Here is a 72,089-nt window from a genome sequence, read left to right on the forward strand (position 1 = left end):
ATATCGCAGGCAGAATCTATATACGAAGTTGGATCTTTCTCACAGGTCTGTCGCTATATGATAAGGCGATCGAAAACAGGGTAGCGTAAACTGTGTCCACATTAGTGTTGAAAAACAACGTACAAGGCCTTATTAGCATACCCGGCCATGATTACATGAATGCCTTCATTTGACTCAAAGTCCTTACCTTAGTTTTTCATAAGTATAACGTTGCACTCAAGTGATTCTAATCATTGAGATTTATCGAATAAGTGAAACTAATAATGTGTAGAGCTAGTATGTGCCATAATCATTCATGGTTCTTTCATTTAGCTTGTGTCGCTCCAAGTAAAGCACCAACTCCTTTCAATTTAAAATAATTAACATTTGATAATGAGAAAGGTTCGGCTTGACATAAGTTTGCTTGGAAAACACGCAAAGCGGACATAATCTAACTGCCAAATGCACTTTTCCAGGAACATTTAGTGACGAAGAATGCAGTCTTAACGCTAGCGCTCCATTTTATCTAATATGTTCATTAATGGAATCATGCAGTCAGACATCACATTGAGACGTAAACTGTCTTCAATCCGTTAAGGGATCCGAAAATTAATTTCTTCCCGCAAGGTTGCCGGGACTCAAGGCTGTGTGAAATAAAAGTATTGTGTGAGAATGGTTTGTCTGAATAGTTAAAGGGAGGGGTCGTCGGAACTGCGCGTGTGCGACTTTCATGTTACAAACAAAAATGTATTCATGCATGACATCCAGATGAATCACGTCAACATAGTTGCAACATTTCAATCTTACAATATCCATTGTTAACAAACATGTTTTAACTTTCATCAATCGCCAACGTACCATAGATACAGTGTTTACATCGGTTGTAGGGGTCCCTGGCAACCTTTGAGCAGAGTTCCGACAACCCCCTCCCTTTAACCGAAACTAGTGAGTTGCGCTGTTTGTTCAGCAAATATGAAAACCACGCGAAATCTCGTAAAGTGTCGTACTGTAAGGAAAGAGTCCATGGATTGGATATAAACTTACCGAGGGAACTCAGACGATAGTTGACGGTTACAACAACAACGTCATTCTGAGCGAGTATACTGCCATCGTAAATATCAGCGCTGCCACTGACGAAACAGCCTCCATAAATCCATAGCATCACCGACATACGTGTGTTTTCCTCCTTCTAAACACCAAGTGAATTAAATGGCCAGAAATTCGTGAATTCACAAATGCCTTCTAAAACTTAATTTAACGACAGATTCAACTAGTCTGAAACTTTGTAATCTTGGAGCTAATTGTTAGTTATACCCAGAGGGGACTATGGTATACTTTGGTTTGATCACAGTCCCACCCCGATGATATAATTAAATTGGTATACTGTGTATGTGATTGTCATCATTGATTTTCAAGTTGAAACGTGGATTACAGCCATAAAATTTCAAAGCATTTGTACGATTGTCGTTTCTTTTGGTGCCTTGCTGTACAATTCTAATGGACATAGCATATGTAAAGGGCCATTTTTGCATTTTCAAAGACAGACTCTGCAAGAGGGAGCCCTGGTAGGGCAAAATGGTTGACATGAATAGAATCGGATGCTAACAGTAGCACCATTCTTGATTCTTTCTTCTCAGTTTTGTTATTCTCAAATAAGGCCAGCCCTGTTGTATTTTACGATTTGAAACCAAAGTAACAATACGGCGCATTCTAGATAACCTTTGATAAACGACGCCAGCTGACGGTAGATAAGTGAATGAAACATAGCTTGAAAATGCTTTGCGGATGAGATGTTTTTAATGTCTGAAATGACGTGTTAGGAACAAAAATGAGATGCATATAAAGGGATTGTCTATGGATGTCAAGCGGGCATTTTTACATTAACTTACATTTGCAAATGGAGTGTATATATTCAAATAGAGACAGTCTTCATCTGCTCTTAAACTTCCCCTCTGCGGACACGGCGGTTTGAAAGTAAACGTATCACGCACATCAGCCCACGGCGTTGGATGTTTGGGCGGTGCAAATCTGAGGTCTCCAATGGGTGGAGCGGCAAAGGGAATGCCCAGGTACACGTCCATGTATTTTCCATCTGTTTGTAGTGTTCGCATCCCACGAATTGTGCCATCAGTGGTTTCTGCTGTGACGTAGGTGTAGTTTACATAGTCAACTGAGTAGGCTGTGGCAGATACAGAGAAGGCGAAGAAGACGCCCAAGATGACAAAGACGATAGAGTTCAGTATGTCCATTTTGACAGCTCACCGAGCGGGGTCCAACTGATGTTTTGACGTTTGACTTTTGGCCAGAACAGAATGGTTACTAATGCCATTATCTTATCATTGTCTCTCAGACCTTTGACCAAAGACAATTAAGAGGTATTCATTGACTAAAGATTTACTATACATACTGGCAACAGATGTTGGTATCTTTCAATATTTAAAGGACATTATGAGTGTGGTGATGGTAGTTACCCTAGAAACCACTATCTTCATATGGAGAATGGTAGAATTTATTCTAATGGCGAACAAGTACGAAAACACATCATGACTTGTTGTCTGTGCTGATGATGGGGTCAGTAAACTAAGACAAAGTAAACAGATCATTGTCTTACGATGGCATCATCAAAACGACAATGATCCCAGGTGCAATTACAATGATATTAATACTCGCACATAACTCTGCAAAAGGATACTATTAGGGTAGAAACCCAACGCGTGTGGAAGGAAAGCTAATATTATATGGACAAAGTTTCTTGTAGGTTTTCAAAAAATCAACTGTTCTTGAAATCAAATTGTTTTGAAGTTTTTAGAATGTACTGTACACTGTTAAATGTTGTCCAGTTTCTGAGAAATGTCGTTAACGTGCAATACTATATATTTCTCACGGAACAAAAAGTTGCTTAAGTTGCTGGATCATTCTGCCATACGTATTACGCACTACTAACGTTCATAAGCTTACGGTTTTACGTCAGCGAAAACGAGTCTCTTTAATTTAGTTTGGCAGATACAAAGCTGTGAATTTGAGAAAGGTAAGGTGTTCAATCATGATTGTAGTCTTGCCTAGTATGATACGTCAACAAGTTAGGTATATTTTTTGATGGTTGCCGTTTTCATACCAAATATCTGTGAAATATTGTCGATCCATTCTCTGCTTAGAAACCGTTGAGTTACAGCAACATTTTTAGATCTTCCAGTGATGAAACAAATGGAATTATAACACACCTCATCCGCAGTCTGTATTCTAATTCGCCAATTGATAGGATACATTCTTTTTGCGCCGATCCACGTAAGCGACGTCATCAGGCATCATTTTTTGGAACTGTTGCCTGCCAGGCATCAGTTCCGAAAAATGATGCCCACTGACGTCAAACACTGTATTGACGCATGCGCAGACCGGAATGTAAATAAAGATGTCGTCTGCGGCCGATCGAAACTATAGTGAAGAAATTTCTAGGTTTATCCTACTTTCTGAGGAAGAACTGAATGCTCTGGTTTCCAACAAGGACTCGAAACAGACGAAACTACAATCAAAGGTGCATTGAACGTTTTGCAGAAGTATTGCGATCCTGTTGGGAAAAACTTTTTCTTACTGAACCAGTGCAACATATTACATGCGACAAGTTTTGTGTATTGTACGTTCTTATGCATGACTGCGGATGAGGTGTGTTATAAAACACATATTGACTGGCCATGTTGGCAACAGCATACGTCTTTAACCCCTCGGGCCTGTGAGTCACCCCAAAAACGGTAAACTGTTAGAGTCAATAGAAATATAAAATGATATTTTATAGGCGAATGTTTGGTTGAACATTTCGACGTCTCAGAATGCTTCTCAGATCATCGCTGTTAATGACATACTCCCTTTATAGACGAACACGTAAAGTAATAAAGTGGGCAATGAAACGAGGTCATGTTCTCTGGAGGCCGGAATCACAGAGTGATTACACACGCATAATCCACAATAAATGTCAGTGTATTCGAACCATTTTCTGTAAATCCTATTTCCATTAAGCAAGTCCCAGTCTACAGGTCATGTATTTGAATTCTCATTACAAGATTCATGGAGACGACTGAGCTCACTAGAAAACGTAGTTGAAGTCACCGAATTCGAGAAAGTTGTATATTTTTCGGCGTGCTCTTTATGTCATTACTCTGTCTTTGGAAGTCACACTGAGACATGTTGCGTTCACCTGCTACAGGCATGAGTACGGTATTTTGATGGGAATGCAGTAGGTCACATATTTACCTTATTAATCATTGTTGAGATCGTTTCTGACATATGAGGGCGCCATTGAAAGGGAGCAAAAGACGAATCTGACAAGTTCTAATAAACCTGGCCTTGACTATTTTCATTTGCAGGCTGTGTAATTCCTATTTATCTATTTATCTACACACGAACGAACATAAAATTAATAAATAACAGTCAGGTGAAACAAACACTAAAGGATATTTCATATAGGAAAACAATCAGCAGAGCCACGACAAACACATTCAAGCTGTGTTTGTCAACACTATCATTAGACATTCAAGTTACACACATTCAGGCTGTGATTACAAGTTGAACAGCGACCCTTGCGACATAATTCTTGCAGTAGGACAAAGAAAATATATTTCAGGCACGCAACACAAATACTGGAAAATATATCAAAAGTTTGGGCTATTAAGGTTTTAAACAGCAGGTGCAGTTCACTTAATACCATTCAAAAGCTCCTAGCAATCCATGCAATGTATCAAAACTGCTATGTCATACTGCGAGCTGGTACTTGAATGGAAGTAGGCGTGGCACTATAAGATATAATGCTATCGATCTATTTGCGATTCTTGAAAGGAAAACACACAAAGTATATCTGCTGACACTTCTAATTGCCCGGTGTCACATCCAGCAACGACAATTAAAAACCCGTGATCAGCATATGGCAATGACACGCCAGCTGAAAGGTTATAACTGCCATTATTCAAAGTAAATAGGCAACCATTTCGGATAGTGGAGCTAGCATAATTTGCCCTGTCAGTAGTTTATTGTGCCTTGTACGATAGCAATAGCTTTGCGAGTATTAACATGAATAATGTTGATCAATCATTAAGCTTACTACACTTTTTTGAGTTCAGGCTGCAGGATGAAAACAATGTCAGATCATAAAATATCGAGGATACAAATCTGAGCTCTGAGCCTGCCTTTTTGTGCTCCAGTTCATTGCCCTCCTAAGCAAACTGTTCCGTCTATGAGATCGACGAAATATGATAGTTGTGTGCTAAAATGCAACACCTTTCCTCTGTTCCGTTATAAGTCGAAAACAGACTGAGTTTAGCGTAGCAGTTTGTTACTGTGACTTCAAATGTTCTCACAATTCTCGCTTATTGTCCCAATAGTTTTCTTTGTAACAAGTTAAACGTAATAATGACAAGCACCTATTATTTTTAAAAACATCGAAATCCAACTATAATACATTTGCAATAAATAATTTCCAAAATATGATGCAGAATGTTATCGGCCCTCACATATTTTTTAGTTGTCTGATGTCAAAATATACAGCAACTCATAGTCTCAGTGTAATCTAAAGTACATACCAACACAAAGCAACACCTGTGTGTAGATCTAGACGATGGGACTAGGCTATGGAATGTGCAAATTATTGATTGGGACATGATTATTCAGTCAATATAAATACCGAAACGTGTATATATTCGCATCAATTATGTCTAGTTGATTGCAAATTATGAATAATATTCATGACATCACGCGCTTACTCTTCGCATATAACTCCCAGTGTAAAGTGTCAACCCTTACTTTCGGTCAAATTGAGCACTTTGTGGTACTGGGGTCGAGAATACTCATTACCTTTGATCTTTTCAACTTTCACCCAAGCTTTGCTTAGGCACCTTTCTCCATTCTTTAAAGTGTCAGTCAAAAGAAATCAGCTCAGCATTTCACCGTCTAGATTTTGAAAACAGACTATCTCAGAGTCAAATTTGTCGATTTTTGTGATGAAAAACTAAATCTTTTGCCAGCTTCTGAAGTCTTAGGTTAAAATTCTCGATTTTCATAGAAAAAAGGAAGGTGTGAGTATGTTGTGTCGTCGCTGCAAGTTTTCATGATTCTATACACACGCCGCAGTTCAGTTAAAATCTGTCCCTGGCCAGAGTAAGTAATGCACTGTGTGATTTTCACGTGTTCTGATAACGCACTCTACACAGCGATAACATGACATGTTGTTGCATTTACCGTTTGTGCGTGACAACTTTTGATAAATGATATGACAAATTTATCAAGGTAAATGCTGACATATCATCTATCAATCGAACTTGTGAATTAATATGTCTTCATTAAATGTCGGTTTTGATATAAAGAAGGGGAAGGTTTTAGTGTTTTTATACACCTTGTCCGTTTGTAGGGGAAAGGTGAACGCAAAAATTATACCGAACTCCGAATTGAAATATTTAACATCTGTTTTCTCGAGTACTAGGTACATGGTCAGACATTCACAAACCCGTCCTCTGTACAGAACAGGTGCGAACATTCATATAGCGTACGATACCAAACTCAGAAACATCATATGGAGATAATTTTAGTAAATATAAGAGCAGCATTATTTTTTGTGGCCAGTGCAGGTATAAGTTTCGCCTGGAACATATGGCAGTAAAATTTGGAATGATGACAACATTCTGCACGAATAAAGGCAGAGCACTCACTGCAGCGAAAATATGGCCTGGCTGATACTTTATAAATAGAATACCTCAGTCCGAGGGAAATGCCATGGTGGTTGCATTGGCTTTTCAACTGTCGCCATTTTTAACGAGTCAGAGCGCTTACTTGGGGATTCGACTTTAATGCGTTAACAACTTGAAACTACTTTCTGATCTTGGTAAGCTTTGCTTGGGAAGAAGAATGTTGGCATATGTGGTATGGCACATGTTTTCCACAGCGAAATAAATTAGTGATTGTACGGGCTACGGATTCGGCAAAAATAATGTTGAGACAAAAATGGCGAGCCTCGGCTGTTATGTCTTTCGCTGAAACCTTTCATATTGGTTGAAGAGGCCACCAAAGTCTCAATTTCTATCCAATCGCTATCATTTTAATTAAGTGTCATCATCGCTTCCATAGTGACCTTCAGTTTTAGACAGATTGAAAATATAATAGAATTCACGGGTCCCTGAGTAGAGGAGCAAAACAAGCTTTCTTTGTCTACTTATGCAAGCCTTAATTTTTATTAGCTTATAGCTGTCACCTTGATACAATACTTTTACGTCTAAAAGGTCTCGAATATCTATTACAACATAGAATAGATTATGGTAGCATCATAACCGCGAAAAAATTTTCAAATCACTCTTATCATGACTTTTTGGGCTTTCTTCACAGTCTTGGAGTGCATTGTTTGACAAATGACAACTTTTCTTACGATATTCTTACGATCGGTTTACATGTTTATGAAAGAATATCTCGCCAGAATTACGGGACTAAGGATGACGTAATCTCGATTTCCTAAGATGTAAACGGAATAAAATGGTCATGCTCGCTCGTAGACATTGATAAGGACAGGTACTCAATAGTGTTTTTGATATACATGTGCAAAGTGAAATAAAAAATATTTCGCACACCTTGAGGACACTGGCCAACACCCCAATCATTGTAGAAATCAGTGTTTATGTGTGGGCGTCACTTTCATGGTGTCAACATGCAAGCATACCCCTAAGATACTGTTTAATTGTACTACGGTTTACCACTGACCGTGCATTCTTCAGTCTTGCAAAAATTGGCGAATGAAGTTTTGTTCTTAAGATAAACATTTCCCTTCTCGCTGAACCAGTTTCGACAAAGGGATATTAAACCAAATATGGTGAAGTTTCTATTTCCCTTGATTTTCGAGTAATATTGTAATGTTTTTCAATTTTTATTTATAAAAATCAAACCGATATTTTAGACATTGTTTCAAATTTGACATGACGTCTTAACTATAGGCTTCATACATTTTTAATAATCAGAGTATGAATGTCTTTAACAATGTCAAACTGAAGGAGGAATTGCAATACATGAATTTTTCGAAATATTCAGGGTAATTAAAGGTACTGACGATAGCTTTAAAACTGAGAAAAACTAGGTCATCCTTTTCGATAACATCGGGCTTCGACTTTTTTACTGCCAACATGCCATTTTGAAAGATGTGCAGTCATTAGAACTCATCCAAGTTTGTATTTGAAGATCAGAATAAATAAAAAAAGACATGAATTGCCTTTTTATAATAATGTCTTGCGTCGTGCTTTCTTGCAATAAAAAACTCGAGCCTGAATATATTATCCGTGACGGCCCACCCAGGAATTCAGTGAAAAACCCCGTATGTAAATGAGCGTATTTTTAAATAGATGAGCTCTTGGTCTGTGTCAGCAAGTCTGCTTTCATCAGAGCGAGGCTTAACGCCATGCGAGACGTAGGGCAGACGCTGCTCTTCTTCGGTCTCGCTGTTTGCGGCCTCGTTGGGCCCGGCAGCGGCGAGACCTTGCAAGGCCGATGTAAGAACGATGCCGATTCTATCTACGACCACAACTTGAGGCTTCTGTCGCTCGATGAGCAACGAAACGTGAGCTTAAATCAGTTCGCCGGCAACGTTTTGCTTGTCGTGAACGTCGCAACGTACTGAGGTTATACCTATCAGTACCCAGGTTTGAATGCACTAACAGAACAATTCGAGGGCTCCAATTTCGCGATCATCGGGCTACCCTGCAACCAGTTCGGACTTCAGGAGCCGGGAAAGAATACTGAAATCCTACCAGGTATCAAGTATGTCCGACCGGGTGGCGGATTTGAACCAAATTTCGAGATCTTCGCCAAGATTGATGTGAACGGACTCACCGAAGATCCGCTCTATTCTCTCCTTAAGGTAAGAAAGGGAGACGAAGGTCAGCATTTTATTGTCCAGGTTGCAAACGCCCCTTTTCCCTCGTCATTGAAACGAGGCATCGAACAATTGTAAGATACTTTGACCTTCGACAATTCGCTGACCACAGTCCATATACCTTTCCTTCACACGGATGGTTTAAAATATGTGACCTTCAGACAATGTTTTTAACATCGTCAGTGTTGTTGTCTGAATACGTCTTTGCAAGCGTCAACGAAATCGCTTTTCAATCTACGTGCATGAATTGCCAGGAACCGTACAACGCTAACAAATGCAAAGACATTGTGAAAGATGTGAAATTCATCAATTTCTTTAAATAGTGAAATTTAGCGGGGTATGGGAATTAAAGATGTACTAGCCGAATGTAACCCTGATCATTCTAAATGTATATTAGGCCCTACTTGCATGTTACAAGCAAAACTCGCCTGGCATTCATGAAGACATATTTCTGTCATTTTCTTCCTTCGACATGAAAATGTTTAACATTTTCGACGCGAACTCGAAAGGAACTGTAGCAGTAATGTTTTAGGAAGATTTTTAAGAACATTCAACGTTTTGTGTTCTGTGCCCTTTAGTAAGGAGGCGTGTGGAAATGTCACATATTTATCCTGTCAATTTAGTAAATCACCTGTTACACATTGTGCAGCGAACGTCGATTTGTTGAATTTAAATCAGGACGTGTATTTCGTATTTTAAACATATCATTATACGCAATAGGATATTTTAGTGTACCCTTCAGAAATTTTAAACAGTAGAACAATACATCATGATTCAGTGAGCAGAGACAAAAACAGCAACTGTTTCTGGCCCTCAGGGACAGTACACATTCGTCTCGTGTAATCTCTCAACGTTTAATACAAAATGAAATATAAGGGTTTAATTTTCGATTTGGAACTTGATTTAATTATGAGTCGTATCGATCAACCGACACATGCACAGACAAGCACTAGGCATATTACGCTCAAGTCGCCGGGTTATATTTTTGACGCCTAATTTTGCATAATTATTTACGATTTTCAACATCCTGATGTCATAAGCTCGTTGTCGATAAACATGTCACCGCGAAATATATGTTTTGGATGTTACCCGAGAAAAACAATGAGGTTAAATATCTGCCAACGCACGTAATCAGAATCTTGATATATGGAAGCTCTCTCGGTGAAAGTTACCATATGCCCTATAAAGTAGCGAGGCGCACCTAAATAAATTCCGAATAGATTTCAAATAGGACTTTGGGTATATTCAATATATCTAAATTTTCATTTTCATTATAATTGTGTCACATGGTCTTACGTGAGAAATAGGAAAAGTTCCATTTCCCATTGTTTTTTTTTCTTTTCAATGAAACTGTGTATTCACCAATAATCTGGTCGTCACATTTTGAACAAGACATTTCACCGACTCATGAGACAAAGTTCACAGTCAAATGTATATTAATATATCGTTCGAGTATCCGCAATTAATGTAACATGGGTGCAACAGTCTGTGCTATATCATGGGATTGAATTCAATGTGTGTCAGGCAATCCCAATAGGCAATGAGTTCGAATCGAAAGGCAATTATGCATAATTACTTATATGAGCCATGTGGGGTATTGGCGGTTTAAATTGGGTTTCAATGTGCGCGTAATATATAAAGAGGAAAATGTACCATGTCTCGTTAATATTTATGACCAATACGACACGATGAAATGTTGAATAAACCGAATAAATTATAATGATCAAGTTGCTGCAAATATGCCGATATCGAGAAATTGTCCGGAGGGGGTACCTGTAAATGTACTATGTAGTTTAATAAACATTGGACGGGGAAGTGAACGCTGTTTTTAACATTCTTCTAATTAAGGTTCGACAAATTTACCTACCATTATTCCATCCCCTACTTACTCCTCTCTGAATATAATCTCCTGCTGACCCCGCTCTCCCTATCACAGCAGCTAATCACTGCCCTCCGGATGCTCCTCCCAAATCATCAAACATTGGCAACACCCCCAACCCCAACGAATCTTAGCCCTAGCTTTTTTCCCAAATTTCACGTTAAAGACAGACGCAAAATTTCGCCGCCCGCTAATGGTAACAAGTTAACTGTCGTGCGCTTTCCCCTCCTGCCGAGGTGACGACAAGGCCAAGTCGCTAGCATAAACTCACTGCAAAAGAACATGTCATTTTCGTGAACAGTGCTGATTATATTCGCTGTCTATCATTATTTGCAATATTATTCCTACTGCAGGTCCGATAATTTAACTCTGATCTATTGACTACGGTTTTCCCAGCGGATAGCAACAAGATGCCACGTTGCAGTCAGTAACTGAATGTCTGATCCACAGGCTCTGATGGGATAATCCATTAAATCTTAGGAGGCCCGGGTGCTATGATCGGAAAAGAGAAAGTAACATATATCTGTCAAGCAAAGGTTGTTGATATTTTTGAAGCTAACTGAGTTTTTAGCTCCGCTGTCAGCGACGCGGAGCTTATCAAATAGGTTGATTTTCCGTCGTCGTCCGTCGTCCGTCGTCGTCCGTCGTCGTCGTCCGTCGTCCGTCGTCGTCCGTCAACAATTGCCTTCTCCTCTGAAACCGCAAGTCCAATTGCTTTGAAATTTTATATGCAGTTCACTTAAGGTGACCTCACTTCAGTTTCTTCAAATCGTGGTGAAATTTGCATATTTGTATTTTTGGGGCATTTTTTGGTGTTTTTGGTAAAAAAATCTTCTTCTCTGAAACCACTTGTCCGATTGCTTTGAAATTTGATATGCAGTTTGCTTAGGGTGCCTTCAGTCAGATTTGTTCAAAACATGGCGAAATTTGCATATTTGTATTTTTAAGGCAATTTTTGTCATTTCTGGTAAAAAAATCTTTAAAAATCTTCTTCTTCAAAACTGCCAGTCAGATAGCTGTGATATTTGGTACATAGGTCCCTAGGGATGATCCATTTCAGATTTGTTCAAATTGTGCAGAAATATGCAAATTTGCATTTTTAAGGCAATTTTTGCCATTTTTGGTCAAAAAATTTATTTTTCAAAAGTACTGGTCTGATAGTTTTGAAATTTGGTATACAGGTTTCTATCGATGAACTAAGTAATATGTATTGAATTTCTGATGAAATCTGTAATTTTGTATTTTTGGGGCAATTTTTGCCATTTTTGGTCAAAAAATGTGTATTTCCAAAACTACTCATCCGATAGCTTTGAAATTTGGTATACAGGTTCCTACAGATGAACTAAATGATAGTTATTGAAATTATGATGAAATCTACAATTTTGTAATTTTGGGGCAATTTTTACCAGTTTTGGTCAAAAAATGTGTATTTCCAAAACTACTCATCGGATAGCTTTGAAATTTGGTGTACAGGTTCCTACAGATGAACTAAATGATAATTATTGAAATTATGATGAAATCTGCAATTTTGTATTTTGGGGCAATTTTTGCCATTTTTGGTCAAAACATGTGTTTCTCAAAAAGTACTGGTCTGATAGCTTTGAAATTTGGTATACAGGTTTCTACAGATGAGCTAAGTAATATATATTGAATTTCTGATGAAATCTGTAATTTTGTATTTTTGGGGCAATTTTTGCCATTTTTGTTCAAAAAATGTGTATATTCAAAACTACTCATATGATAGCTTTGAATTTGGTATACAGGTTTCCATAGATGAACTAAATGATATTTATTGAAATAATGATGAAATCTGCAATTTTGAATTTTTGGGGCAATTTTTCCTATTTTTGGTCAAAAAATGCGTTTCTCAAAAAGTACTTGTCTAACAGCTTTGAAATTTGGTATACAGGTTTCTATAGATGAACTAAATTTGATCTTTTGAAATTATGATGAAATCTGCAATTTTTACTTTTGGAGGCAATTGTTGCCATTTTTGGTCAAAAAATTTATTCTCAAAAATTACTAATCAGATAGCTTTGGTTGACATGTTCTTAGGGATGATCCTATGTGATACATTCAAAGTATGATGAAATCTTCAATTGCGTATTTTTGCAGCTTATTTTAGCCACTTTTTTCTGGCCACTGCATCGAGCTATCAAAGATTTCCACCCTTCTTCATCAACATGTCTCAAAAATAGTTATTCTCTACATAAACACAAGCGGAGCTATATCGGCCGCTAGGTCGCTTGTTTAAAATATATTTTGTGAAGATCGGCGAGTTCACAATACGTGTAACGGAGGGGGAGAGAATATGCACGCTGCGCAAAATTCGGAAAAACATTATAAATCTTTGGAACGCCACAAATGCAATGTGCATGTCAGAGTCCCGACCAGCCCCTCTTCTGCGATTTAATGATGGTTCCCTCGGGAAGCAGACTGATGATGGCTTCTATCAACACAACACAGTCATGTTACAATTTATAGCTTCCTTGTTCGTCGAATTCCTGTTACTATATCGCTAGTGGCGGCTTACAGGCTGGTGAAACAGAATTTCATTCCAGGAAAGACTCATAGAGGAGATTTTTTACCAATGACATCAAAAGATCTGGGCTGAACTCTAGCTTGTTTGATTGCTTTTTAACTTGGTAATGGGTTTGTATTGACTTCAGCTGGCCATCATCATCAATTTTCATGTTTTGTGTTGAAATATAAAGGGATGGACGCAGGAAACCCCAATACAATCCAAAAGATAGTTGCCCTTTCGTCTGCCCTATTTTTATTGTCAAAAACTAATCATTAGCTCAGATATTTCTGATGATGAAGTGTTTGACCTTGCACTGAGAACGGTGAAAGAAAAGGATGATTACCTAGAAACACCGATGGATGCGTTACAAATATAGCCACGTATTATTTGTAAATTTCAAACAAAGACGTTGAAGCCTCATTCTGCCAGACCCGTTACTTTCCCATGTGCAATATCAATCATAGGCGTTATTGAACCGCAATCTATTCGCGCTTTTACCTACTTACCATGGTACGTTACAGCTTGCTGAGTTAGTAGGATTTTATTTACAGTAACGTTTTCAGGCGCCTTCCCTTTACAATGTCATTGTTAAAATGCAACATATTGTTTATGTTATTTCTTATTGTTTCAATCAATTACCAGCATAAATCATATGTCAACGATACACCAGTACGTGCCGGTAACATTTATATCAAATCCACTTAGAGTAAATGTAGATATCTCGTTACAGCTGGCATTGACAGAAATTGATATCGTACTTTCATATGACAAGATTCCCGCTGACGTTACTGTTGGTTTTACTTAATAATCAATCACTTTAAATAGCTTTTACTTGCGTTTGAGGTAGTCGATACAAAACGAAAATTCGACTCGGCTCCAAAGAATAATAAGACCTCGAGGTGTCGGTAAATCGACCATGTTTAGAGATAATCACTTGCTTGTTTCGTTGTCAATAATTGGCCTTTGATAATTACAGTTCAATTCTGATAGCGTTTATCCTACTGTGTATTTGTCGGTGCGTAAAGATGTCCATGATATCTGAATGTACAAAAGTAATTAAGCGATTATCGTACAATGCGAGGGGAAATGAAAAAAGTCAAATTCATTCGTAGAGGTAATCATCCCCTAATGAGGCCTTTGACACAGAGTCACAGAACATATCTTGTTTGGAATGAACGACCACTCTACATCAGAAGACTGCTGATGACGTTACATCAGATTCTGACTACGCCCTCATAGTTAGCATTTCGGGTTTTTTTTATTCTCTCTACAACAGTTACTAAACAGTTTTAAAAGGCACTGAAGGTCAGAATTCAAGTAAATGCTGAATCATTTTCGTATTGAACACAGTTTTCTTTTGTGTTATTAGGCTAAGTTAACAGGAAAACTGCAAAAAAGTGTCTGGCAGAAACAAGACCCACCCCAATGACAATGTGGCAGACGAATAGTCAACAATCTTTTTTGTTGGGAAAGATAATCTTTTTTGAAAACTGTTATGTCATTCTGTGTAGGATGCATAAAACTATTTGCGATGCAAAATCTTAAAGAAGCTGTTATCACAGGACAAAGGTACTGAATATTTTATGCCAAATATTGAAATTATGCTCATTACAAAAAATTGATGAATTTATAGGTGGCAAGTCCTGAGTGTTCACCCTGTTATGGTTAGATAATTGTAGAGTGTGCTTCGGTATCAGATTTCCTGTTAAATGGAAAGCTTTTCTACCTCTAAACATTATTGATTGTCTCTGCTGTACATATAACAACTTTACTAAAAAGCTTTCGCGATCACATGGCGCTCCCTATCTTGATATCTTGCAACTTAAGGGGTTCAATTATTTCTTATAATGTGAACAGTGTCACGTTTAAATCTTACTAAATGGCCGCTTAAATCTATATGACTTTGCCTCCAAATAAATGCTCATAATTTATTCCACATGCATGATTAAAAATTGAAGATTTAAAATATAAGCATAAGTGGAAATTTTATACTCGACTTTTCCAGGTACCATGTACATTTCTTCCGTAGCCATCGAATGATTTTGCTCGCTCATTTTGCCACGTTCGATCCGAGCCGTTAAAGCCGAGCATGGATAGCAACTACCTGCAAAATGCACGACTTTATTTTCATCCCATACCCGTGTATTCATTAAATTTAAAATACTGTAATTTAATTCGCCGAACGTGTTTTGTAATCAATCGCGCTTTAATATTTAACAATTATACCGTTATATGTGGGATGTTCAGTACATTCAATGGCTCACGCTGAACTATGTATAGAACCTGTTCAACTATTCAAACTACACAGTGTTCCGGGTTGAATAGTTTTTAAACGATAATTTTGTAGAAATTCCATTGACAATGAAATTAGTTGGTACAGAATAACTGCCTTCCCTAATTATCGTTTTTGGTTCGGACTTTAGCACATGTCAAATGTATAATTTATTTCCGATGTAATTGCCACGGCATAGACCCACACATCATATTTACCTTCTCCCTAGGTTTAATTACCCAGGGTTATCATTCACTGTTCACTTGCCTGGAACTTAAAACTTCCGGTTTTACATTTATATTTCAGTCTAAGTATAATTTTTTTCTCTCCCTCTTTTGGGAGAATAGATCGTAGGCGGGCTTCCAACTTGGTCGTTAATACATAAAACATGTGCACAAAGCAGACAAACGTTATTCTGTTTGACCTGGAACTCTTTTCACCTAAACAAAAGTATGAGAGTCTAAAAGTAGTTCAATAATATTATAGTTGAAACTTCCCAGAACTAAACACCTTGCTGAAATAGGGTCCTGGAGTTCTTAAGTACTGACAAGTTTTCATCATGCAGTATAAATTGTTGCTATGGCGTTACATTCGCACATATTCGGTGAATATTTTTGCACGATACTTGAAAAGAGGTGTTACACCCTTCCCCTTAAGAACAACGGTTTTGTCTGCCATGTTTGTGTATGCATGGAAAATGTCTACATCCCAGAATCACAGAATGGGGATAGCGATAGAGGGCAGCACATCTGAACCCGTGCACTTTGTTCTCCTACATTCTTTACACTATTTTATGTCGATATGTCTCCGGTTTTTTTATTGCAGAAAAATTGTCTTCATGTAAAGGATGAGATAGGCGACCCATCAGGCTTTTACTGGAGTCCAATAAAACCCGACGACCTGACATGGAACTTCAACAAATTCCTTATCGATGCTAACGGAGTCCCCTACAAACGCTACGATTCTGAAATCGAGCCAGAGGACCTTGTCGCCGACATACAGCTGCTTCTCTCCGCTGGTAACAAGGTATCACGGAACAGCCGCCCGGAAGTGGTCAACAAAATCATCGAACGACTGATCGAGGAAGAAGAGCATCTGGCGAGACTCCAGAGAGGCTAAACACTACGATATACATTACCAGTATTCCAGCTTAGACCCTTGCAGCCCCTTCGATGAATCCTGACAAGCAAAATGATCATTTATAGTGTTACCAATATTATATGGATGTTATGACACCGCCAAGCTACTCAGATATTCGGGAAATTACAGCATTGTGAAATACGGAGTGATCCGGTTTCTGTTAAAATTTACATGGTACACAATTATTTGCATTTTCTCCTCCGAAAAAGAAACAAGAAACTTAGTCTTACCACATCCATCTCAGTTTATATGATCGATTTGAAGTTTAGCTAATCAATGATAAAGATATGCAAAATTTACTTCACTAAAGCAGACAGGCTTGTGAACGTTTGTTGTAAAATTGATTGTACACGATTGAATATAACACATCATCGAATTAGTCTACAGAGTCCAGTCTCCAATCTTTCATATTGCCAGCTGTATTCATCTATCGTGCCCCCACTTGGTCGCACCTAGAATTTCTAAGATATAAAAATCATCGTGTTCATTTCCCCTGAAAAGACGTTTCATTTTATCGGTAGGTTTGTTCCAGGCATGCGCAAAATTAATGATGAGCAGACTAGAAACCTCCCTGTGAGAATGGTCTGTTTTGATGGCCACAAAATTTGCTGCCTGAATTTTTAGTGCATTCAATTCAGGGACATGTGTGGTTTTGCCATGTACTTGAGTCTACCATAACATTGATAAATTTTAAATACTGATAAACTTTTGAATAAGAAATATGTATCGTCATTATATGATTTTCCGTCTACTTGAAAGTGAAATAAATGTATATTAAGGATGTGTATGTGTGTTACGTTTGTTGATGTATTCGTTGGCGACGAGTTGTGTCGACTTCCAATGATAAAATCACGGTATTTGTTGGAAAACGCAGAGCATTGATGTCCATAGTTGTCAACTTATATCAACCTCTGTTTTGAGCATGCACATTGTAGATTTTTCCAAAGGGTCGTCTGTGAATGAGAGATGATGATGCAATTATTGATTATAATTAGAATAGAGCTATAGCTGTGATGACCTATGCATTATTTGTCAGCTCAAATAACGATATTCATCGCTTCTGTTTACCTCTGTAATAAACGACTGGTGAGATACATACATGCTATCACTACAGGAGGTTGCATGTTGATATACTTATGCGGGATTATGTACTAATCTTGGGAGTAGAGCCAAACTGTGGCGGCGCTCTTTGTGTTCAACAGTTTTAATATTGTTAATGGTTGGCGGAGTGTACTCGCTGTCTTTCAAGAATTCCACACACTTTCTTTGGAATATTTTTGATATGCTGATATTTTTTCATATTTTACAACATCATGAAACATTCTGTTATTCTCTTTTAAAATATTTTATCATACCTTGACAAAATCACGATGGTGAAAGTATATCAATTATTAATTTTTCTATCACATTTTAGGAGCTCCCTGTCACTTTTTCCAACGCCCTGATTCCGTAAACAGGGAAGGATATTATATATATTACCATGTCCTGTTTTTCTGACTCTGAAAAGATGCGAACTTTATTGCGATCCCGGTTTCTGTTATTGGATATTCATAAAAAATTACCGCTGTGCCATGGAAAGTGTGAAATAAATTACAAAATGTGTAGCTAACTCTTTACCGAGGGCCGGACATAGATTCATAAATATAACTTGAGAAGGTGACACAAAAGGATGAACGGAGGGCGGCTTGGAGAAAACATTCAACCGTTGTTACTGCCTCGTCGTGTCGTTAGATAGCTTTGATGTTTGGTAGACAGATGACTAGGTATTAGTTGAATGTGATACGTTCAAATTATGATTAAATCTTCAATTTTGTATTTTTTCGGCTATTTTTGCCTACTTTTGATATGCTGCCCTGAAGCGACCTATCAAAGATTTCGAACACAAACGTATCTTATTCCATGTTGTTTTTTGACACTATGTACGTTGAATTTCGGAAAGAATCTGTGTCATTTGAACAAATAAGCATTTGTCATTTCTTTTTGTGTACGTAATGTTTGGGAAAAGCAATTGTACCAATTGTGTCCGAAGATCATTCACTGGCTCTGGTCACAAGGTTATGTAGCCTAAAGATACATATACAAGTCAATCACACTAAGCGTAATGTTTGAGAAATTATTTAGCAATACTTCATCAGTGGCATCTACAATTTTGTCTTTAAATGTGATTTTAGAACATTTCCACTCAAACATCCACAGTCATATCAAATATCGTGAATCGTTTGTGTTCGGGGAAGCATGCTTTGATTACATTCCTGATTTCCCCTGTTGTGGTCGCTGTAATCCTGTTTGCAAATTGTATGTTGTTTTGTTTTTCGGAAGGCCTTTACTGAGACTGTCTCTGTTACCTGGGCCCATCTTTCGCATTTGGATCACAGACGCAAAACTTACGGATATGGGTCACTGGGATGCGCAGACAACGTCTTTTGGGCTACCAAAGTATACATTCGTTAGCCCAAACAGGTTATTGCTTCTTTCGGGGGCAATCAAGTCATTTAAAATTTGGATGGAAAAATGGAAAAGTATCAATCATTGGGGTATTTAGATAAGTGAAGTGAACTTTATACGAGTAGTGAAATAAAAAAACTGTTAAATGTGTGTATCAGATTATTTTCTTCAGTCACTTCTTGAGTCAGTAAACTTAGCGTCATACAAATCTTGTTTATTTAAGTTGAACACATGCAATGCGGTAACTGGCAAAAAGCCTTAAAGGACAAAAGCACTTGGAATTTATTTAATTATGGTAATGTACTGTTTAACAATTAAAAACTGTAAATGCCATCAATTTGTCACGAACCGTTAACAGAGAGGTCCCACAGTCCTGTATATATTACCAAAGATGATCTTTGCCCACTTTAAAAGTACAAAGGCAAAATCAGGTCATAAATGCAATCATATGTGTGTGTGTGTGTGTGTGTGTGTGTGTGTGTGTGTGTGTGTGTAATTTCTGGTGAATGAAAGGGCAGCGGTGGATTCAATGTAAAATTACTTCTCGGCAAACACTTTGTGTAACGTATCGACATACACCAGTATTCATAACGGTCACATGCAACTTCTAAGCCTAGGGGAAAGCGCTCATGCCCTTGATATAAATGTTATACCCTTGCTAGTGCGTTCGCTGTTGACTTTGTCAAAATTAATCCAGTGATAATCTGGCGACAGCATCCACCGAATAGTAACTTACCTTTTTTACCTTGCCGCATTAGGGATTCAAACGCATTACATAACAGATGCAGTATAGTGATTAAACCTAGGATAAGATGATCACTTAACAAATACATGACACAGTGAAGGAGAAAAGGAAACGTTTACAAAGCCAGTGTAATACAAGATAAAGACACCCAAGGCTGGTAGTATAAATCTTTATTGGCAATATCGTACTTAAACATATTAAAATAAAATAAACAATAGCAACAGGAAACCTGTGCTGTGAGTTATCCACCCCTATCCCTGCCCCACCCCTAGGGACGGATATGTATGCTTTCTTCTGTGCTTTAAGCACAGTGTCAATCACTGTTGGAAGTTTATAATAAAAAGTACCCTGATTGAAGTCCATATCAATTGTGAACCTTTAAATAAAGGTACCCTGATTGAATTCCGTGTCAATTCAGACCATTTAAAATAAAGATACCCTTATTAAAGTCCATGTCCGTTCAGATCCCTCAGAAAAAGATGCCCTCATTGAAGTCCATATTCATTGTAACCCTTTAAAACAAAGGTTCCCTGATTGAAGTCCATATCCACTGTGACCCTTTAAACTAAAGGTACCCAGATTGAAGTCCATATCCATTCAGACCCTTTAAAATAAAGGTACCTGATTGAAGTCCTTATCCATTGTGACCCTTTAACTAAAGGTACCCAGATTGAAGTCCATATCCACTGTGACCCTTTAAACTAAAGGTACCCAGATTGAAGTCCATATCCATTCAGACCCTTTAAAATAAAGGTCCCTGATTGAAGTCCTTATCCATTGTGACCCTTTAAACTAAAGGTACCCAGATTGAAGTCCATATCCATTCAGACCCTTTAAAATAAAGGTACCTGATTGAAGTCCTTATCCATTGTGACCCTTTAAACTAAAGGTACCCAGATTGAAGTCCATATCCACTGTGACCCTTTAAACTAAAGGTACCCAGATTGAAGTCCATATCCATTCAGACCCTTTAAAATAAAGGTACCTGATTGAAGTCCTTATCCATTGTGACCCTTTAAACTAAAGGTACCCAGATTGAAGTCCTTATCCATTGTGACCCTTTGAAGTCCTTATCCGTTGTGACCCTTTAAAATACAAGGTAATGTATCCTGATATAAAGTCCCAATAGCTGCGAATGTGCAATAAACCGGTCCCAAAATACCCTCCGTTTTCCAAGAGTTTTCTTTGAATAAGATTCAGTAAGGACTGAGAAAGTGTATAACACTGTCATAATAAGTGTCGAAAGTGGCATGTAAATTCAAACGTTTTAACATAATTTTAGATTTCCCGCCATATTCAAAAACTAATCATCAGACAGAGAAAATAAAGATTACAACAACAAAATGTTGGCCATCATGTGTTGTGCATTCAAGTAAATGACATCATGCTGGTTTCTGGTATGATCACGATGTGTATGAGCAGGAAATACCGTGTATTTTGTACTTTGCCTTGGGTCGCAAATTTATGCAGGGTCCAAATCGCGAGCGAGCGAGCAGTGATCCTTCTATATACGTCCATCAGTTGGCAATTTTACAAGAACCAGCTTTGGTTTAAAAATAAAATCATGAAAATAATGCATGAAATTCGCAGCTATTTGGGCTTTAAGTCCATTGAAGGCCATATCTAATGTAATGCCTCAAAATTTTGCCATATTCACGAATTCAAAAAAGGTTCCCTAAATAGGGTAAAAAGCTGAGAAAATAATGAGATATGTCGGGAACATCGCTGACATACGCACCCTGCATTTGTTTCTGACATCATAGATCGCGTCGATGAAAAGGAAAAATCTAAATATAGTCTGATTTTATCAAAATTCTAAGCAGGATTATTACAAATAAAGTCAAAGCTTTTCGATAGGGCATCGGTCGCTGCATGACATGTGATGGTTAGATGCGCATATTTTCAAAATTTAATTTTGACTTGTTGTCCAGTGTTGGACGGTAATTGTTAAATAGCGTCCAATAACACCCAAAGTTAGTGTACTCCGCGTCCATTGATACCGAAACGTATCGTACAATTAAACTCCACAAGTTACAGGAAACTCATTATCAAGTGACAGGTGTAGGTGGATAATGATGGCCATTATTATGGTGCGAGCTACTTAAAAATTATAATGTCTTCGTCGTTACATTCAAAACGGAACTTGCCGTCGACTCCCTTGTAACACCGATTTTCGAAGAAAGACATGACTTTGCTGAATATATCTTTTGGAATGTTTTTCCTCGCATCTAGTATTTGCAGCAGGAAATCTAGGATAAAGTTTCCAACTTCTGATTCTTCTTTGCAACATTCCCCGACGTCTGCATAATTGTATCTGGGTATGACTTTGACCTTGACATCTGGAAGTCTCCGACGTAATATCTCTTGAAGATGTTTGGAACCGTAACAAAATTGTACACGGTTAGGGTCAATGTAATATTTCAGAAGTTCCCTCTGAATGTCTCCCCATGATCCTACGAAAAAAGCAGAGTTGCAAGCCGTTATCATGAAACTCTTAATTTATATTGACGTATTTGATGAAAAATATACTTATATGATGACGCAAAGCTCTTGTTAGCTGTTATTGATAATACGAATACGCTTAATCCTTGTCTTGGGCAGAGGAAAGAAAGAAAGAAATTGCATCATAGACAATATAGGTCTTTGCGCATTGGCGTCGATGTCGCCCATTGAGAGCGAAGGTTAGAGGTAAGTCAAGTGCAAGTCATGCCTATTACTGGCAAAAGAAATTCACACTTTGATAAAATGCGTGATTTTTTCCATTTGACTATTAATGAAAGTTGAAGGCTTTGATAATCTAAAATATGATAATTTAATAAAGAATGCGCCTGTTGGGCATATATTCAGACTCTCATACTTTCACAGTCCTTATTTGGTCTTCAACTTGCAGCCTAGGGGCTCATTTTGAAGCTCATGGAGTATATGTAGTTTTCACAGGCATATTTTTGTTATAATCGATTATTTTATTTTCCCCATACAGTGAACACTGGGATGTCGGCAATTTCAAATTTCGAGTGTCGGTAAATATTCGGTAATTTGCTTCTCTTGTACCAAATTTTGCAAGTTGATACATGACTTTTATATTTGATTTCAAAATGCAATTATTGCTTAAAATATATTTGAGGAAAAATTGTGCAAAAGATTACGTCTTTCACTTTCGAGGCGCGTGCTACCTCCAGATACTGCACCATGAAAGTTTTTGACGTGATGTTATCAATGTTGTTGAATGCTGTCTTCTTACGCCTTGTATCGTTCTTCTGAAATTAGTTGTGTCAGAGAAGGGTTCTTTTCCGTATATAGTCAGCGTATTTTTATATAGTGTCAATTTTAAGCGTCGTTGAGTAAGTTTTCCTGGTGGTTTAGGGAGATTGTTTAACAAGTTTGTCGTACACGTAAAAATTTGGACATAATGATGAGTACTCGTGGACTGTACCATTAAATGATATAAGCATTTTGCAATAGTTGTAACTATGAGAGCTAAGTTTGATGAATATTATATGATTCACCTTTTGTGAATGAAGGTTGAACAACAAATATATCTGACAAATGTGATTATGCACTGGCCTATTCTGTCTAACGGACTATATTCTTGATTTATGTCTATGTGCGGTATATGTACCGCCCACATGAAGCGGAGTATTCTCGCTGTTACGTAGCGGAGATCGTAAGATACTTACCGGAGTTCAATGAAGTTATGATGAAACCTCCCTCGTTCACAAACCCGTAGAGATCTACATAGACCTGTCCTACGTCGGCAAAGAAATACGCACAATGCAGACAGTGGATGATGTCAAAAGTTGGTCGGTTGTTCTTTTCCCGTGACTCCCTGATGAATTCGCTTACAGTCAGTGCATGAAAATCAAATGTGACATTATTAAAGTGACCATCTTCTTGCTTTGACGTCACTGAATTCTTGAACCTTTCTATTTCTTGTTCATTTGGTTCCACAACTATGTAATGGACATATTGAACTCTACTCGACAAAGCATCAATGATGGGAATATCAATGAAACCTGAAATGCATAATATGCAAATACAGTTAATGAATACATAAATGAATGAATGAATGAACGTCCGTCCGTCTGTCCAACCGTGTGAATGTGTATGTATGTATGTATGTATGTATGTATGTATGTATGTATGTATGTATGTATGTATGTATGTATGTATGTATGTATGTATGTATGTATGTGTGTGTGTGTGTGTGTGTGTATGTGTGTATGTATGTATGTATGTATGTATGTATGTATGTATGTATGTATGTATGTATGTATGTATGTATGTATGTATGTATGTGTGTGTGTGTGTGTGTGTGTGTGTGTATGTATGTGTCGGCCATCTTTATAGAAGGCTGTAGCTGTCTTAAGTGAAGTAAAATAATGATATGATGCACATTCGTGATATGGTGATGGACATCTAGTTATGATGTGACTGGCATTAGTTATATTGTGATGTGTATTCTTCATATTGTGATGTGTATTTGTGTTATTGTGATGGTATTATTTATTTAGTGATGGGCATTCTTTGTATTATGATGCCCGTTATGGCGATGCGCATTTGTAACATGGTGATGTATATTTGTTGTATGGTGACGTGCAATTGTTATATTTGCTTCAAGTCCTATAACCAAGATCTAATGACAGTACATTTATTTACAATTGTGACGATCTAGTCTCAATAAATATCAAGCAATGCGGATGAAAAGAAATCAATTAACTAGTCATGCGACGACCACATGACTGACTGTCCACGGACATATCAATAATGTATCTATCGGCGGCAGCTCAAGAGTTTCCTATGGTGGTTAAGGGGGAGACCCACCTTCCTTGAGTGATTTTGGTCATTTTTTGTTTTATGGTCAATTTTGAATCCGCATAATATGGCCTTTGAGTGGACTAAATGTTACTTTGAAACCATAACATACTCGGAAATGTGTTAGATTTTAACAACAATCAACATTGTAGGCTAGTTCGCGTGCCGTCTTTTTTCGTATGTCATAACGGTTTCCAGATTAGTGTAGACTATCTCAAGAGCGTAAGTAGAGTACGTTAATTCCATCTAGAGGAGTGCGCATGCAGCTGCCAGCAGGAAGTATTTCGAGGCTACCGAAAGTAGCCTTCGATTGAGAAAGCATGGTCCACAAAAGCGAAATATCAAAGATATAACCGGGAATGAGAGAACAGTTGAAATTGTCAGAGTTACAGTCCAGCTTAAAACTCCAGTTTCCGATGCGTTTACAAAAGGTGTGAACTGGAACACAGTCACCTGTGGTCGGTCTATTCCGCTTGGCGTCTATGCCCCCATAGACGTGTGTACATATGCCTGAGACGTAGAGGTGACCGAAATGTTGTTCACGCTTATGTTTTGACGATGTGTCCGTCGAATTCCGGCGAAAATCACACGAAACGAGCGTATTTGAAGCAAATTAAGTATCAGGTATGAATTTTGAGAATGATAGGGAACGATCGACGGTTACATGATAGATGAACTTGCTAATTTTCACAGTAAAATCGAACGTCGAAGATGACATGGTGGCATAATCCCTATACGAAATAGCCATTTTGTTTCCTGACTTTCTACTTCTCAGGTATATGTACACACGTCTATGAGGGCATAGACGCCAAGCGGAATAGACCGACCACAGGTGACTGTGACTGGAACTGGTCGCAAGCGCGCACTATAACGCAGAAGGCTAGACTGAGCTGAGCTTCGAACAGTAGCTACATCTTGCGCACAACTGAGAGGCTGCACATTGTAGTTTACGTTATTTTTACCTCGTTTTCCTATAACACGTATTTAATAAAACTGTTCCCGTACGAAACAAATAACGGCCAAAAATCCAAATAGTACGTCCTTGTGTTATGCTTTAGGGTGACCCTTTTATTTTTTTGTTTCTCATCTCCAGAGGAATACTCGGGCAGGGCGGTCGGTCGAAATAAAAAAACAAGTACCAAAAAAACAGTATTTGTTTCAGTTCAATGTTCTGTCCATTCAGTCTCTACAATTTTTAAGTACACAAAAAAACGTGTATTTGTTTCAGTTCAATGTTCTGTCCATCCACTGTCACTGCAATTTTTTGTCTTTCAGTTCAGTGTTCTGTACTTTCTGTCCTTTCAGTCTGAGTCGCTGCAGTCTCACAATTTGATGACGGTGGTGCTGTTAACGCCTCAGAGGCGGCGCAAATAAAAAAGTTTTATTTTTATTTTCATGTCGGAGCTGAAATTTACGGTCGGTCGGGAGATGAGAAACACAAAAATAAAAAATGTCGACCTTATATGTTTGCCGAATAAAGTCCGGCATTCAAAATTAATCGCCACCGAAAACCAAAACGTACATTGGTATCCGCTACTCAATGCCAAGTATAGTCTGACATTCAAACCTGACTCCGCCCCAATCAAACTAGGCCTACTGCCGAATATCCAAACATATCCATTTACATGTAGGGTCAGTACTTTTACGGCTAATCATTTCCCGTCTGCCAAGAGGCATTATCAAACAGGTACGCCTACTGCCGAAACAAATATGGCCGACCTCGACAATGTCCAAAACAAGATTCTTCAAGTTTCAACTCAAAATGAAATTGTTGGAAGTTTTGAGTTGTTTTCCGGGTTGCTTTGGATCACGATGTGATTTCTCATTGACGTGAACATCTTATAATTTATAGGAGGGAGCGTGTTTACTCTTTTCAATCTGGGAAAACAAAATGTAGAGGACCATACCTTAGATACGTAGACCAGGATATACAACCAGGTGGGACTCGAACCTCGATTTTCGCCTGGAAGGCTACACGCACGAAGTGCGCCGTCATTGTTAACGAATTGACGAGCAACCACAGATAGGGGGCTCGGCTTGAAAATATGGTTTACTTGTGAACTCACAAACGCACTATTTGTGGTGGCCGCAGCAATCTTTTGAATGCATGATGTGAAAATCGTGGGATTAAACTTGAATTGAAGACCTTACAGAGAGATTTCGAAAATATGTTGTGATAAAAAGGGCAAGCCACTCAGAATTGTTAACGATCGAGTTAAGTTATAAGTTGTTCAAATGAGCAATTTAAATCAATGATATGATGTTTTTCGGTATTATGAAATGTCCGCCCTAAGTTACATACACAGTACTCAAAAGAAAATCCCTATCTGCTTTACATTTACAATCAATGATACTCCTGCATTAAACGGTCTCTCGCACGTCACTAATTTAACATTTACGTGGCGAACTTTAGAAAACTGATATTTTAAGTCAATATCTTACGTACAATTCAGGTGCCGTCCTTCCATTGGAGTTGTCACAGATATTACAATATTTCCCGGTTTATATTGCAATTTTATAGGTATACAGTGGTTGAGGTATGTACTTTAATGGACACAGGTGACGAGGTTTGCTACAACATGGATACTCGATTAGCAAGTTCATGGTGCGTACATGGTATGATAGACTGAGCGCTGCCCTAATTCATATGTTGTACAATCATTGGCGTATTTATATCCATGGTTTAGTGAATTACACGCTTTGTCACCAGTCATTTAGAAGACGCCAATTGCATGCAAATTCGAAGTGTAGAGTAACCCGTCTCCATGCCGAAATAACTTAACCGTGATTTCTTTAGTTTTTAGCCTATCAGAATGCATAACATAGTCTCAACTTATGCAAATGATATTCACTCAAAATTTTCGAAGAGTCGTTCTACTAATTTTGTTACAGTAGTAGCAGACGTTACTGACACTGTGTCGACAAAAACGACGCTTTCGTCGGCTGAAACTTTGTAAGTTCGTGCTGGTCACACCTTTAGGACTTCAAAACCGTTTGCGGAATGAGGAATGAGCTGGAGCAGGCGTGTTAAATTGGCAAAACTGTTAGGCCTGCATTTTGCGATTGGGTGTTATGGACACATGCCGTAACGGTTGTTACTCTCACATTCCTGGCCACTGGCCGGGAGTGTGCGATCGACGGTGTGGGAAAATCGACCCTACACTTTTCAGAAATCGTCCCACACGGTGTAAAAATGCTCATGTACGACAGCTTTATATTATTACACAAGGCTTAGCTCTAATTGGATAATAAGAGCCGTTTCGTCACCAACATATTGCGCGATGAGTAGCACAGGGACCGTGGCACAGGCATCGGAACTATAAAGTAAGCAGGTCACAGTCGAATGGCAGACGACAATATTGTTATAATTTTTGATAATGTCGTGCGTCGTAGGTGCATGTCAGAATCACAAAAGATGGTCGGATTTAAAATAAAAACTGAACATGGGTCACTTGGAACATATATCGCAAAGCTTTCAAAATGGATATCTCGTCCGGAGGAAAAGATGAACATTGGCAGTGAAACTCACCACGTAATTCTTGTTAGTCATGCGGAATAATACATGGCCACGCAGTAATCACTGATACACTTAAATAGGCTATTCATTCTATATGTCCATTTTGAAATCAACACATTTTATGGTCATATCAGAAAAGCATCTCACACACCAAGACCTTGGATCAGATTTCTCACACTCGATGGGGATATTATGTCTCACACGAGCCGAGACAAAATATTCCAAACTCGTGCGAGATATCTGATCCCAGGTCCTTGTGAGTGTGAGATTGTATTATTCTCAGTGACAAAGTACTTGTCATTTCTTATCAATGCCTCACGTTAGCGGGACCTAAGGTCAATCCGTATAATTCGTAATCTCTATAGTTACATTCATGACAACTAAACATGATATATTGTCAGGTGCTGCTAACTTGTAAATTTCTTCAATTTTACGAAATCATAACAAAGCATGTTTTGAAGGCTGATATACAGATTCAACATATTTTGACCTTGACCTAAACTTTTGGAGGTGGAAGTAGAGCTGTTCGTAACTGCCCTCCCACTGGCATATGCGAAAAAAACGCCCTCCAGTGTCTATGGTCTGCCCGCTCCCGACAACAGTTCACGCTTCCTACGGCCCTCTCCCCACCATTGAAATTTCCCAGAGCCTACTAGATGTACATATTCCTACATGTACAGGTCATCTACGCAACTATTTATCTATCAACCAGTGTGCGTACGTTCAGAGCATGGAAGCAATAAACTAATACATGGCAAGATTAACGCAAAACTGTAAAGAAAAATCTTTATCATTTCAATCTTTGGACATTACTCCCTTATAAGTTACTTTCTGGTAGCCACTGCCAGAAAATTTTTCCTTAGGTTGCCCCTGTAAAAACTGAAATTATTCGCTGACCACTGTAAATATCGACTCCCCCCCACCCCTCGCCCGCAGTTAGTGTTTAAAACTTGAAAAACTGCACATGAACACCTTTTTGCACGAACAGCTCCGCTGATTGACCTGTATAGTACCGATGTATTGTCTAAATATTTAACATAAAAGGTAACCATTTACATGCAGGCTCAGTACTTTTACAGCTAATCATTTCCCGTCTGCCAAGAGGCATTATCAAACAGCTTCGCCAACTGCCGAAACAAATATGGCCAACCTCGACAATGTCACAACAACATTCTTCAAGTTTCTACACAAAATAAAACTGTCGGAACTTTGAAGTTGTTTTCACGGTTGCTTTGGATCATGGTGTGATTTTATTGCGTGAGCATCTTGGAGTTTATAGAAGGTAACGTGTTTACTCTTATTACGCCGGGAAAACAAAAAATAGAGGACCTTACCTCAAATACGTAGACCAAGATATGCAACCAGGTGAGACTCGAATCTGAGCTTTCCCCTGAATAGCTATGTGCACGAAGTGCGCCGTCAGTGTTTATTGAAACAACGAGCTGCCAAAGATATGATTGAACTTGTCAATACACTCACGCACTATTTGTGATTGCCGCAGCAATCTTTTGAATGCATGATATAAAAATCATTGGATTTAACTTGAATTGACGACCTGACAGAGAGATTTTTTGCTCACGTGTGTCACACACGTGAGCATATGGTTTAGCGATGTCTGTTTTTATACCCGATATCTCAAGAACTGCTGAAGGGATGTCAACCAAATTTAGTACACAGCTTCAGGATCTAAATTGCAAGAACTGAAAAGGCGTGGCTTGGATATTAATGAAGTTATCAAAGTTTTAATTTTTCTGTTATATGGTTGTCTATAAGAGAGCTTTCGCTAACGCCGCGTATGACAAGTGAAAACCATCGATTGACGAGATCGACTGTTTGAGGGCGCCGTGAAATGAGCTAGTTCAGATTGGCTATAGCTGGATAGCTCTGGTTTCAACCTCGTATTGAACGTTAAGAATATGATATTTTATGACTTATTCGACTCACTACTCAAGATAAAATATCGTTTAGCAAATTAGCTTTACCCTTGGTGATTGATCGTTTCTCTCGCTGCTCGATCGCCAGAAATGACTACATACGTTCTCCCCCATATACTAGCCTCATGGCATTATACGGTTCATTCACTTGACTTCGTAAATCCGAGACTGCAACTACGTAAACGTCCGTATTCCATTGCAAATCCTTATCATGGCATAAATTCTGGACTTTCAAAAAATTTGAAACAATTAAAAATTACCTCTTTTCTTTCCCCCCGACCCCCATAAATCAAACAAAGTCGTCGCCGGCCGCTTGAAATGGTATAAGGTGAACCGGTTATAGACAATAGACGAATCACAGGATCCGAGATTTGACGATAGTGGAAATAAACCAATCAAATGGCGCGTCGCATCAATGTCAATCGACTTGATTGGACAATTAGATCATCGCATTATCTGACTCTGAGTGAAGCTTCCGTATGCGGGAAGTAAGATAGCGAGGCAAGTTCGCGTTATAGATTCGCGGGCCCCTTAATTGAAGTGTAGATCACATTTTCACATGTAACTTTTATAATTCTGTGTAAAGCCGATCATAAAGGGTAAGTGAAGGGTTGGTGTTTGATTTAAACTTGCGATCGTTCCGTTTTCTATGTAAACGCCGATAATAAAGGTGAAAGAAGGGATATCGATATATGTTTTCAACCGACAATCCCCCGTTGTCAGGCGGCGACGGCTGTTAATGAAAGCCCTGAATTATAGATATGGCTCGGCCGTTGAAATACATCTTACCCTCTGATATTATGTGGCTTACGTTAACTGATGATAAATGTTTACAAAGACAAAAGGAGCTGACTGATTGAAATGCTGTCTCATTTCCTATCGAAATGAGTTTTAAAAACCCCTCTACAGGGGACCGCCAAATAATTGAAAGCAAAACTGGATAACTGGCCAGGAAATGAAGATATAAATTTTAATGGGTCCAGTGTAATTAAATTCTTTGTTCTGCGTCTGTAATTTTGCAAAGTGAGCAGGTAAGCAGTTGGAAAGAACCACAAGTAGAAAATTTCACACTTTCACTTTTTACATGCTGATTGTTTTGGTATTTTGAGTCAAAAACACGATTTTTTTATCCCTTAACAGTATTCCTATAATATTGATCTTCCTGTGTGTAGAATATCTTGGTCATGAACTTTCTGTTTTTGGGTGAAATTTTGGAATAAAAATGTACGAGAGGCACAGGTGTACATTTTGGCGTTTGAGACTACCGTTAAGTCTTGATTGACAAGGGATTACGCTAAGCAAGCAGCGTCACATTATTCGCATGCACTTGGACAACATCCGCTGTGAAAATCCCATTAACACCTACCGTTCACTGCGTGGGTCAAGACCATAATGTGTACCTGGCAATTAGGCGTCGAAAGGTGGGTCTTACCGTTTTTCTCATAGGGGTGGCCGCTCCCAAAAGATCACAATTTATCGACACAATCGGACAAGGTCAGACTTATGACATTAGGGACCGTTCAGTTTTTACGGCAGCCGGGGGCCGGCAAAATCCAGGGGGGTCATCATAATTTTGGAATCCGCAAAGGGGGGTTATCGCTTTTTCACTGGTAGGAAAGGGGGATCACCACATTTTCAAAAACATAATACCAACAATAAAGTTCACTTTATGCCATGGCCATGATCGACCCTCTTTACCGGCGCCAAAGGTGGCCAGCCGGTAAAGACGGTCGATCATGGCTATTGCATAAAGTAGACTTTACTGGACAGGGCCGCTGAAGGCGCACGGCCATTACCATTATTCAGTGCGTGATCCAGGGGTCCCTCAAAACGTTTCTAATACAAGCCGCGGCTTCAATTGGGAATTTTACAGTAAGATTGCTGTGGGGTATTACATAAAGTCATTTATTGTAGTGGGCGCCGCAGGCGGCCCGCCGGTAAAGAGGGTCAGATCATGGCCATTGCATGAAGTAAACCTAATTGGAGTGGGCCGCCAAAGGCGTCTGCCCGTTAAGAGGGTCATGGGTAATACATAATGTATATTTATTGCAGTGGGCCGCCGAAGGCAGCCCGCCGGTAAAGAGGGTCGATCATGGCCATGGCATAAAGTGAACTTTATTGTTGGTATTATGTTTTTGAAAATGTGGTGACCCCCCCTTTCCTACCAGTAAAAAAGCGATGACCCCCCCCTTTGCGGATTCCAAAATTACGATGACCCCCCCCCTGGATTTTGCCCCCCCCCGGCCGTAAAAACTGAATGGTCCCTTAAAACTAATCAGTCAACAGATTATGCATAATCCCTTCCCTGGCACTCCCCAAGTTTATTTACTCATCAGCTACTTGTAGATTGCGCTCTAAAAAGAGTACAACACTTCCACGATGTGAAAAAACTAAGGCCTTTTTCAAAAATCTGAGACACGGTTTTGTAGCCAGTATTCTGAAGACCAATTGCCCGTTAACACCTAAACAATAGCCCCTCTCCGCTCAGATTTTAACTTTTTTACGTGAGACCACCCATGCTCTTTACACTTTCACTAAGATCTTCAAACAAATTCATTGCACACTAATTTTCTTGATAAAACAAAAAAATTCATAGAAATAACATTCAGGTGATATATAATACTTTGGTAAAAGTACACATCTTGATGGCAAAATTGACGTTTGAAAATAGGTCGTCGCAAAGGCGGAAAGCTACCTTAATTGAGTAAAAAGCTGACGAAAATGATGAGATATGTCAATTAACAAAGGAAAAATCTACATAGAGTCTGATTTTATCAAAATTGAAAGCAGGCAGGATTATTACAAATAAAGTCAAAGCTTTTCGATAGGCCATCGATCACTGCATGATATGTTATGGTAAGATGGTTAGATGCGCATATTTTCAAAATTTAATTTTGACTTGTTTCCCAGTGTTTACATGAAGGTGTTAGGACGGTAATTGTCGAAGAACACCCAACGTTATGGTACCCCTTGTCTACTGATACCGAAACGTATTGTACAATTAAACTCCACAAGTTACAGGAAACTCATTGTCAAGTTACAGGTTTAGATGAATAATGACGGCCATTATTATGGTGAGAGCTACTTAAAAATTATAATGTCTTCGTCGTTACATTCAAAACGGAACTTGCCGTCGACTCCCTTGTAACACCGATTTTCGAAGAAAGACATGACTTTGCTGAATATATCTTTTGGAATGTTTTTCCTCGCATCTAGTATTTGCAGCAGGAAATCTAGAATAAAGTTTCCAACTTTTGAGTCTTCTTTGAAACATTCCGCGACGTCTGCATAATTGTATCTGGGTATGACTTTGACCTTGACATCTGGAAATCTCCGACGTAATATCTCTTGAAGATGTTTGGAACCGTAACAAAATTGTACAAGGTAGGGGTTGCTGTAATATGTACCAAGCTCCTTCTGAATGTCTTCCCATGAGCCTTCAAAAAAGCGGAATTGCACGCAGTTATTGTGGAAAACTCTTAATCTATATTGAAGTATTTGAAAAAGAATATACTCATATGATGTATATATTTTTATGCAAAGTTCTTGTTAGCTCTTTCTGAGAACACGAATGCGCTGAAACCTTGTCTTGGGCAGAACAAAGAAAGAAAGAAATTGCATCATAGACAATATAGGTCTTTGCGCATTGGCGTCAATGTCGCCCATTTGAAAGCGAAGTTTTGAGGTAAGTCAATTTGCTTCTCTTGTACCAGTTTTTGCAAGTTGAGATTAATTTTCATATTTGATTTTTAAATGCAATTGTTTAAAATATATTTAAGGAAAATGTGCAAAAGATTACGTCTTTCACTTTCAAGGCGCGTGCTACCTCCAGAATTGCCCCATGAAAGTTTTTTGAAAACGTGATGTTATCAATGTTGTTGGATGCTGTCTGCTAACGCCTCATATCGTTCTTCTGAAATTAGTTGTGTCAGAGAAGGGTTCTTTACCGTATATGGTCAGCGTATTTTTATATTTGAAGTGATTCAAATGCTATATTTCCTAATTGACAACATATTTATCAAGTTTGCTGGCATGACATTTAGGCCAACCTTTGGCATTCTCATGGCCACAAACTGCGCCCCGCTTCTTGCAGACTTATTTTTGTATTCTCATGAAGCAGAGTTCATGCAATCACTTCAGAAATCTGGGTATAAAAGGATTACCGAGCGATTTAACAACACCCACAGATATATTGATGACCTCATCAGTTTAACCAATCCTGGTATATCCAATTATCTACACCACATCTACCCAGATGATTTAGAAATAAAAGAAACAACTGAAAGTGTGCGGCATCATACCAAGACGTATGTTTTGAAATTAGACATAATACACTATATACTAAGCTGTATGACAAAAGAGACGATTTCAATTTTGAAATCATAAACTTTCCCTTTTTGTCAAGCAAAATACCATCATCTCCAGCTTATGGTGTGTATATTTCACAACTCCTTAGATACAGTAGAGCATGCAATTCATATGAAGACTTGCGAGTTAGACACAGCCTATTAGCTCAAAAGTTAGTGAGGCAAGGATTCTCAGGAAGTAGATTAGTGAAATCATTTAAGAAGTTCTATGGTAGATACGGAGATGTTGTATTAAAATATGACCTGTCTACTTCTCGAATGATGAGTGACAGCATACCAAATTTTGACTTACAAAAGTAATTTGGTGAATTCACCAAATAACTATGGATTTGTCGCTTTGGGTCAATCTTGACGGGTACAGCTAGCTGGCAGGGTATGCTTACCCATTCCGGACACCTAGTGCGACCACTATTTCGTGGTTCAAGATGACCCCGTTGCCTTTGTCATTTTTGATATTTTCCTTGGACCTGGTAAAGTTATACTTACCTTGAATGATAATGATTATTGGACCGGATTTGAAGTCTATTTATATAGTGTCCATTTTAATCGTCGTTGAGTAAGTTTTCCTGATGGTTTAGGGAGATTGTTTACGAGTTTGTCGTACACGCAAAATATGGACATAATAATGAGTACTCATGGACTGTACATGTACCATTATATGGCATAAGCATTTTGCAATAGTTGTAACTACTGATACGCTGAGAAATAGATATGTAGGGACATGGAGCCCGCCCTCATGCTTAGACAGTAAAATTCTTTTGTTTACTACTATTGGCTTTGCCGCCATTGTTTACAGTTGTAACAATGCATTGTACACTGTACGGACGACGGTCCAGTGAAATCAGCCGATTTGAAAATGATGAGGAATAAGAACGTTAAGAGGTTTTCAGTAGAGTCTTGCAACTCCTTTATTATTACTGTTATTAAGCTGTTTATATATTTTCAGTCAGTAATTTGACGCTTTGATGCATATTTACCAAAACCATGTGAGTTACCACCAATATACATGCATTATGCAATTCAGCATACAACGCAGAAAACGGACAATCGCCTGTGAATGCTGAGAGAAACTCTGCTATATCAGTGAATTTAGACTTTGAACGTGAACAAGCCTGGATTGAAGACAGCCAACAAAACTTCATCAGTCTGAAGAGTAGAGCCATAGATTACATGAAAGAAAGTGAAGCCCCAGTGAAAACTATTAAATCAGAAAGTAATACAGGAGAGCGAGTAGGCAATAATGAGAATGAGGTACAGATGAAACTCATGAAATCAAAACTGCTGATGTGTCAAGCCCAGCAATCAATGGTTCTGTACAAGATGTTGTAAACCTAGTTACACAGCATACGGAGCCTGTGCAACAGAATACTGATTCCAGTGTGTCTTGCAGTTTTAAGATGGAAACGCCAAACTTCCAAAGTTTTCAGGTGATGTCAGAGAGTATTTCACATTTAAGGCAGCTTTCAAACATATGGTCAACACGAGATACAGTAAACGTGATGCGGTAGCACTCCTGCGCACCTGCCTGCAAGGTAAACCACTTGATTTGATCAAAGGTTTAGGCACAGATTATGATGCTGCACGGGCATATCTGGACTTAATCTAAGATGATCCTAGATTTCTAGCAGATATTGCAAGATATTGTGAAGTTCAAGCCATTGAAGGGTGAGGAAGATGGCCGCTTCTGTGACTTGGTAAACACCTGGTAAGATATAGTTATAATGTTCTGAAAGAAGTAGGTCGACCACACGATATGGACAATAATCATGTTTTGGCCATGATAGTAAAGAATATGAGTGCTGACGACCGAAGATATTGGTTCCGTTTGCTAGAATCATTAAACCAGTCTGCAACAATGGAAGCTCTGATGGACTTGATGGCACAAGAAATGAAATCCCGTATGAGAGCAGCTGCACGATTACACAATCCAGTTCAAACAGCACGTACACAGGCTTTTAACTACGTATCGGATGACACCAGTAGCAGAAGTTCACTGCATTGTAAGTGTTGGATATGTCAGTCATCTAATCATTGGGTAGACCAGTACCGTAAGTTGATTGCAATGTCTCTGCAAGCACGTTTGGAAAAAAAGAAGGATTGTCATGCATGGTTCGGTTGTCTAAAGAAAGCAGGTAAAAACCACAGTTCGAAAAAATGTACAAGAAAACGTCACTGTCAGGAGATGACCAACGGTATGACATGTAACCTGTTCCACCATCCACTTCTACACACTGGTACAGACACTGTTACTGCTGTAAGCTCAGAGAATAATTCAGTTGGCGTGGCCACCATATACAGCAAAGGGACACTACCGCTAGTTGTTTCAGTAAACATTGTCAGTAACCATGGTAGACAGCAGCCAGCCAACGTGCTCCTAGGGTGCACAGAACAGCCAGATAAAGACATCCCTCGCAGAAAGTCTACAACTCAGAGGAAAAACCGTCAGTACTACTATTACAAAGGTTGGAGGTGAAGAAGAAGAACTCTGCACGAAAATATATGTTGTTCCTGTCCGCCCAGTAAACAAGAGGCAGATGTTCACAGTTAAAGCAGTTGGCATCCCCTCCATCAGTGATGACATATCTTAAGTCAATGTCATTGAAATATAAAAGCAACTGAACATTAAGCCAAATGACATTCACCGAGGAAGTGGTTCAGTAGACCTGTTAATTGGCATTGATCATGCAAAAATGCATGCTGGAGAAACCGTAGAAGTAGGTAACCTGATAGCCCGCCATTCACCACTAGGCTGGGTAGTATTTGGAGCATCCACTGAAGAGGAGTCTCAAAACTGCCAAGTACTGCATATCAAGTTTTCAGCACCTATTGACTTGACTGATTTCTGGACAACTGAGACAAAGGGAGTTACTGCAAAGTTGTGTGCCTGTAAGACTGAAGACCTGAGTCCTGCAGAAGCAGATGAAGCCAGAATTATTGATGAAAGCTGTGCTAAAGTTGGAAACCAGTGGCTCGTACCGTACCCTTGGCAAAAGGATCCAAGTCTGTTACCTGACAACAGAGTCCAAGCTGAGGAGAAATTGTATGCAACTGAAAGACTTATAATGAGAAATCCTGATCATGCAGAAGCATACAAAGAAATACAAAGAAATACAAAGAAATGGTAGAAATTCAGTTTGCCAGAAAATTATCCGATGAAGAGTTAGAGTCGTACCTAGGTCCTGTACACTATAATGCTCACCATAAAGTATTGAAACCAGAGGAGAAAAGTACACCCCTTGGTATTGTTTTCAAGTCATCAGCTGTGTTCCAAGGAAGAAACACACTGTTTGAATGACTACCGGATGAAAGGTCCAGATTTACTGAATAACCTGTGTGGAGTAATGCTGACTTTCCGTGAAAATGAAACAGCGGTCATTGGTGACATATCGAAGATGTACCACAGAATCCTGATACAAGAAAGAGATCAGAATAAACACAGATTTCTATGGAGAGATCTTGACGTCAGTAAGAAACCTGAAGTTTATGTGAAAACACTTCTTACATTGGAGATTAACATGCACCAGCCATGGCTCAGACAACACTGAAGTGTACAGCTGAAAACTGTAGCCCAAAGCAGTACGCATACTGAAGGAAAATACATACATGGATGATATCTGTGATTCAGTCCACATTGTAAACCAAGCCTAGAAACTGACAAAACAGGTAGACAAAGTCATGACTGAAGGTGGATTCAAATTGAAAGGTTGGGTGTCAAACAAGTCGCTGAATGAAGAAACACAAGACTCAAACAGAGTAGAACGGAAACTTCTCCAAAATGAAGCAGAAGAGAAAGTACTAGGAACAGTTTGGGAGCCTGAAGAAGATGTTCTCAGTTTCAAAGTCAGTATGAACTTAGACAGATATATAGCAAACCAAGAAGAGTATGATAATCCGAAACTGACAAAGAGAAGAGTTCTCAGTCAAGTACCACACATTTTTGACCCTATAGGCTTTGCAACAGCATTCCTGATCCGTGCAAAGATAGGTATGCAGCATTTATGGCTACAAGGCATAGATTGGGACCAAGAATTATCTCAGCCAATGCAACATGAGTGGATGAAGCTTTTCCAAGAAATGAGTGAGCTGAACAATGTAAGCTTCAGCAGATGTCTCACACCAGCTGATGCCACGCGAGATCCGAGAAGCCTTCGGAGCCTGTGCATGTTTCAGATGGCAACTGATTGATTGTACATATGATATTCATTGCAGCAAAATCACGTGTAGCACCGTGACAGAACTGACAACTCCGAGACTTGAACTACAAGCAGCAAGTCGCAAGCAAGTCGTTTGTATAAGACAATCACTGAACACACCAGATTTAAGATCAGTAAGCCGATATTTCTGACAGATAGCAGCATAGTACTGGCATGGATTCAGAAACCTGCAAGACGATTCAAGCCATTTGTATCTAACTGGGTTGGAGCAATCCAGAGCACTACAGATCCTTCACACTTGCGACACATACCAGGAGAATTCAATGTTCCTAATGATGTGTCACGTGGTATATCTGTCAAGCAGTTAACAGAATGATGGCAACATGGCCTGTATTCACTCGAGTCTGAATGGCCACAAGATGTTTCCTGGCCAGACCAAACTGAGCTAGACAAATAAGAACGTAAAACTCAGCAGATTCCTGTCACACAAGAGAGCCCTGAAATGCTTGATTACACTAGCTTTTCATCATGGATGAGACTGATCAGAGTAACTGCAAATGTCCTGAGATTCATCGACAATCTACGCGACAAGCAACAAAACAGAGCACCAATGAAACAAGGTCCACTGTCACCGAATGAACTCAAGGATACACAAACATACTGGATAACCAGAGCACAAAAAATCTCCATGAACGCCTTGCAGCTGGAGAATTCAAGACACTGAGTCCATTCAAAGATGAAGGAATAATAGGAGTTGGAGGTCCAGTAAATGCTTCATTCGTGTCATATGAGTCAAGTCATCCAGCTTTGTTACCAAACAGACACCATGTATCACTACTGATAATGCAACACATGCACCAGTTCGGACACACTGGCATTACAGCTACAGTAGCGAAAGCTAGAAGGAAATACTGGATCTTGAAGGCTCACAGACTAGCCAAGACTATAAAGTTCAGATGTGTATTCTGCAGAGAAAGAGACAAGAAAACTGAAACACAGTTCCGCAATTAGACCACAAAGCATTATGGAGTGATCTTCACATGTCTGAACAAAAGAGCCGTTCACTTAGAACTAGCTGTAGATTATCCAACTATGGAGTCTATGTAAGCACTTCGCCGTTTTTTCGCCATCCGAGGATATCCAGCAATGATTTTCAGTGATATTAGAAGTCATTTAGTAGGAGTAGAACAAGAACTCAGACGTATAGTGGAAGGATGGGATAAAGAGAAGTTACAAGAGCTCTGTGCAGATAAAGTCATGAAATGGAAATTTACCACGCCTGCAGCCCCACACCAGAATGGATATGCAGAATCACTCGTAAAGAGATGAAAAGCAGCATACAAAAACAGTCAATTGAAGAGCAAGTTCTGACACTGTTCGAGTTGTACAACGTACTACTTTAAGTAGCAAATCTTGTCAACCAGAGACCAATAGGGAGAATTCCAAATGATCCTGATGATTGAGCATACTTATGCCCAAATGATATCCTGTTAGGCCGAGGATCGACAGCCATACCGCAAGGACCATTTCGAGAGACGAAGAACCCAAGACACCGTGTAGAATTTGTGCAGAAGATCATAGATTCATTTTGGAAGCGATGGAGTAGAGATGTATTACTGCATTTGGTACCGCGCAGAAAATGGAAAGTAGAAAGACACAATGTACAAGTCAACAACATTGTAATAATATCTGACTCAAATGAAATACGAGGTAAATGGCATATTTGTCGTATTCTTGAAGTTTACCCTGGACAAGATAGTAAAGAACGTACTGTGCAGGGCAAAAGAGTCATAGGATTTTACAAGGGACCAGTCACGAAAGTTTGCAGTTATTTACCCAGCGGAAGGTTATTAGGATGAGCCCAATTGCCTCATCGAGTGGGAGAAAATGGTACGTTGAGAAATAGACATGTAGGGACATGGAGCCCGCCCTCATGCTAAGACAGTAAAATTTTTTTGTTTACTACTATTGGCTTTGCCACCATTTCTGTTTACACACAGTCCCTCCACCATTTTGTGAAGGGACCGTGGTTTACAGTTGTAACACAGCACTGTATACTGTACGGACGATGTTCCAGTGAAATCAGCCGATTTCCTGTTTTCTTCAGTAGAGTCTTGCAAAGAAGTAAGAACTCCTTTTTTTATACTGTTATTAAGCCGTTTATATATTTTCAGTCAGTAATTTGACGTTTTGAGGCATACTTGCCAAAACCATGTGTCGGACACCTCAGTGAGTTACCGCCAATATACATGCGTTGTGCAATTTAGCATACAACGCGGAAAACGGACAATCGCCTGTGAATGCTGAGAGAAACTCTGCTATATCAGTGAATTTACCATGTATACTTGAGAGATTTACCGGACACCAAACGTGGATCAGTTTACTGATGTTTATGAGGATGTTTTTACGGTCAATCAAGTTTAAGCCTATGCTTTTCGTAGTTGTCTGTCTAAACGGAAACTTACTGGTTGTATACGTTTAATGTTACTATTTACAGATCGAATAAAAACCAAATATATATGGTTTTCAGGACTCTGCTGCCTGTTTTCGTGTTCACATTCCCTGGGGGTCACAACTACGACAGCTAAGTTTGATGAATATATATATATATATATACCGTACGCTCTGTGCCCAAGTTCAGAGGTTGCCATAAAGCCATTATGGTGATAACCGGGAGGGCACATTGTATACATTTTGTGTATATATATATATATATATATATATATATATATATATATATATATATATATATATATATATATATATATATATATGCTTCAGCTATCATGAATCAAAGTTGAACGGCAAATATATCTGACAAATGTGATTATGCAATAGCCTATTCTGTCTATCGGACTATATTCTTGATTTATGTCAATGTGTGATATATGTACCACCCACATGAAGCAGGATATTCTCGCTGTTACGTAGCGGAGATCGTAAGATACTTACCTGAGTTCAATGAAGTTATGATAAAACCTCCCTCGTTCACAAACTCGTAGAGATCTACATAGACTTGTCCTACGTCGGCAAAGTAATACGCACAGTGGAGACAGTGGATGATGTCAAAGGTTTGTTGGTTCATATTTTCCCGTGACTCCCTGATGAATTCGCTGATAGTTAGCGCATGAACATCAAATGTGACATTATAGAAGTGACCATCTTCCTGCTTTGACGTCACAGAATTCTTGAACCTTTCAATTTCTTGTTCATTTGGTTCCACAACTATATAATGGACATATTGAACTCTACTCGACAGAGCATCAATGATCGGAATATCAATGAAACCTGAAACGCATAATGTGCAAATACAGTTAGTAAATAAATAAATAAAAAATAAATAAATAAATAAATAAATGGACGAATGAACGAGCGTACGGTGGTATAGAGATGTCATATTTCATTTCATCAATAACCCCCGCCGCAGGCATATATGGACGAGTTTTTAATGAATTTGCGATATATAGCACAAGCCGATAAGTTAGTGCTATATAGAGCGAACTGTACCATAATCTCGTGTATATGCGCCTTCAGCAGGGTAATTGTCATTATATTATATTAACTTGTGTATCTGTCGTCTTGTTGGAGTGTTCTCGTTTCTTTCAGACCCAAATGCAAAAACTGGACGTCTGAGAGATCGAACGACGGAAATTCGAGCATTTAATCCACTGAAGTGGACGGCAAAGATTGACAATGCAAATGTGGCAAAGTGTCAAAATTTTAATTAGACATTATTAAACGAGCATAAATAGTCTCAAACTGTGTTTGAAAACATTCATTAATTTCAATTATTAATTTATTAATTTATTAATTTATTTATTTATTTATTTATTTATTTATTTATTTGTTATTTATTGTTTATTCACTACCCTTCCCGCCCAAATTCCTGCAAGCTAAATGCTCTCCCTTTTATTTGTTTCCGCATTAACCCTCTATGCCGTATATTAGCATCGGTGTACTGAGCTCTCGTCTAATCAGAATCGCACATGCTAGCATGATATAAAATAATTCCAAATGTACTGTTAAATTGTAATTTTGACTTAAAAACAACGTACCGTTGGCAGGCCCGACAGAGAGGATCCTTAGCGTTGAATGATCCATAAATGTAAAGTTGTTAAGAATAGTAATCAGACTTCTCTTGTCTTCATGATTCCATTCCCCAATGTAGTGCTCATTAAAAACAAGCATTCTCTTAACATACTCATCCTTATGGCGCGGTAGGACTTTTGGTACAAACGTCATGGTACCTTTAATGAAACAGACATGCAAATATACAAATGTATTATTTATAAACATCCATTGTGTGTACCGTTACATCCAATTGATCCTTTCTTTAGATGTGAACATTATCCTCTTACCTTTTCTGCCTGTTAAACCTAAATGTTTACTATACATTGTGAAAACATGCTTCATATATAATGTATCTCGCTCTGTCACCTTCAATTGAAGCTTATTGATGATGTAACAGCCAACCAAATTTCAAATTGAATGAAACATCACCAAAACTATTTAACAACTGCCCTGTACCTTTGGTAAGAAATTATCCACTATGAGCACGCTCCTGGTTCAATGATGATCATACACTTTGACGCACGTATTAGTACATTCGTTGTTGTAAAATTAAAATATGCCGCGGAAATCTGTTACAGCGCTGATCTTCAAATTATCGTTCTGTAGAACACATCCATACGTAGCGAGGGGGTAGTTTATAAAACGTTTGCACCTAGGATCTTGCAGTGTATAGTAGAACAGTGAACAGCAATCAATTTGAAAATCTACAATTCTAAGATACCTGGTTTTCTTTGATACATTAAGAATAAAGTTAAAAGATCTTTGTCAAGGCGTCAGATTAAACGTGTTTTCCAAATATGCCATTTAGTTTCTGACACAGTTGCATGTCTCATTGCAAAGTTTGCCACATGATTAGTGGGGCTACCAGAATTCAACTAGTCAAGTTATTTAGAATAGGACAGCGATCTCTATAAAGCATATCTCGTTAAGTATGACCTCGATCGAGTTAATACATGTTTTTACGGGATACGCGCACATACTGTAATGCTTATTTCAGTGGAACATGCTTGAGCAAGTTATTCTATTTTATACTGCTGTCATTTAATTTAAATCGGTGCAAAGAATCTACTATTAATAAGAGAGCTGGTACGTTCGAATCATGACTATGATGGGATACATGTATATAGAAGCATGGTAACTTGAACACTGCAATGGCTCTTTACTAGTAAAACAACAACGAAAGAATTTGCTATGACGTAAGCTTACTGTGCAATCTCCGGAAAGCCCAGTCAAAGTTTTCCCAATCGCCATGGCTGATGGCGGATATTATGTGGGAGTGGAGAAATCGCTAGGAGCAGACCCATTACATAATCAGTATCAGTACCATCCAGCAGAGAATGTCTGAATACGGTGTTTGTGTTTAGACACATATATTAGTTCGACCTGAACACACGAGAGATATTTTAAAGAATTGTAAAAATGTAGTTTCTCAAGATGGACAGGAACACGGGCAGGGAGAGTTGGTTCACCATTCGATGTGTAGAGTTGATGCTGAAGATGTACTCCACAAGAGTATTGAAGATACGTCTAGTCAAATGGAGGCCATATCATCTATATGCACTATTTGCATCGCGGCATATGGAAGGTAACCATAATTAATTCAAATGACATTGAGTTTTTACAGTGTTTTGCTGCATTAAATTAGTCCGGCAAGCCTCAAACTTACTCTTCCACCAAGTCTAAGGCATAAAAAACAAAACACAATGTAAAACATAGACCCATTTACTATTTTTATTAAGATTGTAAGCACTAGACTTGTTTTTCATTCCTTGCGATCTGAGGACTTCAACCGAAAAATTTTACAAAAGGCGCAAAATTTAAAAATATCACTTTTCAAACATCCGCAGTAATACCATTAAAAACTGTAATGGTAACTGCTTTAATAATTGAGGAAGGGAAAAGAAAACCGCCTGCTCCATCATTAAGGCTACAATTATTGCAGTTAAAAGGGACCTGAACATGACTTACCTTTCTTATTTATGGTTACCATCGATATGTCACGAAGCCAAATGGCGAATGTAAAGTACACAGTCTTATTTTATTTTATTTGCTCATCAACAGCGCCATCAGGCGGCCACTTACAGACGAGAAAATAAAGAAAAGAATAAAATGCACTGAAATTTAAACAAACCAAAAAGTACCCTAAAAATAAAACAATGACAAAAACAAATCAACATGTCTTTTAAAAGTTGAATCGCAAACCTTATCAATCAAATCATTAAAAAGTCGTGACGTACGTCCAATCAGGCCATTTTTTGTAACATCAACTCTACAATAAGGGATATGTAATAGAGGTCTATGTCTAGCAGAGTGTCTAGGTACGCATAGACCATAAAAACCTGTACAATCTGTAGAGTCATAGAAAGATAAAAGGCATTTACGCACAAACATACAATCAAATAGTTTCCTACGTACGAACTAAGGTTGAATTTTAAATAAATTATAGAACAATTTATAGTCACAATTACACCAAGATGAAGAGTCACTGTGACTCCCTGCTTATAATGTAAATATCTAAAAATACGTTTCTGAATTGACTCAATACGGTTTGCCTGACTGTCAGAAATTGAATTGAAAATTACTGTATTATATTCTAAAATTGGACGCATCATAATAATAAATAGATGTCGAAGGACAGCAACCTGAATGATCAAGTTAAAATTGCGTTTAATGAGACCAATCATGCGATTAGCTTTACCTACAATAGAGTCAATGTGATGAACAAAAGTGAGTTTTGAATCAAAAATAATGCCCAGATCCTTAATGTGAGAAACATGATCGAGCAAACAATTATGCACATGGTAATTAAACTTCATGGGTTTCTTTTTTAAGGTGATGGTAAGTACCTTACATTTGCTGGCATTCAAATCTAAGTGCCAAATTTTTGACCACTGTTATCTGCAGACTTTTGTAAGTGCTTGTTATCATCAAGAGTTTTAACACGACTGAAAAGTTTGGCATCGTCTGCAAACAGCAATGACTGAACAGATACAGTCATTGGCAAGTCATTTATATATAATGTAAATAACAAAGGCCAAAGAATGGAACCTTGTGGCACACCGGATGTGATCTGGTTCGACTTTACATACTTCAAAATCCCGAGGCTTCTGTACGCCTTGTGCATTAACTCTATAGATCAAATCGTGAACCAACTCTCAATATATGTGGAACCCCCTTTGCTAAGAATTTCCACCCGTGCTTCGCAAACCCCAGTTCGGAAAACCCTTCAAAATATCTCTCACTTGTTTGTCCCGTTCACCATTGTCAAACTAACAAATGTAACACAAATATCATGTTCTGAAATTCTTCGTCGAAATAACACGCTTATAAAACGCAACATTGTTCTAATTAGGCTGGCAGTGAATCCCACACTTACGAAGTAAGGACGCCTCTCTTCCGGTATATCATACGAACTCTTACCAAATTACTTGCAGAGCTGCATTAACTGTAGGGAGTCTCTGTGTCAGATCTGCAAAAATGTCTGTTTTCAACCTTATGTAACTTTGCTTATTTTCTACATGCATGTTAATTAGCATTATACTGCAAATAGCTACTCGTGCCAGATGACATTTAGACAATATGGCGGCTCAGGGAGGATAACTTGGATTACACGGTAGCAAAAACTAAAATGGCCTGGAAACGTGCAACTTCTCATAGCAAACGGCTTACAGACGTACAGCGCCCAAGAATGGTTGACAAAACCTTCAGGCTTCTCAATGTGGATTATGCATACATTTTTGCAGATACTTAAAATTCTTATTTGTACACACACAATATGCTGATATGCATACATTTGTGCAGATACTTTAAATTCTTATTTGTACACACACAATATGCTGATATTTCTGGTTCATTTCTGTGGATCACGTACAGAACTGCTAATCGAAGAATTTATCATTAGTCAGGATCATTAATCATACAAAACATCTAACTTTACCTGGATACTAGCTCACACATTAGTGACATGACGACCTTTGGTTTAGGATTTTAAAAACACCGATGAATTACTGAGATCTAAGATAAAAGTGCATATAACAGGGCCTACTATGATGGGAATTATCTATGAAGCCTTAGCTACACCATATCAAAAATACAAACGATTACGAAGTTCATGTTATAACATAGACCAAGGCAAGATCCAACGATTTCGTAGATTGAAACATAACATAGTATATCCCAACGTTTTACGATTCAAATGTGTTTTTCCCTTTTTCTGGATGTCAAGTTGTTTTCCTATCGAAATAAGGGTCTTCCGCAGTGAGAAATACTGCTTAAAGTACAATGGTAATCCGCAGGCCTAAGACATACGGATATTTCACTAATTTGTCTTGCGAATGAATGCTATTTAGTCAAGGCAAGGTTGTAATGGAAAATACAGTGTAAAGTATTTTTGTGGTAAAGACACTAGATGGATCATCGAAACGAAGCAATACAACTATGTACATTTGCTTCAACAATGTTTTTCGTCATGGAATTCACAAGTGGGCATTAGGCTAGGGAAATGGAATTCATTTATCTAAAAATTCATTTATCTAAAAATGTAGATTTGAATTACAAATAAATACATGTATAAATAAATATATAGTAGTACCAGTACGGTAGTATGCATCTGTCAGTCTCGGGAGACTATTGAGTTACATACATAAATAATACTATCGAAAGGGAATAAGTTCGGACACGCCGTTGTGAGACACGATAATTAAATGCAGCTGCATGTATTTTCTGTCCTCCACACATACATACATGAATACCAAGGGCAAAACACAAACACAATCACTCCACTCACAGTAAACAGTCTTTTATCCGACTCTTCAAGTTGTCAACAAAGAATTCTCTGTGACGTCGATCCTTGGCAGGAATTGTTTTACTTGAAATATGCTGAAAACAAATGGTTTTACAAAATTTGACATTATGAATAATGTTGAGGTTCGCAGTAGATGGTTGCATGCCTTTATTTCATACGGAGATATCTCTCTCACGAGAAGCAACAACCTCCAAAGAGAACCGTTCAATATTCTTTGCAAGAAAATAACTTGGAGGTCATTCAATTAAAAAACTAAAATGTCTGGAAATGTACTGAGCTGCGTTGAATTAAAACGACAACAATCAACATTGTAGGCTAGTTCGCGTGCCGTCGTTTTTCTTATGTCATAACGGTTTCCAGATTAGTGTAGACTATCTCAAGAGCGTAAGTAGAGTACGTTAATCCCATCTGGAGGAGTGCGCATGCAGCTGCCAGCAGGAAGTATTTCGTGGCTACCGAAAGTAGCCTTCGATTGAGAAAGCATGGTCCACAAAAGCGAAATATCAAAGATATGGCCGGGAATGAGAGAACAGTTGAAATTGTCAGAGTTACAGTCCAGCTTAAAACTCTAGTTTCCGATGCGTTTACAAAAGGTGTGAACTGGAACTGTGGGCTGTGGTCGGTCTATTCCGCTTGGCGTCTATGCCCCATAGACGTGTGTACATATACCTGAGAAGTAGAGGTGACCGGAATGTTGTTCACGCTTATGTTTTGACGATGTGTCCGTCGAATTCCGCCGAAAATCACACGAAACGAGCGTACTTGAAGCAAATTAAGTATCAGGTATGAATTTTGAGAATGATAGGGAACGATCGACGGTTACATGATAGATGAAACTTGCTAATTTTCACAGTAAAATCGAACGTCGAAGATGACATGGTGGCATAATCCCTATACGAAATAGCCATTTTGTTTCCTGACTTTCTACTTCTCAGGTATATGTACACACGTCTATGAGGGCATAGACGCCAAGCGGAATAGACCGACCACAGGTGACTGTGACTGGAACTGGTCGTAAGCGCGCAATATAACGCAGAACGCTAGACTGAGCTGAGCTTCGAACAGTAGCTGGTGATACATCTTGCGCACAACTGAGAGGCTGTTCATTGTCGTTTACGTTATTTTTACCTCGTTTTCCTATAACACGTATTTAATAAAACTGTTCCCGTACAAAACAAATAACGGCCGAAAATCCAAATAGTACGTCCTTGTCTTATGCTTTAGGGTGACCCTTTTATTTTTTTGTTTCTCATCTCCAGAGGAATACTCGGGCAAGGCAATCGGTCGAAATAAAAAAACAAGTACCAAAAAACAGTATTTGTTTCAGTTCAATGTTCTGTCCATTCAGTCTCTACAATTTTTAAGTACACAAAAAACCGTGTATTTGTTTCAGTTTAATGTTCTGTCCATTCACTGTCACTGCAACTTTGGATCACGATGTGATTTCTCATTGACGTGAACATCTTATAATTTATAGGAGGGAGCGTGTTTACTCTTTTCAATCTGGGAAAACAAAATGTAGAGGACCATACCTTAGATACGTAGACCAGGATATACAACCAGGTGGGACTCGAACCTCGATTTTCGCCTGTTACACGCACGAAATGCGCCGTCATTGTTAACGAATTGACGAGCAACCACAGATAGGGGCTCGGCTTGAAAATATGGTTTACTTGTGAACTCACAAACGCACTATTTGTGGTGGCCGCAGCAATCTTTTGAATGCATGATGTGAAAATCGTGGGATTAAACTTGAATTGAAGACCTTACAGAGAGATTTCGAAAATATGTTGTGATAAAAAGGGCAAGCCACTCAGAATTGTTAACGATCGAGTTAAGTTATAAGTTGTTCAAATGAGCAATTTAAATCAATGATATGATGTTTTTCGGTATTATGAAATGTCCGCCCTAAGTTACATACACAGTACTCAAAAGAAAATCCCTATCTGCTTTACATTTACAATCAATGTTACTCCTGCATTAAACGGTCTCTCGCACGTCACTAATTTAACATTTACGTGGCGAACTTTAGAAAACTGATATTTTAAGTCAATATCTTACGTACAATTCAGGTGCCGTCCTTCCATTGGAGTTGTCACAGATATTACAATATTTCCCGGTTTATATTGCAATTTTATAGGTATACAGTGGTTGAGGTATGTACTTTAATGGACACAGGTGACGAGGTTTGCTACAACATGGATACTCGATTAGCAAGTTCATGGTGCGTACATGGTATGATAGACTGAGCGCTGCCCTAATTCATATGTTGTACAATCATTGGCGTATTTATATCCATGGTTTAGTGAATTACACGCTTTGTCACGTACAGGCACCTGGTGGTTGGGAGTTATCACCTGTCATTTAGAAGACGCCAATTGCATGCAAATTCGAAGTATAGAGTAGCCCGTCTCCATGCCGAAATAACCGTGATTTCTTTAGTTTTTAGCCTATCAGAATGCATAACATAGTCTCAACTTATGCAAATGATATTCACTCAAAATTTTCGAAGAGTCGTTCTACTAATTTTGTTACAGTAGTAGCAGACGTTACTGACACTGTGTCGACAAAAACGACGCTTTCGTCGGCTGAAACTTTGTAAGTTCGTGCTGGTCACACCTTTAGGACTTCAAAACCGTTTGCGGAATGAGGAATGAGCTGGAGCAGGCGTGTTAAATTGGCAAAACTGTTAGGCTGCATTTTGCGATTGGGTGTGTATGGATATGTGCACATGCCGTAACGGTTGTTACTCTCACATTCCTGGCCACTGGCCGGGAGTGTGCGATCGACGGTGTGGGAAAATCGACCCTACACTTTTCAGAAATCGTCCCACACGGTGTAAAAATGCTCATGTACGACAGCTTTATATTATTACACAAGGCTTAGCTCTAATTGGATAATAAGAGCCGTTTCGTCACCAACATATTGCGCGATGAGTAGCACAGGGACCTTGGCACAGGCATCGGAACTATAAAGTAAGCAGGTCACAGTCCAATGGCAGACGACAATATTGTTATAATTTTTGATAATGTCGTGCGTCGTAGGTGCATGTCAGAATCACAAAAGATGGTCGGATTTAAAAATAAAAACTGAACATGGGTCACTTGGAACATATATCGCAAAGCTTTCAAAATGGATATCTCGTCCGGAGGAAAAGATGAAACATTGGCAGTGAAACTCACCACGTAATTCTTGTTAGTCATGCGGAATAATACATGGCCACGCAGTAATCACTGATACACTTAAAATAGGCTATTCATTCAATATAATATGTCCAGTTTGAAATCAACACATTTTATGGTCATGTCAGAAAAAGCATCTCACACACCAAGGACCTGGGATCAGATTTCTCACACTCGATGGGGATATTATGTCTCACACGAGCCGAGACAAAATATTCCAAACTCGTGCGAGATATCTGATCCCAGGTCCTTGTGAGTGTGAGATTGTATTATTCTCAGTGACAAAGTACTTGTCATTTCTTATCAATGCCTCACGTTAGCGGGACCTAAGGTCAATCCGTATAATTCGTAATCTCTATAGTTACATTCATGACAACTAAACATGATATATTGTCAGGTGCTGCTAACTTGTAAATTTCTTCAATTTTACGAAATCATAACAAAGCATGTTTCGAAGGCTGATATACTGATTCAACATATTTTTGACCTTGACCTAAACTTTTGGAGGTGGAAGTAGAGCTGTTCGTAACTGCCCTCCCACTGGCATATGCGAAAAAAACGCCCTCCAGTGTCTATGGTCTGCCCGCTCCCGACAACAGTTCACGCTTCCTACGGCCCTCTCCCCACCATTGAAATTTCCCAGAGCCTAATACATGTACATATTCCTACATGTACTGGTCATCTACGCAACTATTTATCTATCAACCAGTGTGCGTTCGTTCAGAGCATGGAAGCAATAAGCTAATACATGGCAAGATCAACGCAAAACTGTAAAAGAAAAAATCTTATCATTTAATTCTTTGGACATTACTCCCTTATAAGTTAGGCGCTAACTCTTCCCTGTATTTCTATCAACCATGGCATTCCCCTCAATCTACCTACTTTCTGGTAGCCACTGCCAGAAAATTTTTCCTCAGGTTGCCCACTGTAAAAACTGAAATTATTCGCTGACCACTGTAAATATCGACTCTCCCCCCCCCCTCGCCCGCAGGTTGGTGTTTAAAACTTGGAAAACTGCACATGAACACCTTTTTGCACGAACAGCTCCGCTGATTGACCTGTATAGTACCGATGTATTGTCTAAATATTTAACATAAAAGGTAACCATTTACATGCAGGCTCAGTACTTTTACAGCTAATCATTTCCCGTCTGCCAAGAGGCATTATCAAACAGCTTCGCCAACTGCCGAAACAAATATGGCCAACCTCGACAATGTCACAACAACATTCTTCAAGTTTCTACACAAAATAAAACTGTCGGAACTTTGAAGTTGTTTTCACGGTTGCTTTGGATCATGGTGTGATTTTATTGCGTGAGCATCTTGGAGTTTATAGAAGGTAACGTGTTTACTCTTATTACGCCGGGAAAACAAAAAATAGAGGACCTTACCTCAAATACGTAGACCAAGATATGCAACCAGGTGAGACTCGAATCTGAGCTTTCCCCTGAATAGCTATGTGCACGAAGTGCGCCGTCAGTGTTTATTGAAACAACGAGCTGCCAATGATATGATTGAACTTGTCAATACACTCACGCACTATTTGTGATTGCCGCAGCAATCTTTTGAATGCATGATATAAAAATCATTGGATTTAACTTGAATTGACGACCTGATAGAGAAATTTTTTGCTCATGTGTGTCACACACGTGAGCATATGGTTTAGCGATGTCTGTTTGTATACCCGATATCTCAAGAACTGCTGAAGGGATGTCAACCAAATTTTGTACACAGCTTCAGGATCTAAATTGCAAGAACTGAAAAGGCGTGGCTTGGATATTAATGAAGTTATCAAAGTTTTAATTTTTCTGTTACATGGTTGTCTATGAGAGAGCTTTCGCTAACGCCGCGTATGACAAGTGAAAACGATCGATTGACGAGATCGACTGTTTGAGGGCGCCGTGAAATGAGCTAGTTCAGATTGGCTATAGCTGGATAGCTCTGGTTTCAACCTCGTATTGAACGTTAAGAATATGATATTTTATGACTTATTCGACTCACTACTCAAGATAAAATATCGTTTAGCAAATTAGCTTTACCCTTGGTGATTGATCGTTTCTCTCGCTGCTCGATCGCCAGAAATGACTACATATGTTCTCCCCCATATACTAGCCTCATGGCATTATCGGTTCATTCACTTGACTTCGTAAATCCGAGACTGCAACTACGTAAACGTCCGTATTCCATTGCAAATCCTTATCATGGCATAAATTCTTGACTTTCAAAAAATTTGAAACAATTAAAAATTACCTCTTTTCTTTCCCCCCGACCCCAATAAATTAAACAAAGTCGTCGCCGGCCGCTTGAAATGTGGCAAGGCGAACCGGTTATAGACAATACACGAATCACAGGATCCGAGATTTGACGATAGTGGAAATAAACTAATCAAATGGCGCGTCGCATCAATGTCAATCGACTTGATTGGACAATTAGATCATCGCATTATCTGACTCTGAGTGAAGCTTCCGTATGCGGGAAGTAAGATAGCGAGGCAAGTTCCCGTTATAGATTCGCCCTTAATTGAAGTGTAGATCACATTTTCACATGTAACTTTTTATAATTCTGTGTAAAAGCCGATCATAAAGGGTAAATGAAGGGTTGGTGTTTGATTTAAACTTGCGATCGTTCCGTTTTCTATGTAAACGCCGATAATAAAGGTGAAAGAAGGGATATCGATATATGTTTTCAACCGACAATCCCCCGTTGTCAGGCGGCGACGGCTGTTAATGAAAGCCCTGAATTATAGATATGGCTCGGCCGTTGAAATACATCTTACCCTCTGATATTATGTGGCTTACGTTAACTGATGATAAATGTTTACAAAGACAAAAGGAGCTGACTGATTAAAATGCTGTCCCATTTCCTATCGAAATGAGTTTTAAAAAACCCTCTACAGGGGACCGCCAAATAATTGAAAGCAAAACTGGATAACTGGCCAGAAAATGAAGATATAAATTTTAATGGGGCCAGTGTAATTAAATTCTTTGTTCTGCGTCCGTAATTTTGCAAAGTGAGCAGGTAAGCAGTTGGAAAGAACCACATGTAGAAAATTTCACACTTTCACTTTTTACATGCTGATTGTTTTGGTATTTTGAGTCAAAAACACGATTTTTTTATCCCTTAACAGTATTCCTATAATATTGATCTTCCTGTGTGTAGAATATCTTGGTCATGAAGTTCCTGTTTTTGGGTGAAATTTTGGAATAAAAATGTACGAGAGGCACAGCTGTACATTTTGGCGTTTGAGACTACCGTTAAGTCTTGATTGACAAGGGATTACGCTAAGCAAGCAGCGTCACATTATTCGCATGCACTTGGACAACATCCGCTGTGAAAAATCCCATTAACACCTACCGTTCACTGCGTGGGTCAAGACCATAATGTGTACCTGGCAATTAGGCGTCGAAAGGTGGGTCTTACCGTTTTTCTCATAAGGGTGGCCGCTCCCAAAAGATCACAATTTATCGACACAATCGGACAAGGTCAGATTTATGACATTATTGACGGTACAATTTCAGATTACACAAATGGCCCACACACTAATGTTATATCTGGGACATTTTTGTGCTTTTGTAAAAGCACCAGGAGTGGTGGATAAGTTCCGTAATGTTAAACATCTTTGAAGAGGCCGTCCCGTATACATAAATGGTACGTTCCACTGGCGGCCTTAGCGACAGCGGGAACACTTGAATACCGCAACAGACACCCTTCACATCGTCAACATTCAAGCAACATTCGGCTTCTTTCGGCCGAAGTTTCGGCTTCTGTCGGCCCCTCGACATTTCGACATCCCCGTTACGATTTATTTTTTTCCCTTCAAACTTATTAGTAATAGACAGATCAGTCATATTCATAAGCGTGACCTTTGCGTTCTCACCAGTATGACTTTTACAGTGCCGTTTAGGTGCCGCTTTTCAAACTTTGACAGTGTCGGCGGCTATTGCTATTGAAAATGACATGAAACTCTTTTTCTCACGGTTTTTCACCATGTTCTCACAAACTTTAAAGCATGTGAATGCTGACACTATACTTCTCAGTGTTTTTATTTGTAACATTTGGCACGAGTTCCCCCAACCAGGTAGTGCCGAAACGTCTTTGGTACGCGTTGCCTAAACGTCTTGGGGTCGGAAATTGTGCTGCCGAAACGACTCTGTGCCGAAAGGTCTAGAAACCCGACATTGTTCGTTCGATGAGAATACTAAGTAAGTTGAACAATTTATGAATAAAAATGAAATATCAGAAACCGTGGCACTGGAACTACTTGGGATTAGAAAATTCAAGGTGGAAACAAATTGCATGGGCTTCAAGACAGCGACAGCAAATTTTCCGGAGGCAAAATACGTAGCGATGCAGAAATCACACGCCACAAAACAATAGCTGCTTTGGTTTGCAGACGTTTTGGCACAATGGCAGTGAACTGATAATGTCGAAGTCGTTTCAATCCCGCGGTCCCGTTTTTCCTTGTCCCATTTCGTTTCCGGACCGCGCTATTTCCCAATAATCGTACAATGCAACCACCCTACCTCTAAATGAGAAACCGACCTTGACAAGGTAAAAACATACGTCGACTAACAAATGTTCATCGTACACCGGACGAATGTGAATCAAATGATTTTATGGGAATGGACACGACAACATTGTTATCAGTTATCATGGCAGTAGCCAAAATGCTGCAGGACCGAAGACAAATTTCAATATGAATTTGACCGTCACAACGTAACGTAATCGCCCTGAGTTTTCATCAACATGTCACAATTGGTCGGTAAACCATTGAATGAGACGCTTACGGGCTAACTACTTGAATACAGTGCAAAACGCCATCCCAATCCTGAGATTTACGGGTCTGATATCATATTCGCCTGGAATCGATGGTACTCATGTTGCATACGAACGACAGAAGGGAGTAATATCTATCTGTGACGTATGACGCTTGACGAGCGGTCTATCGCATGCAACTTGCGCTTGATGAAATGACGTACTTTTCGCTATGTTCATGTTTTCTCAACCTCTCTCCTTTGACTTTTATGCCGACGACAGGCGATTGGTTCATTTTAGCAAAAATGACTCCAGAAACGGTCTTCACCCACAGAAATGCTGTACAGAGTGAGGACGAACTATTGTCTCAGAAATGCTCGTAGTTTGATTACCGTATTCCTCCGATTCTAAAACCCCGCCCGATTATAACGCCCCCCCAGGATTATTTCATCGATTCGTAATTGGCTGTTAGTTCGTTTATAACGCCCCAGGGGGGTAGTGTTAATCGGTTTTCAAGGCGCGTGAAGATCTAAAAAATGGCTGCTCACTGAATCCTCGGTTACTCTAACCGTAATGAATCACAGCCTGCAGCATGGAGCTGTTCTTTTTTATCTCCATGATCACAGACACCGCAAATGTACATCCACATACAAACGCAGATATTTTTGTTGTCAGCCAATATTGTTTTCCCTATATCACTCATCGGGCTCGCTTTCATTCCGCAGCCGTGAGTCGTTTCCGAGGTCGAATTGAATGCTGCCATAAACTTACACTGTAGTGTACGCTTGTCATGGAGGTAATTAGTCCAAGCGCTCGTGTAGACGGCATCGAGATGCCGAAGCAGTTCCGACAGTTAGGCCGAACAGTTAATACTCTATTTAAACCTTAGGGAGCGTTCAGTTTTGTACGGCCTGGGGGGGGCGGCAAAATCTTGTCGCCGGTGTTCAAAAAAAATATAGACCCCCTGCATTTTTTGTGAAAAAAAGATGACACCCCCCCCCTTTGTCAGACGAAAAAAATTGATGACCCCCTCCCCCTGAAAAATAACCAAAACCCATATGTCAAATTTACCCGCATGGTTGGGATTTGAACTCCGGTACGTGGCGCACTTTATTCGTGTAGCAGAGATGCCAGTGCACAAACTTCTCAGCCACATCCATTGAAACGTCTGTTAATTAGGACGACTGTAAGGCAATTTTTAACTTCATTTCCATAGACAACTCATGTCCATGGACATTGTATAAAGTAAACTTTATTGGAGTGGTTCGCCAAAGGCAGCCCTCCGGTTAAGAGGGTCATGGGCCATTACGTAAAGTCAACTTTATTCTAGTGGGCCACCAAACGTGGCCAGCCGGTAAAGAGGGTCGATCATGGCTATTGCATAAAGTAGACTTTACTGGACAGGGCCGCTGAAGGCGCACGGCCATTACCATTATTCAGTGCGTGATCCCAGGGGTCCCTCAAAAATGTTTTTAATACAAGCCGCGGCTTCAATTGGGAATTTTACAGTAAGATTGCTGTGGGGTATTACATAAAGTCAATTTATTGTAGTGGGCCGCCGGAGGCGGCCCGCCGGTAAAGAGGGTCAGATCATGGCCATTGCATAAAGTAAACCTAATTGGAGTGGGCCGCCAAAGGCGTCTGCCCGTTAAGAGGGTCATGGGTAATACATAATGTATATTTATTGTAGTGGGCCGCCGAAGGCGGCCCGCCGATAAAGAGGGTCGATCATGGCCATGGCATAAAGTGAACTTTATTGTTGGTATTATGTTTTTGAAAATGTGGTGACCCCCCTTTCCTACCAGTAAAAAAGCGATGACCCCCCCCCTTTGCGGATTCCAAAATTACGATGACCCCCCCTCCCTGGATTTTGCCGCCCCCCCCCCCGGCCGTAAAAACTGAACGATCCCTTACAACTAATCAGTCAACAGATTATGCATAATCCCTTCCCTGGCACTCCCCAAGTTTATTTACTCATCAGCTACTGTGTAGATTGCGCTCTAAAAAGAGTACAACGCTTCCACGATGTGAAAAAACTAAGGCCTTTTTCAAAAATCTGAGACACGGTTTTGTAGCCAGTATTCTGAAGACCAATTGCCCGTTAACACCTAAACAATAGCCCCTCTCCGCTCAGATTTAAACTTTTTTACGTGAGACCACCCATGTTCTTTACACTTTCACTAAGATCTTCAAACAAATTCATCGCACACTAATTTTCTTGTTAACAAAAAAATTCATAGAAATAACATTCAGGTGATATATAATACTTGGGTAAAAGTACACATCTTGATGGCAAAATTGACGTTTGAAAATAGGTCGTCGCAAAGGCGGAAAGCTACCTTAATTGAGTAAAAAGCTGACGAAAATGATGAGATATGTCATTTAACAAAGGAAAAATCTACATAAATATAGTCTGATTTTATCAAAATTGAAAGCAGGCAGGATTATTACAAATAAAGTCAAAGGTTTTCGATAGGCCATCGATCACTGCATGAAATGTTATGGTAAGATGGTTAGATGCGCATATTTTCAAAATTTAATTTTGACTTGTTTCCCAGTGTTTACATGAAGGTGTTAGGACGGTAATTGTCGAAGAACACCCAACGTTATGGTACCCCTTGTCTACTGATACCGAAACGTATTGTACAATTAAACTCCACAAGTTACAGGAAACTCATTGTCAAGTTACAGGTTTAGATGAATAATGACGGGCATTATTATGGTGAGAGCTACTTAACCAGATATGAACTGAAAATGCTCACGTGTTTCATTATATATTGCATTTATGTGCAAGTTTGAACCTTTGCTACATGCTTTGCTACATTTAAAGTGTTATGATCAACACAATGAATTTCACCACAGATCAATTCTAAAGGTCATTAAGTATTCAAATATGTAATTATCTGACATAAAAATAATTAATTTCTTTGAGTACTGTCATTGTATCACAATATAGCATGTGTAATTACCTTTGGTCAAGTCCTTCAAGCTCTATATGCCAAACCGTGAAAGCTTGTTAGCTATTATGCAAATTATGAATTAGCTGACATGAAAATGCAAAATGACTTTCAATACTGTTATAACCTGGTATAATGATCAATGTACACAGCATGTTTCACCAAATTTTATCAAGTAAATGCCAGTATATATCCCTAATTTGGAAGGTTCATTAAATATGCATATTGGGAATTGGCTGAAAAAAATGTCAAATGACTTTCAATAATCTTGTATCATAGTATCTTTAATGTACATAGCAAGTTTTGCCAACTTTGGTCAAGTCAAAACAGATAGGCTAAATATCGCTAATAAATGCGGGATATCGGACCGCAGGCGGGCGAAGATTGCATTATAAGCGCGCCAACCCAAACTCACTGCATGGACATCACATTTACGAAATCGAAGTCCAAAGTCAACTACGTCATTGTTAGAATAAGAGAGGTTTTCCATCACACGGGAGCATACCACCACAAATTTTGCACAGATGGCGTTGCACTGGCATTGAAAAAGGGTGCATGGGAGCATGGAACGCGGGCAGTTTCCCTCGCTATGGGTAGGAAATGCATGAGCAAGACACACTTCCGGGTTCGCAAAAAACAGAGGATCCCATTTACGGGGCGCTCAAATATAACTATTTGCTGTGATACATAGCAGAGGCGTATATGTTTGTGATGCTGAGAATAACATCAGTAAATAAATGACGGGTTTTAAAAGTTGACGTTTTTTGCGATGAAACAGACTTCTGAAGGTAGCTCGCTTGGGGAACACGTCACCCCGGCCGCTGTCCGCTTTGACCCCAGTAATTCACACTGGTTTTGGTCGGCCCCAGGTACCCAAGTCACTTCGACCCCGTCACACTTTTGCCTACATGTCCACGGAGACGATTCAACATGTTCCACAACAAAGCCAAGACAAAAATTGAAAATATCAATAAAATGGCTTCACAAAGGCTGAAATACACGATACTCGATGAAGTATGAAGTTTATGAAATGAAATCAAAATTGACAACACAAGTGTTTGTCTCGGGTAATACCACTTGAAGTTGAACTATTCTACAGACTGTTTTTTTCCATACAGTGCAGTATTTGTCAGTGACAAATTAATCTTTGCAATACATTTTTTTGCGATGAGCTGGAAATTTGATTAATATCGAGTTAATGTACATTAATATTCCGTTATTTACTGGGACACGTTTATTTTCTCGATCCGCTATCTGCGGACTACGTGCTGAAGTACATTGACTGTTCATGTCACGACGATCGTTTCTCCCTCTGCAGAGTTTCTGTATCCCGTTAAACAACGCTGTACCTCGATCACACGATAGTGACGCTATGTAGCTGTGCAGTATTGAAACTTATCATAAAATGGCCACCTCGTCTAACAGTAACACGTATTGTCGGGATTATCGTACGGAAAAAAGACTGCAAAAGTAAGACTTATGAATCTTCATCAGAATTGAACACATCATGATTGTACACGAGTATCAACCGTGAATGCACGTTGAGCTCGGCAGTTACACAAGCATGGTACGCTACATGCATAGCCCTACGAGTATGGCGACAGTGTCCGGCTTTGCCAAGCCGGACACTCTCGTCATACTCGTAGGGCTAGCTACATGCACTGCCGCGATGCCGATCGTATGCATTCCAAGGCCTATCCCGGAATTTGTTTCACAAACAACCTCAAAGGAGAGCAAACATACTTCTATGGACAATGACGAACACGTTTCTTGGCGAAGCAAAATCAAAACAGTGCAGAAGTACATGAAGTAGGTCATGGCCTTGGACTCTGTGCACGAACCTGATTGGACACTTCAATACCTTTGACCCAAAGTTATTATTCATCAGCACTTCCATGCCATGAGGCTAGGTAGAGAACGTATGTACTCATTTCTGGCGATCGAGCAGCGAGGGAAACAATCAATTACCAAGGATAAAGCTAATTTGCTAAACGATATTTTATCTTGAATAGTGAGTTGAATGAGTAATAAAATATCATATTTTTAATGTTCAATACGAGGTTGAAACACGGAGGGACCGTGGTTGAAACCAGAGCTATCCAGCTGTAGCCAACCTGGACAAGCACATTTCACAGCGCCCTCAAACAGTCGATTGTTTTCACTTGTCATACGCGGCGTAACAGAAAAATTAAAACTTTCATAACTTCATTAATATCCAAGCCACGCCCACCAAAACCTTTTCAGTTCTAGCCATTTGAATTCTGAAGATGTCTACCAAATTTGACTGAAATACGTTCAGCCGTTTTTGAGAAAATGGACCAACAGACAGACAGACAGACAGACAGACACACACACACACAGACAGACAGACAGACAGACATCGCTGCGACATATGCTCACGTGTTCACACGTGAGCAAAAAATTATAATGTCTTCGTCGTTACATTCAAAACGGAATTTGCCGTCGACTCCCTTGTAACACCGATTTTCGAAGAAAGACATGACTTTGCCGAATATATCTTTTGGAATGTTTTTCCTCGCATCTAGTATTTGCAGCAGGAAATCTAGGATGAAGTTTCCAACTTTTGAGTCTTCTTTGAAGATTCCACGACGTCTGCATAATTGTATCTGGGTATGACTTTGACCTTGACATCTGGAAGTCTCCGACATAATATCTCTTGAAGATGTTTGGAACCGTAACAAAATTGTACAAGGTAAGGGTCGCTATAATATCTACCAAGCTCCTTCTGAATGTCTTCCCATGATCCTTCAAAAAAGCAGAATTGCACGCAGTACGCAGTTATTATGGAAAACTCTTAATCTCTATTGAAGTATTCGATAAAAAATATACTTATATGATGTGTATATTTTGATGCAAAGTTCTTGTTAGTTCTTTCTGAGAATGAGAATGCGCTGAAACCTTGTCTTGGCCAGAGAAAGAAAGAAATTGCATCATAGACAATGTAGGTCTTTACGCATTGGCGTCAATGTCGCCCATTTAAGAGCAAAGGTTAGAGGTAAGTCAAGTGCTAGTCACGCCTATTACTGGCAAAAGAAATTCACACTTGCATAAAATGTATGACTCTGCATATTTGACTATTAATGGAAGTTGAAGGCTTTGATAATCTAAAATATGATAATTTAACATAGAATGCGCCTGCTTGGCATATATCCAGACTCTCATACTTTCACAGTCCTCATTTGGTCTTCAACTTTCAGCCGAGGGGCGCATTTTGGAGCTCATTGAGTACATAAAGTTTTCACAGGCATATTTTTGTGATAATCGATTATTTTATGTCCCCTCATACAGTGAACACTTGGATGGCGGCCATTTCAAATTTCGAGTGTCGGTAAATATTTGGCAATTTTGCTTCTCTTGTACCAATTTTTGCAAGTTGATACATGATGTTTAGATTTGATTTCAAAATGCAATTGTTGAAAATATCTTTGAGAAAGAATGTGCAAAAGATTACGTCTTTCACTTTCGAGGCGCGTTCTACCTCCAGAATTGCTCCATGAAAGTTTTTGAGGTGATGTTATCAATGTTGGTTAATGCTGTCTTTTTACGCCTTATATCGTTCTTCTGATATTGTGGTGGCAGAGAAGGGTTCTTTTCCGTATATGGTCAGCGTATTTTTATATAGTGAGTCGTTGAGTAAGGTTTCCTGATGGTTAAGGGAGATCGTTTAACGAGTTTGTCGTACACGTAAAATATGGGCTCATGGACTGTACATGTACAATTGTATGGCATAAGCATTTTGCAATACTTGTAACTACTGGTACGCTGAGAAATGGACATGTAGGGACATGGAGCCCGCCCTCATGTTAAGACAGTACAATTTTTTTGTTTACTACTATTGGCTTTGCTGCCATTTCTGTTTCAGTTGTAACACTGCATTGTACACTGTACGGACGATGTTCTAGTGAAATCAGCCAATTTCCTGTCTGTTTGCCGAATAACTGTTCAGAGGTTTTCAGTAGAGTCTTGCAAAGAAGTAAGAACTCCTTTATTTATACTGTACAGTTATTGAGTTGTTTATATATTTTCAGTCAGTAATTTGACGTTTTCATGCATACTTGCCAAAACCATGTGAGTTACCGCCAATATACATGCGTTGTGCAATTCAGCATACAACGCGGAAAACGGACAATCGCCTGTGAATGCTGAGAGAAACTCTGCTATATCAGTGAATTTAGACTTTATACTTGTGAGATTTACCGGACACTAAACGCGGATCAGTTTACTGATGTTTATGAGGATGTTTTTACGGCCACTCAAGTTTAGGCCTATGTTGTGCTTAGTTGTCTGTTTAAACGGAAACTTACTGGTTGTACACGTTTAATGTTACTGTTCACAGATCGAATAAAAACCAATTATACGGTTTTCAAGACTCTGCTACCTGTTTTCGTGTTCACATTCCCTGAAGGTCACAACTACGACAGCCAAGTTTGATGAATATATATATATATATATATATATATATATATATATATATATGTGTGTGTGTGTGTGTGTGTGTGTGTGTGTGTGTGTGTATATATATATATATATATATATATATATATATATAATATTTCAGCTATTGTAAATCAAAGTTGAACAACATCTGACAAATGTGATTATGCACAGGCCTATTCTGTCTAACAGACTATACTCTTGGTTTATGCCACATGTAGCAGGATATTCCCGCTGTTATACATAGCGGAGATCCTAAGATACTTACCGGAGTTCAATGAAGTTATGATAAAGCCTCCCTCGTTCACAAACTCGTAGAGATCTACATAGACTTGTCCTACGTCGACAAAGTAATACGTACAGTGGAGACAGTGGATGATGTCAAATGTTCGTTTGTTCATCTTTTTCCGTGATTCTCTGATGAATTCACTGATAGTCAGTGAATGAAATTCAAATGTGACATTATTGAAGTGACCATCTTCCTGCTTGGACGTCACTGAATTCTTGAACCTTTCAATTTCTTGTTCATTTGGTTCCACAACTGTATAATGAACAGATCGAACTCTACTCGACAGAGCATCAATTATGGGAATATCTCTGAAACCTGGAACGCATAATGTGCAAATACAGTTAATGAATAAATAAATGGACGAATGAACGAGCGTATGGACGAACGAACATCCGTCCGTCCGTCCATCCGTATGAATGTATTTGTATGTATGTATGTATGTATGTATGTATGTATGTATGTATGTATGTATGTATGTATGTATGTATGTATGTATGTATGTATGTATGTATGTATGTATGTATGTATGTATGTATGTATGTATGTCTTCGTATAATCATTGCTTTGAAGCAGATGGGTTGGTAGAGTATGTCTTCGTGAGTATGTATGTCTTCGTTTAATCATTGCTTTGAAGCAGATGGGTGAGTAGATGACTAATCTTGTCTTTTTAAGTGCGAATATGTTCGATCAGGAGTGTGTTTGTTCAAATGTAGCTGAACGATATAAAGATTTCACATTTTAATGTAAGAAATAATATACATGAGATTTGGTACAATTCGCAACATATAGCTCAAGCCGATCGGCGAATGCTCTACAATTGTAAAAAATCGAAAGTATACGCGACTGCGGCTAGCGTTATTGCTATTATATTTATCAACTTGCGTGTCTCCGTCGTCTCATTGGGGTATTTTCTTCACTTTAAGCCCAGACCAAGCTTTTTTTTCCAGTGAAGCAGACGACATATTATGACAGTGCAAGTAAGGCAAAGTGCCAAAAGTACAGTGAGGCATTAAAACCAAAACGAGGATGAAATAGTCTACATCTGTGTTTGCACAATACTAATAATCTAATTGTCAAATTAAACAATTATTTATTTGTTTTCTTTATTTTCCTGCAATATTTTCGTACAAGCTAAAACAGCTAAAACAGTGAACAGAAATCAATTGGAAGATTTACAATCCTGCGGTACATTAACTGATTTTCTTCATGTCGATGCGTCCAATAAAACGTTTTTTCCAAATATGTCATTAAGTTTCTGTCACATTTGTATGTCTCGTTGCAAAGTTTGCTACAGGATTAACGCGTACAGGACTTTAACAAAGTAACATGCTGACTTTGAAAAGGCAGAACGCATGTTACAGCGACCTCTATAAAGCATGTCTACATGTAGTTCAGTATGCTCTTGATCAAGTTAATGCAGGGCTTTGACGAGATATGCGCACATACCGCAAAGCTAATTTCAGCTTGCCACGTGCTGGTTATAATCGCATACACTTAATACTGCCTACAATAACGAGACAATCCGTTCAAAGGAGCAACTATTGATTGGAGAGCAGGTATGTACGAATCATTTCTATGATGGGGCTTCATCGAAGAATGGTAACTTGAACACTGCAATGGCTGTTTCTGAATAGTTTCGTCATCGGAAGAATTGCCGATGACCTATAATGCAAAGTCCGGAAATCTCCAGTCTGAAACTTCCCAATATATGATGTAACTGGCTGATGAAGGGGTGTTAAGTGGAAGTGGACAGAAAAGCGAAGCAATCAGGATCTTTATATAGGAGTAGACCCGTTAAACAATCAGTACGCAATTCGCTATTGTTCAACTTTGGAACGATATGTCACCGGTTACCGAACAAACAGAGGATGTCTGAATGTGGCGTTTGTTTTTTTAGACAATATGTTAGTTTGACCAGAATGCACGTGAAGTATTTTGAAAAAAAATTTAAACTAGTTTTCCACAATTGATTGGGAGTTTGAGGAGGGAGTCCACGTCCAGAGAGTCGATGTGAACTGTTAATGCTAAAGATGTACTCACAAGAGCATCTGAAATATGTCTAGTAAAACGAATACCATATCATTCATATGCAACATTTGCTTCGCGGTATAAGGAAGGTAACAAGGATTCAATTGAAATCGAGTATTTTCATTCTTTTGCTGCAATAAATTAGCCCTTCGAGCCAACAACTTACTCTTCCGCCAAATGTAAAGCATAAAAGCAAACAAATATCAATACATAGACCTATTTTCGCTGTCTTTCTTTGTCAGGATATAGAAAATAGCTATTTTTACTGAAAAGATTGTAAACACTAAGTTTGTTTGTTTTTCACCTGAGCACTGCAAACGAAGAATTTTACAAAAAGCGCAAAACCTTAATATATCACTTGTGGAACGTCAGTAGCAACACCATTCAAAAAGTGGTAAGGTAGCTACATGCATAATTGAAAACCGCCTACCGGGTCATTAAAGCTACAATTATTGCAGCTCAAAGGCAGCTGAAAATGACTTACCTTATAGATTTGTGGTTAACATTGATTTGTCACAAAACCTAATGGCGCATAGAGAGTATACGGGCTTAGTTCGACTCTTCATACTTCAAATTCCCAAGGCTTCCGTACCCTCTGCATTAAGTCTATAGATCGAATTGTGAATCAGCTCTCCCTGCGTGTGGAACCCCCTTTACTAAGAATTCCCGCACATTATTCGCAAAACCCGGTTTTGGAACCCATTCACCGGTCAAACTAATATCATATTCTGACAATTCTGACATTCTCCGCCGAAGAGTTCACTACAACACGCAACATTGTTCTAATTATGATGGCAGTAAGAAGCTTCTCTTCCGGTATATTATAAAAACTCTCATCAAATTACTTGCAGATCTTCATTACACTATGGGAAACTCTGTTTCAGTTCTGCTAAAATGCCTGTTCACAACCTTATGTCACTTTGCTAATGTTTTTAAAATGCATGTTAATTAGCTTTGCACTGCAAATATCTACTTGCATTATGGTAGCTCAAACAAAAGTGACCAGGAGATGTGCAACTCACAGTAAATGACGCACTGCACCTCAAGAATGATTGACAAAACCTTCAGGCAACTCAATGTGGATAATGATAAAATTTGTGCATATACTTATGAATTCATCTCTCTACACACACAGTATGCTGATATTTCAGGTGCATACCAAGCTCTTTTCTGTAGCTCAGCTACAGCACTGCTAATTGGAGACGTCATCATTAGTCAGTATCCTTGAATCATACAAAAGAACATATCTAAGTTTAACTGGATACTAGCTCACACGTCAGTGACATGAAGGCGCTTGATCTTGGATTTAAAAAATACCGATTGATTACTGAAATTAAAGATAATGCATTGTCTTGCAAATGCATTTAATACTATGAAGGGAATTATCCATGCTACGCCACATCAAAAATACATACGATGACAAAGTCAATGTCGTAACAAAGACTAAGTTAAGTTCCGACAATTTCGTAGATGGAACACTATACAAAGTACATCTCACAAGTTGTGCGATTCAAAAAAGTTGTACCTTTTTAGCTCCGCTGTCAGCGACGCAGAGCTTATCAAATAGGCTGATTTTCCGTCGTCGTCAGTCCGTAATCAGTCGTCCGTCAACAATTGACCTCTCCTCTGAAACCGCAAGTCCGATTATTTTTAAATTTTATATGCAGTTCACTTTTGGTGACCTTACTTGGGTTTCTTCAAATCGTGGCGAAATTTGCATATTTGTATTTTTGGGGCATCTTTTGCTGTTTTTGGTAAAAAAATCTTCTTCTCTAAAACCGCATGTCCGATTGCTTTGAAATTTGATATGCAGGTTACTTAGGATGACTTCAGTTAGATTTGTTCAAATCGTGGTGAAAAATTGCATATTTGAATTTTTAAGGCAATTTTTGTCATTTTTGGTCAAACTTTTTTTTAAATTTTCTTCTTCAAAACTACAGTTCAGATAGCTTTGATATTTGGTACATAGGTCCCTAGAGATGATCTATTTCAGATCTGTTCAAATTGTGAAGAAATATGCAAAATGTGTTTTTAAGGCATTTTTTGTCATTTTTTGTCAAAAAATTTCTTTCATCAAAATCGCTTGTCTAACAGCCTTGATATTTGGTATATCGGTTTATAGGGATGAGTAAAAGGTAATATATTTAAATTATAAAGAAATCTACCATTTTGTATTTTTTGGGCAATTTTTGCCATTTTTGGTCAACAATTGTGTTTCTTAAAAAGTACCGGTCTGATAGCTTTGATATTTGGTGTACAGATTTCTACAGATGAACTAAATGTTACTGTTGAAATTATGATGAAACCTGCAATTTTGTATTTTGAGGGCAATTTTGCCATTGTTGGTTAAAAAATATATTTCTCAAAAACTGCATGTCTGATAGCTTTGATATTTGGTATACAGGTTCAAAGGGATTATTTTAATATGATATATAATGGAATTATGATGAAATCTGCAATTTTTATTTTTGGGGCAATTTTTGCAATTTTTGGTCAGAAAACATGATTCTCAAAAAAACTACTCATCAGATAGCTTTGATTGATATTCTTAGGGATGATCCAATGTGATATATTCATATTATGATGACGTCTTCAATTGTGTATTTTTGCAGATATTTTTGCCACTTTTTTCTGGCCACTAAAATGAGCTATCAAAGATTTCCACATTCTTCATCAACACATGAAAGTACCATGATAATCTACAGACTACATGGATATTTCTCTAATTTGTCTTGCAAATCCATACTATCGAAAGAGAATAAGCTACGATACTTCATTGTGAGACACGATAAAATAAAGGCAACTGCATAATATTATGTTTTCTCATATTTATACATACAGAATAAAACTTATCAAGGGCATACCTCAAATACAATCACTCAACTCACAGTAAACATAGTCTTTATCAGACTCTTTTTGTATCAAAACGATCGACAGATAATTCTCGGTGGCGTCGATCCAAGGCTGAAATAGTTTTACTTGAAATATGCTGTAAGTATATCGTTTTCAGTTTTACAAAATTTGACATTATGGATAATGTACGATTCGCAGTAGATGGTTTGTTGCCTCTGTTTGATATGGAGATGAGTTCTCGCGAGGGGCAACATCCTCCCAAAAGAACTGTACAATATACTTTGCAAGAAAGAAATTGGAGATTATTCAATTTCTGTTTACAGAATCGCATATTCTTTACAGTCATCAAAAATATTCTCATAATAATCTAAAATGCCGGGAAATGTACCCACATGCGTTGAAATAACGATCGAAACATTGTTTGTGTAGGCCAAGGCCATGCAAACAATTGTCATAGGTCTGGGCATTGTCAATAACGTTTCCATATATGACAGAATATACCATTCCCATCACCACCTTTGCTGGCGCTGGCGAGAAATTATGAACATACTGTGTAGCAGAAGCCCCTTCTCTGCGTTTTCAAGACAGAATCCTCGTGTATTTACACACAGGCGCCGGTACCGATAGCTGAATGCCCATTCACAAAAGAGATATCTCGTTCCACGTTTTGTCTTATCCGAAATTCACGAGGACTTCGCCGCACGTATCGTATAAGGCCATGATCAAGAATACCTCCATGTTTTAAGGACAAAACGTGGCACTCTGGTGCGCCATCACAGCTAATCCACGTTTGTTGATCGTTAGAGGCAATTGGACGGAAGCTGCCATCAAGGCCGGTATGTTACGTTCATTTTCATTTTTTCCCACGAGATATCCAGAGAACGACTTCCTCACGAAAGGTGATCTGAAAAATCAATTACCGTTGACAGTTTTATACTAACCATGTCCCAAAGACGGCACATCGCAATAGAAGCGTGACATTTAAACTGTTCATCTCCACTATGTTGAAACTTAAGAAAGCTTTATTCCTGAAGTATTCTTGTTTTAAGAAATGTCCACACTGAAATAATTTATGGCAATTTTAGGTATAGCTTTTCCTTTAGTGATACTGTCGGAATGGATAATACAGAGATAGGCAAGATTCGTTCTTCTCGAGTTTTCTCGTGTTTGAGATTCTTTTATTGCACACAGCTTCAAAATTGGATGTGATTAGATTGCATGACACATCAAATGCTCATTATATCAAAGAAACTCAACCATCGCTGCGAAAAGGCTTGCGTCTTATCCCTTTTATTGGTTGTACACAAATAGATATTATGGTGATATTTGAATAGAACGATGGATGCAAGAATACCATCAAGTTTCTGGAAGTATCAGCGAAACACAACACGCGCGAAGGCAATATCGACAGATTTTTCCAGACTAGGGATGACTAGAATATGCCGTGCTATAGATATTTTTGTTTTTCTATAGCTTCCAGACAGCTTGTCGCATGTCGTGATCCGTTAATTGGATAAAACTCATATTAAGCTACGTCAGCTTGTCAATGTTACATAAGCTTATGTGCGATCACAATATGTGTTTGGCGATTTTGAAAAGCAACAGCCTGCAAGATTTAGTAACTGTAATATCTTTGGTATCCAGTAGTGATTCGTGTCTCCTTTATGCAAGACTTCATTCCCGCGTCACGTCTCCCTTTAAATGTAGAAGTCGAAATTGAGGGCTTTGCTTTACATTCAAATTTGCAGCATGTGAAGCGCGTAGATGCGAATCTTATCAAATGAGATTAAGACGTTTCCGACTGTAATTTTTGGTAATCATCTTTCTAAGTGCAAAATATCATTGTATGCTCAGACCAATGTCAATCGCACAATTACCGTTCTCATTTAAGTCACTTTTCAAGACAGTGATTTAGATGCAAAGATACTTAGGCTACATCAGGGAGGTGAAATTTAATTGAAAGTATACAAATTTACTTTTATATCATTTTAGCATAATACGTAGGCTTCCGTCAGTGACGTTTAGGTAGATTATCCGTGCACTTACACTAAGAATGTAATATATGTATTGCTCAAGACGCAAACAGAGCCTCAGTGCCATCCGTCAATGCTGTTGATTGATCCCTTCTCGTCGAGGTACTTAAAATAGTATGCGCCTTGAAAGCGAAATAAATTTTGCTCAAACTTTCTACAATCATGAATCGTTTGACAGTTTTCTTACAAAATCAAGAGCAAAACTCAGGGGTCACCTTGCAAATTTTGGTACTGGAGAAACAAATTACCAAGATTTACCGATATTGGAACTTCAAAATGGCCGCCATCCCTGTGTTAACTCTATGGAAAAATATAATTTTTTCGATTTAAGGAAACACTAAGATGGTAAAGTTTTCTAACACAAAGAGCCTTAAAATAAACACCCGTTTGCAAATGGTAGAATAGACAATAATGGGAAAAGTTGGAGGGCAAAAATATCTGTCCCCGGGGCGCATTCTTTTTTAAATGTAAAGCACTTTGAATAAGCTGCATGTTTTGTGGCAATACGGGAAAATGAGTTAAATGAATTGATTCTTAACAGCTAGCAAGAGACTTTGACCATTATCCATTTTGGCAAATGTTATAAGTAGCTTCATCGTAAGAATTCCTCCCCGTTTCCCTGTCTAGATGTTCAACTTTCCCATAGAAAACAATAGGATTGGTTCAACCCACGGTGGAAGGGTTAAATCAGCGAACCCTGGCCCTGACTCTATTTGAATGAGCTGATATGCATGTTAGCTAAATATGCATATTTTACAGTATATTTAGAACTCGAAATTTATAAACGGAACCTGTGATGTTTACTTCTTCCTTGCCATGATAAAAACTGTCATTCTTTTCCCTTCAAATCGAGGGTATGACAGACCGTGATAGATCGCATTGTCGGCTTATCTGTTCACATTGCTGATGCTGTACAACGCATGTATGCACGATGCATCGTAAAAAGGTCACCATTATAACGCGATGAAGTGAAATCACTATGGCAACTGCAGCTCTTATTTTCCAACTGTCAGAATACGAATTGCTCTGTAACCTAAGGGGACTGTAAAATTGAATTATCGCGTAAATATCTCCACCTACATTTAATGAGACCAGTAGAAAATTAAAGCAACTGGATGAATTATAGTAAAAGCGGTGTACCCTTATTGTTTGTGGAACATTATAATGATACACTACTTTATGTGATCGGTTCAGAGGATAAAAGAGTTGCCAGTCACATGTTTTAAAATGAGAACGAAGTAAACAATAACGTTAGTTTATGAATGTCTTGTTCAGACACGTAAATTATTATTTTAGGAGCTCGTTTGAAACTCGTTGAAAGATTTGGATGTTATTTCATTAATGTAATAGCAATGGCTTGATGGAAAGAAATTAACAACGCGAGAACTAGTTGCAACAACAAGGCATTAATGTATGTGACTTTCGGGCAATTGCGCGATTCTCTTGTTACACATTGAAAAAAAGCGTCCCATCAAATCGCATAGTCAAGAAGACTAGTCCTTTACTTTACCGATGACTTAGTGTTAGAAAGTCACTAAAACATAACCTTCGTTAAGACTGCTTAAAAGACATGAGGAAACAAGATGAATTGAGTGTATTTTACAAAATCGGGATGTTGAGCCTAAACCACACGTGCAGATTATATCGAGCATGAAAAAACAGATTTGTTCATAAAGAAATCAGACAAGTGGGCCTTTACACAGTCGTCCAGCTGTACATGAAAATGGCGGTATTTCGACCGTTCCAAGAGAACTTAGAAAAGCAGCGATCATTTCAGTATAAAATAATTTGCCTTCACGACAGCTTGGCAGAAAGATAATTAATACGTAATTGCCCTCGTTTCCGTGGAAGAGAATCTAATATTCAACAGCTTGGTCTCAATCCAATTGAAGGTTTATTAATTCAAAACGGCGGCTATGACGACAATTCATCGTAATTATGACAGTTTTTGAAAAAATAACACCACGTACCAGTTGAACTGGAAAATCCGACCTGAAGTGAGTCA

The 72,089-nt window shown here is 38.7% G+C and overlaps 3 protein-coding genes and 2 long non-coding RNA genes across 7 annotated transcripts in view; 1 reads left to right on the plus strand and 4 right to left on the minus strand.

Moving 5' to 3' along the window:
- The window catches only part of LOC139122526 (neuroligin-4, X-linked-like), a 13,395-nt gene extending 11,130 nt beyond the window's left edge, over nt 1-2,265 (minus strand). The window contains exons 1-2 of the mRNA XM_070687990.1: nt 1,869-2,265; nt 1,024-1,168 (exon numbers count right to left, since the gene is read on the minus strand). Of these exons, the coding sequence (XP_070544091.1) occupies nt 1,024-1,168; nt 1,869-2,228 (505 nt within the window). The 5' untranslated portion in view covers nt 2,229-2,265. The remainder of the gene's footprint in view (nt 1-1,023; nt 1,169-1,868) is intronic.
- A 6,096-nt stretch (nt 2,266-8,361) lies between these two features.
- LOC139122527 (glutathione peroxidase-like) lies at nt 8,362-17,469 on the plus strand. Its single transcript, XM_070687991.1, has 2 exons — nt 8,362-8,854; nt 16,370-17,469. Exons 1-2 carry the CDS (start codon nt 8,396-8,398, stop codon nt 16,661-16,663), a joined length of 753 nt encoding a protein of 250 aa, XP_070544092.1. The 5' UTR covers nt 8,362-8,395; the 3' UTR covers nt 16,664-17,469.
- Nucleotides 17,470-19,310: 1,841 nt separating this feature from the next.
- LOC139123405 (uncharacterized) lies at nt 19,311-29,620 on the minus strand. Its single transcript, XR_011549651.1, has 3 exons — nt 29,538-29,620; nt 23,552-23,887; nt 19,311-22,327 (listed from the first exon to the last, which is right to left on the minus strand). It is a non-coding gene; the product is annotated as an uncharacterized lncRNA (long non-coding RNA).
- A 2,807-nt stretch (nt 29,621-32,427) lies between these two features.
- Nucleotides 32,428-52,234, minus strand: LOC139122528 (histamine N-methyltransferase-like). 3 transcript variants are annotated; one of them, XM_070687992.1, is made up of 5 exons: nt 46,106-46,196; nt 44,698-44,806; nt 42,714-42,905; nt 41,611-41,946; nt 32,428-33,574 (listed from the first exon to the last, which is right to left on the minus strand). In XM_070687992.1, the coding sequence occupies exons 2-5, from the start codon at nt 44,717-44,719 to the stop codon at nt 33,219-33,221; spliced, it is 906 nt and encodes a 301-aa protein (XP_070544093.1). In that variant the 5' UTR covers nt 44,720-44,806; nt 46,106-46,196; the 3' UTR covers nt 32,428-33,218. The 3 variants fall into 3 exon arrangements, with proteins under 3 accessions (XP_070544093.1, XP_070544095.1, XP_070544094.1); XM_070687994.1 differs by lacking the exons at nt 44,698-44,806; nt 46,106-46,196 and adding an exon at nt 52,106-52,234; XM_070687993.1 differs by lacking the exon at nt 44,698-44,806.
- Nucleotides 52,235-57,407: 5,173 nt separating this feature from the next.
- On the minus strand, nt 57,408-63,486 carry LOC139122529 (uncharacterized). Its single transcript, XR_011549494.1, has 2 exons — nt 63,150-63,486; nt 57,408-61,192 (listed from the first exon to the last, which is right to left on the minus strand). It is a non-coding gene; the product is annotated as an uncharacterized lncRNA (long non-coding RNA).
- Nucleotides 63,487-72,089: the final 8,603 nt, after the last annotated feature.

This window comes from Ptychodera flava, chromosome 22 (assembly GCF_041260155.1).
Source record: "Ptychodera flava strain L36383 chromosome 22, AS_Pfla_20210202, whole genome shotgun sequence".
In the NCBI taxonomy this organism is placed as follows: Eukaryota; Metazoa; Hemichordata; class Enteropneusta; family Ptychoderidae; genus Ptychodera; species Ptychodera flava.

Bases quoted from the DNA above. Each gene is read 5' to 3' on its own strand.
- LOC139122528 (XM_070687992.1), bottom strand. From the start codon at position 44,719: ATGGTAACCATAAATAAGAAAG. The intron at 42,906-44,697 runs GTAAGTCATGTT...GTTTCATTAAAG, and splicing joins GGTAACCATAAATAAGAAAG to GTACCATGACGTTTGTACCA. The intron at 41,947-42,713 runs GTACGTTGTTTT...TATGCGTTTCAG, and splicing joins CTCTGTCGGGCCTGCCAACG to GTTTCATTGATATTCCGATC.